A 72,089-nucleotide genomic window follows, 5' to 3' on the forward strand; every position below is an offset into this window, starting at 1 on the left:
AGGTGATAGACTATGTAGAGGTAAGCCAATGAGAAGGGAGTTGCAGTAGTCGAGGCGAGAGATGACCAGCGAGTGAATTAAGAGCTTTGTTGTGTCATTGGTTAGAAAGGGGCGTATTTTGGAGATGTTGCGGAGGTTGAGGCAGCAGGATTTGGACAGTGATTGGATGTGTTGCTTGAAGGAGAGGTCAGAGTCTAGGACTACACCTAGAACCTTGGCATGTGGGGATGGGCTTATAGTTGTGCCATCAATTTTGACAGAGAGATCAGGGGAAGAGGCATATGGGGGAGGAAAAATTATAAGTTCGGTTTTGGCTAGATTGAGTTTGAGGAAGTGGTGTGACATCCAGACTGATATATCTGAGAGTAAATTAGTGATACGTGAGGAGACAGAGGGAGTGAGCTGAGGGGTAGAGAAATAGATTTGGGTGTCGTCAGCGTAGAGGTGGTATTGGAAGCCATGGGAGGCTATCAGTTGACCCAGGGAGGAGGTGTAGATTGAAAATAGTAGAGGTCCAAGAACAGAACCCTGAGGGACCCCAACAGAGAAAGGAAGAGGAGAGGAGGAAGTAGAGTTATAAGAAACGCTAAAGGTGCGGTTGGATAAGTAGGAAGTGAACCAGCGAACTGTACAGTCACGGAGACCAAAGGCGTGTAGTTTTTTGAGGAGGAGGGGGTGGTCAACCATATAAAAGGCAGCAGAGAGGTCCAGGAGTAGGAGTACAGAATAGTGTCGATTGGTTTTGGCCGCTAGTAGATCGTTTGTTAGTTTTAGGAGAGCAGTTTCTGTGGAGTGTTGAGGACGAAATCCAGACTGAAGGGGATCAAGAAGGCCATTATCAGTGAGGTGGACGCTCAGTCGGTTGTAGACCAGACGTTTGAGGAGTTTGGATAAGAAGGGGAGCAAGGAGATTGGGCGTAGGTTGTTAAGATGTTAAGATTGGGTGGGTCCAGTGAGGGCTTTTTAAGTATGGGTCTGACAAGTGCATGTTTTAGAGAGTTAGGGAAGATGCCAGAAGAGAGGGAGAGATTGAAGATGTGGGTTAGAGAGTGTAGCATAGGGCCAGAGGGTGAACGTAGCATTTGTGAGGGAACAGGATCCAGAGGGCAGGTGGTAAGGTGGACATTAGCAAGTAGTTTAGCAACTTCGTCTGTAGTGGTGGGGTTGAAAGAGGGAAATAATGATTGTGCCTGTGGGCATGAAGTGTAAAGCGTGGAGGGTGTCGGCACAGTAGAGATCTCCGCGCGAATAGTATCAATCTTCTGTTTGAAGTGATTGGCGATCTCCTGGGCAGTGGGTGAGTTGGCGGGCGGAGGCGGTGGAGGACGAAGTAGAGAGTTGAAGGTGGAGAAGAGTTGACGGGGACAGGATGATAAGTTGCTAATGATAGTAGTAAAATAGGTCTGCTTGGCAGAGAGGAGGCTGGAATTGTATTTTTGGAGGGCAGATTTATGTTGGTTGAAATCTCTCTGGGACTTAGTCTTACGCCACAGGCGCTCAAGAGCATGACTACGTTTTTTCAGACTTCTAGTATCATCTGTTTGCCAAGGTTGAAGGCGTCTGGGTTTGATTCTGTGTGTAGTGAGGGGGGCCAGTGAGTTCAGTGAGGCTAGAAGTGAAGGGTTGTACACAGAAGTGGCTAGGTTGGTGCAGGATAGGGGTGAGATTTTGTCATAGAGGTTGTTGATAGCAGAGTAGAGAAGAGAAGGGTTGAGGTGACGTAGGTTTCTGCGGGTAACATTAAGGTAGTTGGAGGGAGAGGAGGTGAAGGAAAGGGAGAGAGTGAAACTAATAAGGTGGTGATCAGAGAGAGGCAATGGATAGTTACAGAGGTTGCATGGAGTGCAAAGGTGAGAGAACACGAGGTCAAGAATATTGCCTTCTGAGTGAGTTGGAGCATGTATCCACTGTTTTAGGTCAAAGGAGGATGTTAGGCTAAGAAGTTTGGAAGTGGAAGGAGTGTTAGTATTAATAGGGATGTTGAAGTCCCCGAGAATGATTGTGGGGATTTCAGAAGAAAGAAAGTAGGGTAGCCAGGCAGAGAAGTCTTCAAGAAAGGTTGATACTGGTCCAGGGGGCCTGTAGATCACAGCTATCCTTAGAGAAATTGGAGTGAAAAGACGAATGCAGTGTGCTTCGAAAGAGGAGAGTGACAGAGAGGGAGGTGGCTGAAGTACCTGAAAGGTGCTATGTGGGGCTAGAAGGATTCCGACACCTCCTCCCTTACGTCCGCAGGATCTGGGAGAGTGAGTCCAGAGAAGACCACCATGGGATAGGGCAGCAGAAGATGCAGTGTCGGATTCGTGGAGCCAGGTTTCGGTAATGGCGAGTAGGTTAAATGAGTTGGCAATAAAGAGGTCACGGAGAGAGTTGAGTTTGTTGCAGACAGAGCGGGAGTTCCAAAGGGCACAAGAGAAAGGGACTCTGGTCTTGGGAAGAATAGAAATGGGAACTAAATTGTGTTGATTGCGGCTGCTGCCAGAGGGTGCAGGGTGATGGGTGCATGGGGTACAGTTAAATGATGGAGGCCCAAGGTTTGGGGATATATCTCCAGAGGTTAGGAGAAGCAAGAGGGTGAGGGAGGTAATATGGGAGTGGGATTTATATGAAGGGACATGCCCCAGGGTCTTGGAGATTTTTAGTGTGTGTGGATTTAGAATTATCAGGAGTTGGTGGGTGCAGTAATAAGGACAGGACAGAAGTAAGGGTGATATAGATATGCTGTGGGGGGGAGAAGAGGGGTGAAGGAGAGATAGTTTTAGGATGGAGGACAGAGTTGTCAAAAGCAGTCGTAGAGAATGCATGTTACAAGGAGAACAGTCACTGGTTATAGTCATTGGTCATGACAAAGGCCTTATAGGCTGAAACATGTCAACTGACTTAATCTGCATTTTCTCACTGTGGCTATTAAAAAAAAAATAAGAAATTTTAAGAGCAACAACTGGAGTGCGGAGCATTTTTTCTACATTACTCTACTCAGCCAGCGATTGTAGATCGAGCACCTGGGAGCTCTGCTATCTATGTGGTGTATGGGTAGTAGCACTGACTTTTCTGTTTATACTAGGGATTGCATTGGCAACTATCATCTTGGATAAAGTATTCATATTGGATTAAGTATTACACTTTGGCTCAGCACTTCAGCGAATGCACAAAGCGAAAATCAACAACAGACTACTGCAAAACACTAAACAGACTAAAGGTGACCTGATTATCCATCAAACTTTTTCATCTTTCGACCAGGCTCCTTCTCAATCTCACCGCTCTGTATCATGCACTCCTTACTTTTCCTTCTCACAGTTGCATCCTCTCTCCTTAAATGCTCTCTTCTTCTTCCCTCTTCTCCACCTCACAGTTTATATATATCACCCTCACTCCTGTCTTCACCTTATTACTGCACATATCAGCTCCTGCTAATTCTGAACCCATATACCAATAAAACCTGCAGGACACTGGGGCGTGTCCCCCTACATAAGTCACACTCCCATATCACCTCTCTCACCCTTCTGCTTCTCATAACTTCTGGAGATATTTCCCCAAATCCTGGACCGCCATCATTTACCTTCGGCCAACATACCCAGCACCCCCCATCCTCTGATAGCAGCTGCAATCCACACAATCTTATTTATATTTCTCTTCTGCCTAGAACCAGCCTTCCCTTCTCCTGTGCCCTTTGGAATGCCCACTCTGTTTGTAACAAACTCACCACTGTCCATGACCTATTTATCACAAACTCCCTGAACCTACTTGCAATTACTGAGACCTGGATTCAAGAATCAGACTTTCCTTCTCCTGCTGCTCACTCCTATGGTGGCCTCCTGTGGACTCACTCTCCCAGGCCTAGTGGACGGAAAGGAGGTGGTGTTGGAATCCTCCTATGCCCTCAAGGCACTTTTCAGGTTCTTCATCCACCCCCCTCTCTGTCCCTCTCCTCATTTGAAGCTCATCGTATTCGTCTATTTTCTCCAGTTTCATTGAGAATTGCTGTGATCTATCGGCCCCCTGGACCAGTATCAAGCTTCCTTGACGACTTCTCTGCCTGGCTACCCTACTTTCTCTCTTCTGAAATTCCAACAATCATTCTTGGTGACTTCAACATCCCTGGTAATCTTAACACTCCTGCTACTTCTAAGCTGCTGAGCCTAACATCCTCTTTTTGACCTAAAACAATGGACACACGCTTCTACTCACTCTCTGCCTTGACCTCATATTCTTCTACCCTTTGCACTCCGCACAACCTCTTCAATATTCCTTTTCCTCTCTCTGATCACCACCTTATTAGTTTCACTCTCTCCTTATCTTTATCCTCCTTGCCTTCCAACTACCAAACTATTACCCGTAGAAACCTTCGCCATCTTAACCCTTCTGTTCTTTTTTCTGCTACAGATTGTCTCTACGACAAAATCTCATCCTTGTCCTGCTCCAACTTGGCCACTTCTGTCTACAACAGTTCACTGTCATCCACCCTGGATACCTTCTCCCCCCTCACTACACACAGAATCAGGCCCCGACCACTATAACCCTGGCAGACAGACAATACCAGAGCGTCTGTGGCATAAGACTAAGTCACAGCAAGATTTCAGCCAAAATAAATCTGCCCTCCAAAAATACCTCTCACGCAGTCCCCGTCAACTTTTTTCTACCTTTACCACTCTACTTTGTCCTCCATTACCTCCACCATGTTAACTTACTCACAGCCCAGGAGATTGCTAATCACTTCAAAAATAATATTGAGACAATTCGTCTTAAGATTTCCACTCTGCAGATATCTGTCTCACTTTACACTCCTTGTCCTCCTGCACAATCAATACTTCCCTCTTTTAACCCAGCTACTATAGAGGAAGTCATTAAACTTTTTTCTAACGCCCACCTAACCTCCTGCCCCCTGGACCCTGTTCCTTCTCAAATACTAGGGTCACCATTTGGCTCTATCCTACACTCTAACTCATATCTTCAACCTCTCACCCTCTACTGGCATCTTCCCCAACCCTCTAAAACACGCGCTAGTCACTCCCATACCAAAAAAGACCTCACTAGACCCCACCAATCTTAACAACCTAAGACCCATCTCTTTACTCCCTTTTGCCTCCAAACTCCTTGAACGTTTAGTCTACAACTGACTGAGCGACCACCTCATTGAGAATAACCTTCTTGATCCCCTTCAGTCTGAATTTCGCCCAACAGCACTCCACAGAAACTGCCCTCCTAAAACTCACGACTTACTAACAGCCAAAATCAATGGTCATTATTCTGTACTCTTACTCTTGGACCTTTCCACTGCCTTTGATACAGTTGACCACCCCCTCCTCCTCAAAAAACTCAATTTGCTTGGTCTCCATGTCTGCGCTCTCCGTTGGTTTGAATCTTACCTATCTCATCACACCTTCAGTGTCACAACTCCACTTCCTCCTCTCCAACTCCTCTTACTGGTGGGGTTCCCTAAGGTTCTGTCCTTGGACCTCTATTATTCTCGAACTACACGTCCTCCCTGGGTCAGCTGATAACCTCCCATGGCTTCCACTACCATTTATATGCTGATATGCTGGCCCTCAGCTCACCCCATCAGTCTCCATACGCATCACTGATTTACTAATAGACATATCAGCCTGGATATCAAACTACTCCCTCAAACTGAACTCTTAATATTTCCTCCCCCATGTGCCCCTTCCCCTGACTTCTCTGTCAAGATCAATGGCACATCTATCAGTCCGTCCCTACATGCCAGGGTGCTAGGGGTAACCTTAGACTCTGAACTGTCTTTTCAGGCCCACATCCAATCCCTGTCCAAATCATGCCGCTTTAGCCTACGCAACATTTCCAGAATACGCCCCTTTTTAACTAATGGCACTACCAAGCTTCTAATTCACTCCCTGGTTATCTCTCAACTTGACTACTGCAACTCCCTCCTCATTGGATTACCTTTACATAGACTATTCCCCCTTCAGTCCATAATGAATACTGACGCAAGACTCATCCACCTTATCAACCATTCAGTGTCTTCCCCCCCCCGCCAATCCCTCCACTGGCTTCCACTCATCCAACGCATAAAATTCAAAGTACTTACAATCATTTATAAAGCCATCCATAACTCTGCCTCCAGCTACATCACTAACCTAGTCGCAAAATACCAACCAAGCCGCTCTCTTTGGTCCTCCCAAGACCTCCTGCTCACTCGCTCACTTGTCACCTCCTCCCATGCTCGCCTCCAGGATTTTTCCAGAGCTTCTTCCATCCTTTGGAACTCCATAACCCAATCTGTCCCCTAATCTATCCATCTTTTTTTTTTTAATTCCCTCTCCCACCATACCACCCACACTGCTCCCAGCCCTTTACCACACAACATCAAAACATTGATTAGACATATCTAAGTATCTATTAGAAATAGGAAAAGATAGAGAAGAAACCTCAATCCAGTTCTTCACGGTTGGGGGGGACTGTGCCTGCCATTTCTCGCTTGGAATAGGCATCTCAGTACTGCTACAGAAGTATCGGGTGTTGCTCTAGCTTTCTCCAAACTCCCTAGTAGACATGTCTTGGCCGTGGGTTCTAAAATAGTCCCAAAGATTTAAATTTATCTTATTAACTATCTCGACCCAGTATCTAAAAAGCTTTGGGCACTTCCATACCATGTGGATAAGATCACCTGGCATCTTGCACCTAGGGCACTGGTCATTAGGTTTCTATCCCAGTTTAAACATTTTTTGGGGGGTATGATAGACTCTATGGATTAAGAACAGGTGGGAGACTTTCTGCGAGGGGGAGATTGAGACCAGGGCTCCTTGTTCTATAATCTTATCCCATTGTTCCGTAGTTAGTGTCCCTACATCTCTCTCCCACCCTGCTCTACTCTTAAGGGGTCTTACTCCACTCATAATTCTATCCCTAGACTGGCATATAACTTGGAAATCAGGCCTTTAATTAAGACTGGTTTAGTTATTTTTAGGAGTACCGGAATCCGGGACCATTCAATGATTTGGGACCCGAATTGGGCTTGAATGGCATGTCTAATCTAGAGATATTTATAAAATGCCTTATTTGAGATGTTAAATTCACGTCTTAAATCTAGGAATGTCTTCATGAGGTTGCCCTCATACAATTGAATTAGGCGGCTAATACTTTGCCTTTCCCATTCCCGGGGTCTCTCTATGCCCCTTAATTCGACCAAATTTTTATTGTGCCATAAAGGGGTATATTCGGTTACCCCATTATAGCCCATTAGTACCTTTGTTACCTGCCACACTTTACTAACTAGAACTATCGTCGGGCATCTATAAATAAAGGAGTCTGCTTCTAGTACCTCCACTAATGTACTATGTGGGGCCCCCGCTATCATCGTTTTATTGCTGGAATTCCCGCCATCCAAGACTCCACAGCCCACTAGGTGTTGGCGCTGGGATGACAAGAAATATAGTCTTGGATACGGGATCGCCATACCTCCTTTTTTAATCGGTAGTTGCATAGTTTGCAGGCCAATCCTAGATTGGCCCTTCTTTCAAATTAGTTCCCTAAATAGGGATTCGATTCTCTTAAACCATTTCTGGCCTATCCAAGTCGGGGAGTTATGGAGTATATACAATATCTGCGGGAGCCATATCATCTTAATTAGATTGCAGCGCCCTGCAACAGACAGAGGGAAGCTTGAACCAAATGTCTCCCTTTTGCTTTAATGTCAATAGCAATGGGACTAGATTATCATTAACGTACTGGTTTAGATCTCTAGTGATTCAAACACCCAGATATTGCAGCTTGGCCACTACTTTCAGGAGGGGGGTACCTGGCAGTGGCTGGTCACCAAGTGGGTCGATTGGTAGCAAATCCGACTTGTCCCAATTGATGACCAGGCCAGAAAGCCGCCCAAACTCACTGACCATTTATATCACTGCATTTAGTGAAGATTCAACATCTCCAAGAAAAAATAGGACATCATCTGCAAACAGCGCAATCCTGTCCTCTTCTAAATGGCACCAGAACCCCTGTATGTCCAATCGTGATCTAGTCATAATTGCAAGGGGTTCCATTGCCAGAGCAAACAATAGGGGAGATAGGGGACAGCCCTGTTTAGTCCCTCTCTCTAGCTGAAACACCGCTGAATGCTCATTATTAATCTTGATTCTTGCTCTAGGTTCATTATAAAGTAGTTTCACCGATCTAATGAAAGAGGGGCCAAACCCGAATCGCTCTAGCACCTTCCATAGATAGTCCAATTCTAGACTATTGCAGGCCTTAGTGGCATCCAAGGCCAAAATGGCCTTGGGACCTAAATTATCAGTTGGAATATGCATATTTAAAAAGACTCTTCTAATGTTAGTGCTAGTTGATCTACTGGGGATAAAACCCAAATGGTCAGGATGTATCAATTTTTGAATGCATTTATTTAGTTGGGTTGCTAAGACTTTAGCCAAGATTTTTACGTCAGTGCATAATAATGAAATTGGGCGGTAAGAGGAGACGTCCTGTTGATCTTTCCCCTCCTTGTGTATTACAATAATAGTAGCTTCCGACATTGAAGTAGGGAGTCTACCATTATCTAGCACCCATCCCAGTGTTTTCAGCAATCCAGGGAGTAATACCTCACCGTTTATATATTTCTATCAGGAGCCCGTCAGGGCCTGATGATTTTTGATTAGGCATCTCCGCCACTGCCCGTTTTAGCTCCTCGAGAGTCACTGGTGCTTCTATATCCATTCTATCCTTCTCTGACAAGATCGAGATTGATATTTACTGGAGGAAATCATCTGTTATTACACCCCCTGCTCTCCTATTAGATTTATACAGAGAAATGCATGCATTATCCCCACTGCGTCTGTAGTAATGTCGCCACTTGATGTCCTAATCACCAAAACAGTAGAGGGGGGGGTATTAGATTTGATCATGAGGGAGGGCGTACGACCGACCCTCTCCCCCTCGCCAAAATAGCACTGTCACTGAAATATCCCTCTATTCTCCGTCATCCTAGTAATTGCCATTTTATCTAGCCAATCCCTCTGTCTGTCAGGGGTTGGATCTTCAATATAACGCTTCCCTGCCTGGATCACCTTATTCCTGATTTCCCTCTCCCACTCTCTCAATTTCCCCTTAGTTCTTGCCACTTGTTGGATCAAGAGGCCTCTAAGATAGGCCTTCAGGGAGACCCAGACCACCCCAGGCAACGCCGTGCCAGTATTGATTTGTAAAAATTAATTTAATCTAAACACCACTTCTCCAGGGTTACCAATCAGTTCCAGCCAGCAAGGGCTGATTTTCCATTCTCTAGAATGAGCCTTGCCCCCCAGTATTTATTGTCAGCACCAGCGGGTAGTGATCCGAGACTCCTCTTAGGCCGTACTCGATATTATTTATTAACGATATTGCCTCCCTATTGCCCAGGGCCATATCAATTTTAGAGAGGGTGAAGTGAGTGCTTGTGAAGCCAAAATACTGCCTTTCTTGTGGATAGCATATTCGCCAAATGTCACTCAAACCCATTTCCACCAAGAAACGAGATAGCCGACCCTCGCCTGCTGTAATAGATCTATTACCCGGCGGGGATCTGTCTATACTTTTATCCAGTACTTCATTAACCACTTCGCGCCCGCGCTATAGTCGAAAGACGGCTGCAGCGCAAACGCCAATTGCCGGGAGGGCGTCCCTAGACATCCTTCTGTGGGTGCGCATCGGGGAAATTCTGTGCTGGCTGTGTCCCTTGGACACAGCCAGCACAGATCGCTGTAAATGGCCAATCACAGCGGCCGTTTACAGCGCAATCTGATTTTTCTTATCAATTTTTCTGGCAGGCTGGGCTTAAAACAATTTATTCCCACCAAAAGGGCCCACTATGGGGTGAAGAAGTACAAATTGTGTGATCGAGCTACAGGGTATACCTATGCCTTCATGGTATACGAAGGGAAGGACACCCAGCTACATCCTCCTAATTGCCCAGAATACATTGGATCAAGCAGGAAAGTCGTTTGGGAACCCATAAACCCACTCCTGGAGAAAGGTTACCATTTGTATGTGGACAATTTTTATTCACAGAAAGAACACTCCAGCATGCGGCACCGTAAGGACAAACTGGAAGGGCTTTCCTCAAAGCCTCGTCAACAATAGGGATGAGCTTCGAGTTCGAGTCGAACTCATGTTCGACTCGAACATTGGCTGTTCGCAAGTTCACCGAACAGCGAACAATTTGGGGTGTTCGCGGCAAATTCGAATGCCGCGGAACACCCTTTAAAAGTCTATGGGAGAAATCAAAAGTGCTAATTTTAAAGGCTAATATGCAAGTTATTGTCATAAAAAGTGTTTGGGGACCTGGGTCCTGCCCCAGGGGACATGGATCAATGCAAAAAAAAGTTTTAAAAACGGCCGTTTTTTCAGGAGCAGTGATTTTAATAATGCTTAAAGTCAATCAATAAAAGTGTAATATCCCTTTAAATTTCGTACCTGGGGGGTGTCTATAGTGTGCCTGTAAAGGGGCGCATGTTTCCTGTGTTTAGAACAGTCTGACAGCAAAATGACATTTTGAAGGAAAAAACTCATTTAAAACTACTCGCGGCTATTGCATTGCCGACAATACACATAGAAGTTCATTGATAAAAACGGCATGGGAATTCCCCAAAGGGGAACCCCGAACCAAAATTAAAAAAAAAAAATGACGTGGGAGTCCCCCTAAATTCCATACCAGGCCCTTCAGGTCTGGTATGGATATTAAGGGGAACCCCGGCCAAAATTTAAAAAAAAAAATGACGTGGGGTTCCCCCTAAATTCCATACCAGACCCTTCAGGTCTGGTATGGATTTTAAGGGGAACCCCGCGCCAAAAAAAAAAAAAAAAAACGGCGTGGGGTCCCCCCAAAAATCCATACCAGACCCTTATCCGAGCACGCAACCTGGCAGGCCGCAGGAAAAGAGGGGGGGACGAGAGTGCGGCCCCCCCTCCCTCCTGAACCGTACCAGGCCACATGCCCTCAACATTGGGAGGGTGCTTTGGGGTAGCCCCCCAAAACACCTTGTCCCCATGTTGATGAGGACAAGGGCCTCATCCCCACAACCCTGGCCGGTGGTTGTGGGGGTCTGCGGGCGGAGGGCTTATCGGAATCTGGAAGCCCCCTTTAACAAGGTGACCCCCAGATCCCGGCCCCCCCCCTGTGTGAAATGGTAAGGGGGTACATAAGTACCCCTACCATTTCACGAAAAAAGTGTCAAAAATGTTAAAAATGACAAGAGACAGTTTTTGACAATTCCTTTATTTAAATGCTTCTTCTTTCTTCTATCTTCCTTCATCTTCTGGTTCTTCTGGTTCTTCTGGCTCTTCTGGTTCTTCCTCCGGCGTTCTCGTCCAGCATCTCCTCCGCGGCGTCTTCTATCTTCTTCTCCTCGGGCCGCTCCGCACCCATGGCATGGGGGGGAGGCTCCCGCTCTTCTCTTCTTCTTTTCTTCTCTTCTTCTCTTCTTCTTTTCTTCTTTTCTTCTCCGGGCCGCTCCGCAATCCATGCTGGCATGGAGGGAGGCTCCCGCTGTGTGACGGCGCTCCTCGTCTGACAGTTCTTAAATAACGGGGGGCGGGGCCACCCGGTGACCCCGCCCCCCCTCTGACGCACGGTGACTTGACGGGACTTCCCTGTGACGTCACGGGGAATGCCACAGGGAAGTCCCGTCAAGTCACCGTGCGTCAGAGGGGGGCGGGGTCACCGGGTGGCCCCGCCCCCCCCGTTATTTAAGAACTGTCAGACGAGGAGCGCCGTCACACAGCGGGAGCCTCCCTCCATGCCAGCATGGATTGCGGAGCGGCCCGGAGAAGAAAATGAAGAAGAGAAGAAGAGAAGAAAAGAAGAAGAGAAGAGCGAGAGCCTCCCCCCCATGCCATGGGTGCGGAGCGGCCCGAGGAGAAGAAGACAGAAGACGCCGCGGAGGAGATGCTGGACGAGAACGCCGGAGGAAGAACCAGAAGAGCCAGAAGAACCAGAAGAACCAGAAGATGAAGGAAGATAGAAGAAAGAAGAAGCATTTAAATAAAGGAATTGTCAAAAACTGTCTCTTGTCATTTTTAACATTTTTGACACTTTCTTTGTGAAATGGTAGGGGTACTTATGTACCCCCTTACCATTCCACACGGGGGGGGGCGGGATCTGGGGGTCACCTTGTTAAAGGGGGCTTCCAGATTCCGATAAGCCCCCCGCCCGCAGACCCCCACAACCACCGGCCAGGGTTGTGGGGATGAGGCCCTTGTCCTCATCAACATGGGGACAAGGTGTTTTGGGGGGCTACCCCAAAGCACCCTCCCAATGTTGAGGGCATGTGGCCTGGTACGGTTCAGGAGGGAGGGGGGGCCGCACTCTCGTCCCCCCTTCTTTTCCTGCGGCCTGCCAGGTTGCGTGCTCGGATAAGGGTCTGGTATGGATTCTTGGGGGGACCCCACGCCGTTTTTTTTTTTTTTTTGGCGCGGGGTTCCCCTTAAAATCCATACCAGACCTGAAGGGTCTGGTATGGAATTTAGGGGGAACCCCACGTCATTTTTTTTTTTTAATTTTGGTTCGGGGTTCCCCTTTGGGGAATTCCCATGCCGTTTTTATCAATGAACTTCTATGTGTATTGTCGGCAATGCAATAGCCGCGAGTAGTTTTAAATGAGTTTTTTCCTTCAAAATGTCATTTTGCTGTCAGACTGTTCTAAACACAGGAAACATGCGCCCCTTTACAGGCATACTATAGACACCCCCCAGGTACGAAATTTAAAGGGATATTACACTTTTATTGTTTGACTTTAAGCATTATTAAAATCACTGCTCCTGAAAAAACGGCCGTTTTTAAAACTTTTTTTTGCATTGATCCATGTCCCCTGGGGCAGGACCCAGGTCCCCAAACACTTTTTATGACAATAACTTTCATATAAGCCTTTAAAATTAGCACTTTTGATTATTCATGTTCGTGTCCCATAGACTTTAACGGTGTTCGCATGTTCGAACTAACTTTTTTCCTGTTCGCGTGTTCTGGTGCGAACCGAACAGGGGGGTGTTCGGCTCATCCCTAGTGAACAAGAAGTTAAGAAGAGGGGAAGCGGCGAGCTTACGGAATGAGGAAATTCTGGCTGTGAAGTGGAGGAACAGAAGGGATGTCTACATGCTTTCTTCGATCCACAACAATACATTCGTTGAGATCACCAGGAGGAATGGCCCAATCATAAGCCAACGTGTATCCACGAATACAACATGTTCATGGGGGGTGTCGACTTCAACGACCAGATGCTCGAACCCTACCTTTCCACTAGACGAACATACCAGTGGTATAAAAATGTTTCAATTTATTTGTTAAATCTGGCCATATACAACACCTATGTAATCTATCGCAACTCCACTGAAAGACCCAAACCCTTCCTTGGCTACCAGGAGGAAATCACCACTGTCCTTATATACCCGAACGGCCCACCAGAAAACATTAGATCTGATGTGATTAGCAGACTCTCTGAACGTCACTTTCCCGATAAAATCCCTCCCAGACCAACAGGCCAAAAACGTCAGAAAAAATGCCGGTGTGCTCCAAACGAGGAGTGAGTAGAGACACCACTTATCATTGTCCCCAATGTCCTTCCCAACCAGGCCTCTGCATAGTTGACTGTTTCCGCCGTTACCATACTTCACTAAATTATTAGTGAAGTATGGTAAACATAACCCTCACTTCCTGCCATTTACCTTCACACCCCTTATGCCTCTGCTTGCTCTGTAATTGACCCTGGCTTGTTATTCGACCACGCTTCTGCCTACCGATTCTGTTTTTACCTCTGCCTGATCTGGAACTGACCCTGGACTGTTTGACCATGCCTCTTGCCTGCCTCTTGGACTGATCTTGTACCCTGCCAGTGGACTAGTGGGATTCAGAACACAGGGGTCTCACATATGTGAGGGGCTCCAGAATTGTTTTTCTGGATGAAGAAAACAATTTCATTTGTTTTCTCATTCCTAGATTAGGGTCTGGAGACTCAGAGGCTTCAAAGAGATTTGGGTGGGAGAAGCCTCTACCCCTGTCCCCAGTCTGTCCTGAACGAGGCCCTACTTCTGCCTGCTGCCTGTAGGACCTATGCCATCATGCCTCTGCCTGTCGCATGAACTGACCACACCACATGGACCTGTCTACTACCAGGACCAATATTTTGGCACTGCTGACAATCTAGGCCTGCACTGACCCTGGACTGTATATGGACAGTATCCCTGCCTGCTGCCTGTACTGACTATGGATAGTATTCCTGCCTGTTGCCTGGAAAATTGTGTTCGCTTTTGCTGACCAAGTCCCTGCCTGCTGCCTGGACCAGTGCTATCCTCCTGTGCACAACTGCGCTACTACAACCACAGGTAATCTTTTGTTTACTCTTTGCTCAGCATAATGTATTTTGGGGTGTAATTCTTGGTATGTGCATGCTATGTGTCCCTAGAACACCTGATGGTGTTCCTTGCATGTTGGGCCTCTGTATGTGGCCAGGCTGTGTAAAAGTCTCACACATTTGGTATCGCCATACTCGGGAAGAGTAGCAGAATGTATTTTGAGGTGTCATTTTTGCTATGTACATGAAATGTGTTGGAAATATCTTATAAAAATGGACAACTTTGTGTAAAAAAAATGCATTTTAATTTTTTCCCCACATTTTCCAAAAACTTCTGGAAAAATGAACTGTTCAAAAGACTCATTATGCCTCATAGATTATACGTTGGGGTGTTAGCTTTCCAAAATGGGGTCACTTTGTGGGCGTTTCCATTGTCCTGGTGCTCCAGGGCCTTCAAAAGTGTAATAGGTGGTTGAGAAATGAGATGTGTAATTTATGCTCCTAGAACGCCTGATGGTGCTATTTCAATATTGGGCCTCTGTATGTGGCCAGGCTGTGAAAAAGTCCCACACATGTGGTATCCCCATACTCAGGAGGAGTAGCAGAATGTATTTTGGAGCGTTATTTGTGGTATACACATGCAATGTGAGAGAAATAACCTATAACAATGACAATTTTGTGGGAAAAAAAAATCTTCATTTTGCAAAGAATTGTGGGAAAAAAATGACAACATCAAAAACCTCACCATGCTTCTTACTAAATACCTTGGAATGTATACTTTCAAAAAAGGGGTCATTTGGGGGGGTATTTGTACTTTCCTGGCTTGTTCGGGTCGCAAGAAATGAGATAGGCCATCAGTACATCAGGTGTGATTAATTTTTTATGTTTTGTACCACAGCTTGTAGACTCTCTAACTTTCACACAGACCAAATAATATCCATTAATTTGGGTTATTTTTACCAAAGATATGTAGCAGTATAAATTGTGGGCAAAATTTCTGAAGAAAAATTAATAATTTGCAAAATTTTATCACATAAACTAAGAAAAATGCGTTTTTTTCATTTATAGCGCAAAAAATAAAAAACCCAGAGGTGATCAAATACCACCAAAAGAAAGCTATATTTGTATGAAAAAAGGCACAAAAAATTCATTTGGGTATAGTATTACATGACTGAGTAATTGTCATTCAAAGTGTGACAGCGCTGAAAGCTGAAAATTGGTCTGGGCAGGAGGGGGGTTTAAGTGCCCAGTAAGCAAGTGGTTAAAATCGCCAACAACTATTATCGGGGTTCCCTCTTTATCCAATGTAAATAACTTGTGTAAAACCTCCAACTTGAAAGGGGGGGGGGGGATATAAATATTTGCCAGCACCAGGAGTTTGTTTTTAATTGAGCAAAGCAAAAATATACAGTGGCCCTGATTATCAATACTCATCTCTCTGCAGGAAAACGACACTCCTCTCCCAATTAAAATACTCACCCCCCTTGAATAAGAGGAGTGGACCGAGTGGTATTGAGCTTGAAGCTTCCGATTGGGAAATTGTACCGCAGTGTCATTGGTTAAATGCGTTTCCTGCAGACAAAGTAGTCCGGACCCACTCCCTTCCAATGTCGATAGGACCGTAGCTCTCTTAGTTGGATCTCCCAGGCCCCGGACATTCCATGAGGTTAAACTAAAATTCCTTTCTTGCATGGTAAAATAAGTAAAAATAAATCAAACACCAAAAACCTGCAAAAAACTAAATGAAATAAGCTAACTCGCTCCCACCTCTCCATCCTAAGAGATTGCTCCAAACTGTATATTTCATCTTCACACCATAGCTTTCCCCTCTCACTATTTGTAACTTCCAACGTATTAATATTTGTGAAATGTGGTCCTTAACCCTCACCCTGAACTTTACCCCACCTCCCTTGGCTCCCTCAGCCTCCCTCCCACCCAACCCTACCTTATCCCCCCACCCAACCCTACCTTATCCCCCCACCCATGCCCATCAGGTCCAACCCTAGGAGCTTCACCTGTGACCTTATCATTCTCTTTTCCTCTCTTACTCAAATACATTCAAACCAAAAAAGTGCCTCCCCCCTCCGCTCTCTCTATATTAAGCAAGCATTGATTTCCGTGATATTTCAGTGATATTTCAGTGATAGTCATAGGCGTGCGCACAGGGTGTGCCAGGTGTGCCTGGGCACACCCTAATTGCCTTGTGTGCTGCATATTCCCCCCTGTTTTGACCACTGATATTTCATCCCCCCCAAAAAATGTTACCCAAGCCCAAAAATTTTGGGAAAAGAAAATTAACTAAATTACACTGTCCACTGCCCTACTGACACCATCAGTACATATACACATGCATATGTATTTAAGCTTTGGGGTGCACACCCTAATGCAAGAGGCTGCGCACACCTATGGTGATAGTACAATAATAGTGAGAGAAAAAAAAGGGGGGGGAGGGCCGCCAAGCCTAAAAGGGTACAAAATACCTCAACCAAACCACCACCCCTCTCCCCTCCCCCCCACATAGTCAGAGCAGTTCCATGCTCAAGATTTCCTATAAGTCACTTTTATTTTCCTCCGGCCATTTCTCCACTTCAGATGGTGAATTAAAAAAATAAAGTTCCACCCAATGTTGACACTCGTAAGCGGGCTGGGTATAACAAAGCATACATAACCTTGTACTTCTGCAGAGTACGCTTTATTGGTGTAAATTCCGCTCTACGTTTCTGGAGATCTGGCGAAAAGTCATAAAATGGGACTCTAGCCCCGTTGTACATAATGGTCCCCATTTTTCTTGCCTTCTGCAATAGGGTCACTTTGTCATTATAATTGAGAAGTTTCAAGAGTAATGGCCTAGCATATTGCCCTAACTGCATAGGTGTGTGCAGCCTATTGCATAAGGGTGTGCACCCTAAAGCTCAAACACACGTGTGCTTGTATCTACATACACTATATTACCAAACATATTGGGAGGCGAGTCAAGTTCGTCCACCCCAAACTCACTCATCCATGTCTTCAAATGGACCTTGCTTTATGCACTGGTGCGCAGTCATATTGGAACAGGAAGGAGACATCCCAAAACTGTTCCCACAAAGTTGGGAGCATGAAATTGTCCAAAATATCTTGGTATGCTGACGCCTTAAGAGATCCCTTCACTGGAATTAGGGGCCAAGCCCAACTCCTGAAAAACAACCCCACACCATAATCCCCCCTCCACCAAATGATTTGGACCAGTGAACAAAGCAAGGTCCATAAAGACTTGGATGAGCGAGTTTGGGGTGGAGGAACTTGACTGGCCTAACAGTGTCCTGACACCTTTGGGATGAATTAGAGCGGATACTGCGAACCAGGCCTTCTCGTCCAACATCAGTGCCTGACCTCACAAATGCGCTTCTGTAAGAATGGTCAAACATTCCTATAGACACACTCCTAAACCTTGTGGACAGCCTTCCCAGAAGAGTGTCCCAATACTTTTGACAATATAGTGTATATATGACCGCGGCACATTGATCTGTGTAAATACTTCCCTATAGCAGAGCCGATAAGAAGTGTGACGGGAGTCACTTTTGGGCACAGGGTGACTGAGAAAATATATCTCGGATTACTTAAAATGGGACAGTAATATTTATCCACAATATCTCCCAGGATATATGTAAAGACTATTCTTGGTTTGTTTGATTCTGAACTCAACATGTTAGTTGGGAGAGCTGATCACATTGGCCTCTAGAACTGGGTAGGAGCTGGACAGTCTACTCATACTATAATTTGTTGCCTACTAGGCTGGGGGGGGAGGGATCACTGTTTGTATTGTTAATTGTAATTAGCTCCTGCCATTGTGAGAAGGTGTCCTGTGTGTATACTAATGTTTGAGGCTCGGTGACAACAAGTCCGACCTTTAGTGAAATCCTGATTAATCATACAATGCTTAGGAGGGCACAGAGTCACATCGGCTTCTTTAAAAGATTAGTTTATTAGTTCATGTTAATTCTGTTTCTCGTTACAGTTGTATTGTTAGAGTAATATGAGCAGGAGGGAGGACCCCCCCCTGCTACTGTATATAAGACTGTATTCTGGTTCTAATAAAAGAGTCTAATTCCTGTTTGACCCTCCATACAGAGCTTCGTCTCGTATTTGGGGGAAGAATTATTCGTATGGATTTCTTGTTCGGCTGATTGGAGTGTTCGGTAGCTGCCTTTGTGTTCGGGAATGGAATGTCCTAAACGGTTTTAACCCCTTTCATATTCGGGGTGTCATTACAGGAGGTCTTGCCCATCTTCCTGCCAGCACACAGAGCGATAATGCTAAAGCGCATAGAGTGATTAGGGTGTGCCTAGGCACATCCGGCACACCCTGTGAGCATGCCTATGCCTGACTGTCAGGACCTGAAGGGGACTCAATGAGCTCATTCGATTGCAAATAATGCTTTAAAAGTGGAGTCACCAAATATTTCCCTAAACCACCCCTCAAGGAAAGCTATGGGATTGAGACCCTCACTCCTCTCCGGTAGGCCTATTAGTCGCATGTTGTTTCTATGGTTTCTATTTTCCATTTTGTCAAGTTTAGCTGCCTGTGTGGCCATTTGTTTCTGTAACCCCTTGATTTCTTGCTTTAATGGGTATAAGTCATCCTCGACTGTACTTAGTCTCTCTTCTAAGGCAGTAGTCCTTTCCACGGTTCTACAAAGAACCTGGCTCGTTGAGAGTAATTCCTCCTTAATACTTTTTAGCTGACTATCAAAGTTAGAAATTGAGTCTTTACAGGCATTAATAGCATAAAGTATACCCCTTAATGTAGGCTCTTCGTTCTCCAATATGGGGCCAACCGCAGAAGCTGCCCAAATTCCCACAGACTTTGTTATAGAACCTGGTTTTCCTCCCCCTATCCCTTTATTACTCACAGTTTTGTTGGTGGATGAGGTGGTAGGATTTAAGGACAGCTGGCCATGTCCCTGGCTTCTTCTATCTGGTGCAGGCCCCATCTGGGTTTTGGATGGTGCCACTGCCTGTTGGTGACCTCCCTTGGCGGGCGACAGAGATGTTGTGTGGGCGAAGCGTTCCAATTTTGCTGCTGCAGCTGCCGCAGACGCTTGATACGACTTCTCCTTTGCGGAGCATGTTTTTTGGGTCCCATCCTGGGGTGGCAGCTCATTGGGTGCTCGTTTACTAGACATGTTGGAGTGGAATAATTATTTTGGACATAAACTGTTAAAGTCTGTTGTTGCAGAGAGAAGGGGGTTTGAGACCCTATTTTGTACATGCTATAACTTTTACGCAAACCAATCAATATACGCTTATTGTGATTTTTTTAACCAAAAATATGTAGCAAAATACATATTGGCCTAAACTGATGAAGACATTTTTTTTTTATAGCCAATATCTATAGGAGGGGTTTCCACCATTCCTGCTAAGTTTCATTTTATACAGTATGTCTTATTTTCAGTTTGATGTGTATTATATATGAAGCTGCATATCAGAGACCAGTATTGTGGTAATATTGAAGCCTGTTGGGATTTCCATACATTAGAGGATTCCACCATTATTATTAAGTTATTGATCAGTAAGTTAGCACTGCACTTTTTTTTGTGGTGTGGAAACCCATAACAGTGCTTAGCAGTAAGCCTTTTACTGACACTTTTATTATTTTTACCTCCAGTGGTTTATTGTAAATAGTAGTGTGGTGATTACCTATTATACTAAAGATCGGCATGTGGAATTAATAAACATCAACAGATTTCAGTTGTGCCCCACCAGGCCAGCCCCCCATGGATAATGTACCTGGCTGCTGAGTTCATCGCTCCATCCCTGCACTCAGTGCACTGATTGACACTTATTGCCAGCACTGACAGGTAGCAATGATTGGCACTGATTGGCTCTAATAGAAAGCACTGATTGGCAGCACTGATGGGTCCTGATTGGCAGCACTAATGACACTGATAGGCTGCATTGATTGGCACTGATAGGCAGCACTGATCGGCAGCAATGATTGGCACTGATAGGCAGCACTGATTGGCAGCATTTAGTAGCACTGATTGGCAGCACTGATGGGCACTAATTGGCAGGACTGATGGGCACTGATAGGCAGCACTGATGGGCGCTGATAGGTGGCACTGATGGGCACTGTTTCGAAGCACTGACACTGGTCGGCACTGGTAGGTGGCACTGATTGGAAACACTGATTGGCACTGATAGGTGGCATTGGTTGGCACTGATATTAGGCGGCTCTGATTGGCACTGACAGGTGGCACTGATTGAGAGCACTGATTGGCACTGACAGGTGGCACTGATTGGAAAAACTGATTAGCACTGACTGGCACTGATTGGCAATGACAGATGGCACTGATTGGAAACACTGATTGGCACTGACAGGTGGCACTGATAGAGGAGAGAGCCGGCCCTGATAGAAGGTGACATAGTAATGTGCAGTGTATATTTTTCACCCACCTACAGGGGTGCTGCAGCAGCCACGATTAATTCTGGCTTCCCCTCTCCTCCTGGCCGCTGTCAGCTGCCTGCTGCCACCTCCCACCTCACAGCCTCTCACTCTCCATCTTCCTCCACGGAGTGAAGAAAGATCACTCCGTCCAGGGAAGGAAATGGGCAACTGCAGCAGCAGTTGGCCGGGACATGCAGCATGGGCGCATGTGCCCGAAAATTTCAAAAAAGTCCATCCACTCCCACCAGCACACATCATCAGAGAGGACCCCAGGAAATAGCAACAATACACCCCCCTAAGCTTAGCGGGGGTGTAATTTAGAAAGCCCTTTTTTTTTTTATTCTGAGCTGACTGTCTGCGAGGCTGCCCGGGCCACCCCCTGCTGAGCTGAGATCGCCGGGCCTGGTACAACAGAGCCGGTTGTACATGCCTATCAAGAGCCATGCACTTGGCCACCTCATCATCTGTGTTACTTGCTCAAAAGAGGAGTTACAGATACTTGGTGAGGGTTTAAAATACGCACTGGCTAAGTTTTTGGATAAATTTGAAACTTTGTTGATGGACTTCAATCCTAACCATTTATATTCATATGTTGGTTCGATATTGTGGTGATTTAACATGTAATATGTCAGTGCCATACTTTATTTTTGCAATTTATGATTTGAGGTGTATTATTCACTTTTTTAAAGGGGCAGCCACATTTTTTACAATACATTAGGGCGCCAAACACTCGTAATACTTTGATTCGTATTTCATGCCTGCTAGCTCTGCAGGTAAGGAGCCATATACTATATTTCAGACTGGACTTTTTTTCTCAAACAATAGGTGCTGGAACTTAACCACAGCCCCACAAAACCCCTCCCCCTACACACACCCTCCAAATCACATCAAATAGTGGGTGTGTTCAGTCAAATTTCACAAAAACAGTAGGAGGGTCTTAAAGGGGCATTAAATACCAGGACTTCATTACATACAGAGTGCAGAGCTGTCACTTGTAAACACAGAAACCAGACTTGGGTCCCATCCTGGGGTGGCAGCTCATTGGGTGCTCGTTTACTAGACATGTTGGAGTGGAATAATTATTTTGGACATAAACTGTTAAAGTCTGTTGTTGCAGAGAGAAGGGGGTTTGAGACCCTATTTTGTACATGCTATAACTTTTACGCAAACCAATCAATATACGCTTATTGTGATTTTTTTAACCAAAAATATGTAGCAAAATACATATTGGCCTAAACTGATGAAGACATTTTTTTTTTATAGCCAATATCTATAGGAGGGGTTTCCACCATTCCTGCTAAGTTTCATTTTATACAGTATGTCTTATTTTCAGTTTGATGTGTATTATATATGAAGCTGCATATCAGAGACCAGTATTGTGGTAATATTGAAGCCTGTTGGGATTTCCATACATTAGAGGATTCCACCATTATTATTAAGTTATTGATCAGTAAGTTAGCACTGCACTTTTTTTTGTGGTGTGGAAACCCATAACAGTGCTTAGCAGTAAGCCTTTTACTGACACTTTTATTATTTTTACCTCCAGTGGTTTATTGTAAATAGTAGTGTGGTGATTACCTATTATACTAAAGATCGGCATGTGGAATTAATAAACATCAACAGATTTCAGTTGTGCCCCACCAGGCCAGCCCCCCATGGATAATGTACCTGGCTGCTGAGTTCATCGCTCCATCCCTGCACTCAGTGCACTGATTGACACTTATTGCCAGCACTGACAGGTAGCAATGATTGGCACTGATTGGCTCTAATAGAAAGCACTGATTGGCAGCACTGATGGGTCCTGATTGGCAGCACTAATGACACTGATAGGCTGCATTGATTGGCACTGATAGGCAGCACTGATCGGCAGCAATGATTGGCACTGATAGGCAGCACTGATTGGCAGCATTTAGTAGCACTGATTGGCAGCACTGATGGGCACTAATTGGCAGGACTGATGGGCACTGATAGGCAGCACTGATGGGCGCTGATAGGTGGCACTGATGGGCACTGTTTCGAAGCACTGACACTGGTCGGCACTGGTAGGTGGCACTGATTGGAAACACTGATTGGCACTGATAGGTGGCATTGGTTGGCACTGATATTAGGCGGCTCTGATTGGCACTGACAGGTGGCACTGATTGAGAGCACTGATTGGCACTGACAGGTGGCACTGATTGGAAAAACTGATTAGCACTGACTGGCACTGATTGGCAATGACAGATGGCACTGATTGGAAACACTGATTGGCACTGACAGGTGGCACTGATAGAGGAGAGAGCCGGCCCTGATAGAAGGTGACATAGTAATGTGCAGTGTATATTTTTCACCCACCTACAGGGGTGCTGCAGCAGCCACGATTAATTCTGGCTTCCCCTCTCCTCCTGGCCGCTGTCAGCTGCCTGCTGCCACCTCCCACCTCACAGCCTCTCACTCTCCATCTTCCTCCACGGAGTGAAGAAAGATCACTCCGTCCAGGGAAGGAAATGGGCAACTGCAGCAGCAGTTGGCCGGGACATGCAGCATGGGCGCATGTGCCCGAAAATTTCAAAAAAGTCCATCCACTCCCACCAGCACACATCATCAGAGAGGACCCCAGGAAATAGCAACAATACACCCCCCTAAGCTTAGCGGGGGTGTAATTTAGAAAGCCCTTTTTTTTTTTATTCTGAGCTGACTGTCTGCGAGGCTGCCCGGGCCACCCCCTGCTGAGCTGAGATCGCCGGGCCTGGTACAACAGAGCCGGTTGTACATGCCTATCAAGAGCCATGCACTTGGCCACCTCATCATCTGTGTTACTTGCTCAAAAGAGGAGTTACAGATACTTGGTGAGGGTTTAAAATACGCACTGGCTAAGTTTTTGGATAAATTTGAAACTTTGTTGATGGACTTCAATCCTAACCATTTATATTCATATGTTGGTTCGATATTGTGGTGATTTAACATGTAATATGTCAGTGCCATACTTTATTTTTGCAATTTATGATTTGAGGTGTATTATTCACTTTTTTAAAGGGGCAGCCACATTTTTTACAATACATTAGGGCGCCAAACACTCGTAATACTTTGATTCGTATTTCATGCCTGCTAGCTCTGCAGGTAAGGAGCCATATACTATATTTCAGACTGGACTTTTTTTCTCAAACAATAGGTGCTGGAACTTAACCACAGCCCCACAAAACCCCTCCCCCTACACACACCCTCCAAATCACATCAAATAGTGGGTGTGTTCAGTCAAATTTCACAAAAACAGTAGGAGGGTCTTAAAGGGGCATTAAATACCAGGACTTCATTACATACAGAGTGCAGAGCTGTCACTTGTAAACACAGAAACCAGACTTCTGTGTTTACAAGTGATTGTGGTGAGCAGGCATCAAAGGGTCTGAGCCAAAGGTGGTGGAACTGAGTTCCACCAAGTTCCCCCTGAAAAAAAAGCCCTGATTTCAGATAATAGGACTTTTGTAATACTTTTTGATTCATATTTCATGCCTGCTAGCTCCACAGGTAAGGAGACATACAGTATACTGTATTTCAGATAATCAGACTTTTTAAATAAAAAAGAACACTTGAGCATATAGCGTATCCACTAACCAATTAAGTCAAATGTCTGGGGCAGAGGTGGAATATGGTGCTACAGGACCACAGTGTAGAATACAAAGTTGTTCTCCACATTTGTTTTATCTTTGTTTTAACTTTTCATTATATTAATAAAAAAACACACGGTGGCCATCATGAAATATACCCTCAGTAGTTACATGTCTATAATTAGATAGCACTTCATTTTACCTTTAGAATAGCCTGATTCCTCTAAACATGTCTTTACTAAGGTACTGCAAATACAGTAATTCCAGGCAAATTTGGTCCATGCTGACATTGTTGCAAAAAGGTCCTCCAGATTTGATAGCCACAGAGTAATACTGTGAATCTCCTGTTCCACCTTTTCTAGAGGATTTATGCTGTTAACACCATATAATGACCCTACCATCTACAGTCCCAGCAAGAGAGATAAGTATTAGTGGGTCAGGGAGGCTTCACACAGACTGACCTGAATGGCCAAAGTCATGGGGGTTGACTTACTAAAACTGGAGAATACAAAATCTGGTGCAGCTCTGTATAGTAATTAGCGTCCAGTTTTTTTTTTTTGTCAAAGTAAATTGAACAAGCTGAAGTTAGAAGCTGGTTGACTACCATACACAGCTGCACCAGATCTTGCACTCTCCGACTTTAGCAAATCAACCCCACGGTGTCTCTTTAAGTCAGGGGTCTCAAACTCAGATTGCCTGAGGGCCACATGACAAGTTTTCATATCCCATGGGGGCCGCATGCAAACTTTCAAAACTTCAAAAACAATAAACTCTACCAGCAATAATATACCATACCCAGCACTGATGTCAGCAAACGCATTATTAACCCCCCCAGCACTGATGTCAGCAAACGCATTATTAACCCCCAGCACTGATGTCAGCAAACGCATTATTAACCCCCAGCACTGGTGTCAGCAAACGCATTATTAACCCAGCACTGGTGTCAGCAAACGCATTATTAACCCCCAGCACTGATGTCAGCAAACGCATTATTAAACCCAGCACTGGTGTCAGCAAACGCATTATTAACCCAGCACTGGTGTCAGCAAACGCATTATTAACCCAGCACTGGTGTCAGCAAACGCATTATTAACCCCCAGCACTGATGTCAGCAAACGCATTATTAAACCCAACACTGGTGTCAGCAAACGCATTATTAACCCCCCAGCACTGATGTCAGCAAACGCATTATTAACCCCCAGCACTGGTGTCAACAAACGCATTATTAAACCCAACACTGGTGTCAGTAAAGGCATTATTAACCCCCAGCACTGGTGTCAACAAACGCATTATTAAACCCAACACTGGTGTCAGTAAAGGCATTATTAACCCCCCCGCACTGGTGTCAGCAAACGCATTATTAAACCCAGCACTGGTTTCAACAAACGCATTATTAACCCAGCACTGGTGTCAGCAAACGCATTATTAACCCCCAGCACTGGTGTCGGCAAACGCATTATTAACCCCCAGCATTGGTGTCGGCAAACGCATTATTAACCCCCAGCACTGGTGTCGGCGAACACATTATTAACCCCCAGCACTGGTGTCAGTAAATTCATTATTAACCCCCAGCACTGGTGTCAGAAAACGCATTATTAACCCCCAGCACCGGTGTCAGCAAACGCATTATTAACCCCCAGCACTGGTGTCAGCAAACGCATTATTAACCCCCAGCACTGGTGTCAGCAAACACATTATTAACCCCCAGCACTGGTGTCAGCAAACGCATTATTAACCCCCAGCCCTGGTGTCAGCAAACGCATTATTAACCCCCAGCCCTGGTGTCAGCAAATGCATTATTAACCCCCAGCCCTGGTATCAGCAAATGCATTATTAACTCAGCACTGGTGTCAGCAAACGCATTATTAATCCCAGCACTGGTGAAAGCAAACGCATTATTAACCCCCAGCACTGGTGAAAACAAACGCATTATTAACCCCCAGCACTGGTGTCAGCAAACCCATTATTAACCCCCAGCATTGGTGTCAGCAAACCCATTATTAACCCCCAGCATTACCCCACACACTGCACAAATAGCCCCACACTGCACAAATCCCTCCACACTGCACAAATAGCCCCACACTCCATAAAATACCCCCCACACTCCACAATTACCCCCACACTACACAATTACCCCCCACACTACACAATTACCCCCAACACTACACAATTACCCCCAACACTGCACAGTTACCCCCACACTCCATAAAATACCCCCCATACTCCATAAATACCACCCACACTCCATAAAATACCCCCCACTCTCCATAAAATACCCCCACACTCCCTAAAATACCCCCCACACTGCACACATTTCTACCCCAGTCACCCCACTAAGGACTTAGCCTCAGTGTGATGGCTCACTCACCTCTCCTGGCAGTCAGGATCATCCGCCTCCCGAGTCCTCTCCTCCTGGCTTCCACACAGGCCTAGTGACGGGGACCCAGAGAACACAATCTCCCGCCCTGAGGTGGCAGCAGGACCCTGGATCGGGGCTCTGGTCGATCGTCAGTGCCTAGGTGGGCAGGGTGATGGGCGGATTGATGAGTGGATCCTTCCTCCGCTCCGTCCTCCACTCTGTTCTCTCTCTGGGCTGCAGAAGCATGTAGCAGAGAGGACAGAGGAGATGGAGAGGTAAAGCACTTCGGCGCCTCCCCCTCTGCGGTGCCTGGTTGCAGTGCAAAAAGACGTACTGGATCGGGCCTGCCTGCGTGCCATTTTTAACCGGTCCGCGGGCCGGTACTTTGGGACCCCTGCTTTAAGAGCTGGTTCACACCTATTCCATTGCATTTCTTTGAGAAAAAAAGTCCTGTATGCTGCATTTTGCCATTCGATTACTTAACTGCTTACCGACTACCTAACATAGATATGCAGTGGCAAAGCGGCCTCCCTGCGCTGGATCACATATATAGTATGTGATCCGTGTTCCCCTGCTGGCCCAGCTGTGATTCACTACAGCACAAGCCAATGAGTGGAACCTCGTAACTCGGTTTGCGAGTGTTGTCTCGCAAAACGAGCAGGATTCAGGCCAAAAGTGGTGTGCAGTACTGCTTTTGGCCTGAGGTGGGGGGCGCCGGAGCCGAACAGCGCAGATTGTCGCCGTTCGGAAATGCACAAAAATGCCAGGGGCCCGGAGGTTGCCAGCGTCAGTGTGCGGCCTTCGGATGAAATCCCTGAGGTGCCAGCCTCCAGTAAGTCTCTTGTGGAGCCTGTTCGGAAGGAGCCTAAGTTGAAGGAGGGGGATCCCTCGGGTGAGCCGGACAAGGTGAGCAAGGGCCGGGTCATGGTCTGGGGTTCGCCTTCAATGGTGGAGAAGTTTAAGTCAGTGGAAAACCTCTTTGAATGGTCCTCCCCAGAGGAGGCTTCATCCAGTGATGAGGAGTCATGGGTCCTAGAGAACTTCCCATTTACTGGAGCTTCAGCAGGAGCACCGGAGGAACTACTGTGCTCAGCACGACCCCCAGTACAACCTCCCAGACTCTCCACCAGTTCGCCCAGTGCTTTTTCTACAGGAGCACCCATGTACCACCAATGGGTCAGCAGGGCCTCTGACTCTTGCGTTTTGCCTGGCAGGGGAAAGACCAAAGATTTGCCCAGGCTCTCCCGGTTCCAGAGGGAGATACAGCGGAGGGTTGCTCAGGAATGGGGCCTGGACTATCCTTATGTTTCGGCTCAGGTCATGGAAATTGTTGAAAACTCCCAGGAACAGTGGGAGAACAACATGATCTGGGATTATCTACATGTTCCTAAACCAAAGTGGGAGCCAGAGAGCGAAGTCTGGGTCCATTTTCAGGACATTCTGAGCTCATGTGAGGAGCTCTGACCAATTACCTCTTGGTGTTGGCAGGGGGCAGGCCCCCCATATAAGCTGGGATCGCATGCCATTAGGGAGGAGTTCTGAGAGCAGGAAAAGATAGAATGGAGAGCTGAGTTGTTGTTCCAGGCATCCCCATGTGGGTGGTGCGCCGAGCGCGAAGGAGGGTTGGAGGAGCCGTAGGAATCTTCACCAAGGAGCTGGTGTCAAGCTGCTATAACCGGGGAACACAGGACTTGTGCACAGATGAAGGTTGGTGAAGAAGAAGTAGCAGTAAAGAGTCAGGAGGAAAGCGGCAGAGCTAAAGTTGAGCTGCTGTGACCTGGGAACACAGGACTTGTACTTTGAAGGAGGTCAGTGCTGAAGAATTATAAGAGGATCTTTGAGAGTAGCGAGAAATGCTGTGGCCGGGGAACACAGTGTTTGCAATCTTGGACTGGCTGGTATCAGTGGTCCACCTATTACCATGTGTCAGGCCGTCTGGGGGAGGTACCGTGTATCTCTGGTCTGGTTAAGCGCATTGGTAATATCTTCCAAAAGACTGTGTGGCTGTCTGATTCATTGAGCCATCGGGGAGAGGTTGTGTAGGCCTCTGGCTCATTGATTCGCTGAGGCAATACCATTGTGGTCTGCAAGGTGGAATTATTCAGAGTGATTCTTTCTTGTCTCAATGGATGTGAAGAAATAGTATTTCAGTAGTTTGCAGTGAAGGATTTGTACAAGAAGAGAAGGAGCAACAGTCTGCAGAGAAGTTATCCAGAGGAAGGAGACTGGGGGTGCAATGTGTGCATCAATTTGCAAGGCCAAGGCCACTGAATAATGTTTTACAATGTGCTAAATGCTATGGACATCTCATATCTTTATCCCACCCAAGTTGTATCCTGCAATAAACTTAACAAAACTGCGCAAATGACTGTTCATTGTCTTAACTGATAGATGGTGGTCTGGTAGCAGGGTGATTGGCGGATTGCTAGTAACCAAGTGGTGATCATACCGCTACATACAGTTTAAATATCAGGTGATACAATTGTTACCCTTGAATCCTGGATTACATGAAGTATATTTTTTATAATGCTGTGGATGGGGGTCTGAGGGGTCTGTTCAGAGCCGGTACAGGGGGGGGGGCGGAAGGGGCGGATGCCCTGGGCGGGACAATTTATTGGGGGGTGCGCAGTGCTGACAACAATGCCGCTGCGGCGTTAAGCTCCGGCCAGGAGTGGTTTAACATTGCCTGTGTGCTCCACGGCCAGGCAGTGGAGAGAGAGGACGAAGCGTGGCTGTGTCTTAGACAGGAGGCAGGGCCGGCGCTGTGTTGTCCAGAGTAGGAGAGGGGGAGGAGAAGGGGAGGAGATTCCAGCAGCCGGAGCAAAATGTTTCCCGCTGCTCCGGAGACACAGATCATGCTCCCCCCGGCCGTCACCCCCCCCCCCACTGGAGTGCTCAGCGGAGCGGCCCCCACACACCTCGAGGAGGCATCTGACATGCAGTGGCGAGGACTGGAAGAGGAAGGTCCTGCGGAGGAGGCCCCACGAGCGCTGTATGGAGCTGATTGAAAGGGAGGTAGGAAAGAAGAGGTGTCTGGACCGGGCTGCCCCTCTCTGGGGCTGTCAATCAGTGCGGGGGGAGGGGGGACCGGGGCTCCAGCTGCAGGGAGAGGCACAGCTACCACCATGGAAAAAAAAGGGAAAACTGCGCTAATAGCAAAAAGAGATCAAGCTGCAACTCAGGATGTTATATGACATCAATAGAATATGTAAAAAAGGGGAAGCTGCGCTGAATAAATTGACCTGTGAGGCTACCAACTAGTAAATTAACCACTCACATAAAGTGTTGAATGTGAACAGACATGTGAAATAACACAGTACAATACTTAAATTAGGCTGCTACAATAAATGTGCACAGAAGTGCCAGTGAAATAATCTAAAGAAACAATAATGTAAATAGGTGATAAAAATTAGTGCACATAAAGTTATACACATAAACTGTCAACAAACCAAATGGCTGATGACATAAATAAACAATAAACCACAAAAGCAGCGAACAAGTTCATGAAAGTGAGTCCATGTACAGTAATAGTGACCATATAGATCAGAATTTGACAAAAAATGAGTGAAACGATATAGTCCATGCAAATGGTTGTTTGCTGGAAATTGCCTCCACCACAGCAAACACTGCCGCTTACCAGATCAGACGGGCTGCCCGTCACGGGCAGCTATTGAGAGCCGGCTGGCTTGATTTGTTTTATGCAAATTTTAATCTACCTAAGTTTTAAGAGTCCAGTGTGCGTTTGGAGATCCCTAGCTAGGGCATCAACCAACCGTGTTCTGTGGTCCCCTGTAATAAGGGACTATAGGGATTTGAAGCTAAAGACCAGTGTCTACCTAAAGATCCCGGGCTGGGGTATTAGCCATCTGCGCTCTGTGATCCCCTGTAACAAGGGACCATAGTGATCTGGTAAGCGGCAGTGTTTGCTGTGGTGGAGGCAATTTCTATTTCTTCACATTTCCTTTGGTGCTGTGTTTATTGTCACCGTTAACCAGCCAACAACCATTTGCATGGACTATATCGTTTCACTCAATTTTTGTCAAATTCTGATTTATATGGTCACTATTACTGAACATGGACTCACTTTCATGAACTTGTTCGCTGCTTTTGTGGTTTATTATTTATTTATGTCATCGGCCATTTGGTTTGTTGACAGTTTATGTGTATAATTTTATGTACACTAATTTTTGTATTATTGTTTCTTTAGATTATTTCACTGGCACTACTGTGCACATTTATTGTAGCAGCCTAATTTAAGTATTGTACTGTGTTATTTCACATGTCTGTTCACATTCAACAATTTATGTGAGTGCTTAATTTAATAGTTGGTAGCCTCATAGGTCAATTTATTCAGCACAGCTTCCCCTTTTTTACAAACAGCTACCACCATGCCACAACCTCTTTCTGCAGCCAGCGACCACCAACACGAGAAAGAGCCAGCACCCCCCCCCACAGCATCTCTCAGCCACAGACTGGCCTTTATATCCACCCCCTGTCCCATCCCATCCATTCCACTCCCTTCCTCCTGATCATCAGTGTCACAAACAGTAAGGACAGCTCAGTCCCAGTGTGCCCATCTGTGATTGGCAGCCCTCTACCCCTCCCTCCACCCTGCCCTTACCCCCACCTATGCGGGACTCCACTGCAGGGGGGGTTCCCATGCTATGCTAGCACTGCCTGCTGATTGGCTTCCTCTGCCTCTTAAAAATAGGGGGGGGGGGGGGGCGCAGTATGTCATCTTCGCCCTGGGCACCAAATGGCCTTGTCCCAGCACTGGGTCTTTTCATAGAGGCCACATATTATGTATGTTTGTACATACTTATATTGGTCAGGTAATTTCTGCCTCATTTAACGTAACCACCATATTTAGTGGTTGATCCTCAATAAAAAGTTATATTTTATTTATTTTTGTGTATGTATTATCAATTTCTTTGAGAGATGATCCCCCTTAAAAGACCCACAAATTCCTGCTTTTTTTGTTCCTGAGGGACATAGGTGTTATTTTCTCATCTTTTGTCAAAAACATTAAACCTCTTAACTACGTCTTCATGATTTGCACACAGTAAAAAAAATCCTTTGGGCCCATAAAAATAAACATTGAACATAATCTACACACATTAGGTCAGGGGTGCACTACGGCTGGCCCGAGGACCACATGTGGCCTGCGAAGCCCTATGATGCGACCTCCTGCTCTGGGATGCTGGTCAGCAAGCCCAACCCGCCAATCCAGAGCATCAGTGTTCTGAATGCAGTTGGCGATGCTTCCTGTATAGCGCCAGCTCCTGTCACAGGTGGAGCAATACCAAATGCATAGCTGCCAACTGTCCCGGATTTCCCGGGACATTCCCCGGACTTGGACTTCATTCCCGGATTTGTGGTGTCCCGGGAAATGTCCCGAAAAATCCGGTTCCTGTTTTTGAAACCGCCGCCGCCGCCGCTAGAGGTCGGCGGCCGGCGGAGACATTGTCTCCGCCGGCCGCCATTTTGTGGAAGTTCAGGAAGACGGCTGGGGGGGCTAGACGAAGCTTCTGCGTCGCCGCCCACCCCCTGCCCTGCTCCGCCTCGGCCCGCCCCGCTCCGCCTCGCCCCGCTCCGCCTCGGCCCGCCTACCCCCCGCCCCGCTGCCAGTCTGATATGGAAAGGGGCGGGGGTTCTAGGTGGGGGGAGCGCGCGCACCGCTGTGGGACACCTGATGTGAGTGGGGGGGCACTGGGGACACCTGATGTGAGTGGGGGGGGGGCACTGGGGACACCTGATGTGAGTGGGGGGGGCACTGGGGACACCTGATGTGAGGGGGGGCACTGGGGACACCTGATGTGAGTGGGGGGGGCACTGGGGACACCTGATGTGAGTGGGGGGGCACTGGGGACTCCTGATGTGAGTGGGGGGGCACTGGGGACTCCTGATGTGAGGGGGGGGCACTGGGGACACCTGATGTGAGGGGGGGCACTGGGAACACCTGATGTGAGGGGGGGGCACTGGGGACACCTGATGTGAGTGGGGGGGCACTGGGGACTCCTGATGTGAGTGGGGGAGGGGCACTGGGGACACCTGATGTGAGGGGGGGGCACTGGGGACACCTGATGTGAGGGGGCCACTGGGGACTCCTAATGTGAGGGGGAGCTCCGCCGGGGACACCTGATGTGAGTGGGAGCTCCACCGGGGACTCCTGATTGTGAGGGGGGGCTCCGCCGGGGACTCCTGATGTGAGGGGGGGCTCCGCCGGGGACACCTGATGTGAGGGGGGGGCTCTGTCGGGGACTCCTGATGTGAGGGGGGGCTCCGCCGGGGACTCCTGATGTGAGGGGGGCTCCGCCGGGGACTCCTGATGTGAGGGGGGGCTCCGCCGGGGACTCCTGATGTGAGGGGGGGCTCTGCTGGGGACTCCTGATGTGAGGGGGGGCTCCGCCGGGGACTCCTGGTGTGAGGGGGGGCTCCGCCGGGGACTCCTGGTGTGAGGGGGGGCTCCGCCGGGGACTCCTGGTGTGAGGGGGGGCTCCGCCGGGGACTCCTGGTGTGAGGGGGGGCTCCGCTGGGGACATCTGATGCGAGGACGGACTCTGCTCGGACATCTGAAGCAAGGACGGACGGCTGGTGGCAGGCGACGTGACTGGTGACACGCTCAGGGATCCCACTGATTCTGCATTATGGTGAGTTGAATGATTTCATTTTATATTACAATATAATAATAAAAATAATGAGCTTCAATCATCCTGACACCATAACAACCATGGTGCCGGGATGATTGAAGTGCTAACACCAGGTGTTTGGAGTATCTTTATCTGCTGATTGTTAAACTTTCTAGAATACACATATTTCTATTGTGTAGGATCTGGGGCTGCTGTCCCGTCATTTCCCTCTCTCTCCCCCTCTCTCCCCCTCTCCATCCCTCATTCATTTCAGACTCTAACCACACCCTCTAGAGCCACGCCCATTTAAGCCACGCCCGCAATTTCTCGTAAACCACGCACATTTTTCGCCGCCGCACTTGTCTGTTTTTGATAGGCCACGTCTGCTGACGAATGCCCCGCCCCCTAATTATTGGACAGCTCCGCCTACAGCCACAAAAGTGTCCCACGTTTTTTTTTTACAATGTTGGCAACTATGCAAATGCACTCCACCTTGGAGAGCAACAGCCATCAATACCTGTAGCAAGGGAGATTCCTGAATGGAAGATTATTATTAAAGGTCAGTTTATTCTAAAATCACAGTGTATATATAGGCATCTCTCTTCTGCACTGCGGGTTACCTGCACTGAGCCATAAACCTGCGGGTTTGGCGCACTTTCTAAAAGCGCACCAAAACTCCTGAATACATTTTTCACAGTTTCCATATTGCATATATTAGGATTTGTGTCATTTATGTTGAGTTTAGGTATAGGTAGTGTTCTGTAACATACAAAAAATATATACTTTAACTATATTTTCTACATTTGATTTGGTGGAGATTTACGGAACACCTGTTACGTGGATATTACACTGTCCTTTTTTAGGACAGGATCTCTGCTTTCACATAGTATGTTGTTTAGTTAAAAGTCTGTATTGATATGCATGAAATATTGTGAAAAATACCTTAAACTGGCCATACACTAGAAGATTTTTGAATGAACATTCATACAAAAACTCTCAGTCATTTGGATGACTTGATGAATGTTGTCCAAAAGTAACTATGCATTATGTTTGCTTTTAACATTCAAATTTGGAATTATTAGACTTTCATTAAAAAAAAAAAACACATATATTGATAGAAACTCATTAGTTCAAAAAAAAAATTCTGCTTCTTCAAATTCTCTGGTCTCTGTGGTTGAAAAGGAACGCTGATTTGACCCCACAAACGATTAGAAAATTGAACAAATGTCCTTAAATGTACAATTTATGAATGAAATTCTGCTAGTCTGTGGCCAGTTTTATCGTCTGGGGTAGAAAAAACTCTCTAAACTGTGTCAGGAAAAGGGTTATTTAAAGGGTGAACACATATAAAAACTTTTATCAAGTGAAGCAGGGCTATTTAAGTTGGCAGTTGGACTGGGAAAGGCACAATTTAACTGTCAGCAGGATGGTGTTTGGAGATTCAGTAGCTCAGTAATATTTTTGAATAGGTTAGCTGAATGTTAATCTGTGAGGGTTCAGTGTGGTTGCATGCCGTAGCACTTACATTTCCATGTACAATCTGTGCAGTAGCAAAGTGCAATTAAATCCAACAGGCTGTTTATTACAATACTCAAGTTTTAAAAAAAGCCCCTGGAGAGATGAAAGATTGTATCCACAGTCAAGCTGGCTATGGATCACGCAGCACCCTGGGTCCATGTTAATGTGCCTGCTTGATGCAGTCTTGACAAGGTATTGGACTGAGCGTATGGGGGTGCCAGCAGAAGAGCTATTGACAGGCTCCAGATGCTTCAGCAATGCCGAAGGCCTCCTGCAGATCCACTTAGTGACATCAAATGAAACTGTCAATAAACCATCAGTTTCTGTAGCCAGTATGAGCGTGTGTTTTAAAGTGAAACTCTAGCTTTGTTTAGAACTCGAAGGTATATTAACCACTTGCCTACAGGGCACTTACACCCCACCCCCTTCCTGCCCAGGCCATTTTTCAGCGTTGTTGCACTTTGAATGACAATTGCGCGGTCGTGCTACACTGTACCCAAATTAAATTTTTATGATTTTCTTCACACAAATAGAGCTTTCTTTTGGTGGTATTTAATCACTGCTGAGTTTTTTATTTTTACTTAAAAAAAAAAAAACAATAATTGTGAAAAAAAAAATTCTTTTACTTTGTTTCTGTCAGTAAATTTTGTAAATAAGTAATTTTTCTCCTTCAATGATGTGTACTGATGAGGCGGCACTGATGGGCACTGATAGGCTGAACTGGTGGGCATTGGTGAGGTGGCACTTATGAGCACTGAGGAGGCGGCACTTATGGGCACTGATTAGGTGGCACTGATGAGGAGGCACTAATATGCCTCACTTATAGGCACTGATAGGTGGCACTGATAGGTGGCACTGATATATGGCACTGATAGGGGGCACTGATGGGCACTAATAGGTGGCACTGATGGGTGGCACTGATTGGCACTGATAGGCAGCACGGATAGGCGGCACTGATGGGCACTGATGGGCATTGATGGGTGGCACTGATGGGCGACACTGATGGGTATTGATGGACGGCAGTGATGAGCATTGATGATAAGCGGCACTGATAGCCAGCACTGACTGGCATCACTAATGGGCACTGATTGCTGGCACTGATTGGTGACACTGTTGGCGCTATAATGTAATCAGGACACTGATGATCAGTGCGCTGATTACATGTTTTGTTGTCCCCTGCGAGGAGATGCTGCTGATCGTCTCTCCTCGCCACACACTTTGTCAGTGTGAGGCGAGGAGCGCCGATTAACAGCATCTCTATGTTTACATGTGACTGGCTGTGATTTGACACAGCCGATCACATGGTTAAAGAGCCACGGGACGCGGCTCTTTACAGAGATCGGGGTCGCGCTGTGTCCTAGCAACATGGCACGGTGCGCATGAGAGCAGCTGTTCTGGGGCGCCATCATATGACGTCATCCCAGAACGAGACCCCCCATCGCTTCGCCGTCATTTGACAGTGGGCGGGTGGCAACTGGTTAAATAATGTATACAGGCAGTCCCTGAGTTACAAACATCCAACTTACATATGACTCCTACTTACAGACGGAGAGAGACAACAGGAAGTGAGAAGAAATCTACCCCTAGGAAGAGAAACTTTCCTACAAATTCAGCTTAAGAACAAACCTATAGCTCCTATCTTGTTCGTAACCCTGGGACTACCTGTATATTGCAGATGTTTTCAAATGTTTTTGCAGATTCCTCTCTTATTTTTTGATGCATATATTAGAAACACAATCATTTTTTTTTTTCCAATGGTGAAACATTTCAACTGGAGTGCCAACAGGAAGGTCCTGCATAGAGGATAGGGAGCCTTGTTCAGTAGTTTTTTATTTTAAAGGCTATTTCAACCTTTGAGATCATGTTTCATGTTAAAGCCATATTTATGATCTAATATGTAATATAGTAACACTCCTTAGCCCCTCCACCCCCAAAACACCATCCCAGGTACCTGAATGGCAGGTTCATTATTCTCATAAGCTTATGTTTAGTTTTGAATTGGACTGGCAGTGTGTGGCTCAGCCTGCGCAGCTGTGTAATCTATTCACTGAGAACTGTAAATGGAGATACTAGTACTACTCCTCCACCATAACAGAGGGACTTATAGATCTGACAGACAACAATGGGAGAGCAACACCCCTCCAGGTGAAGTAATCCCTTTTCTGATCTGCAGGTGCTGGTCCAGTCCACAATCTGGGCATAGTAAGTGGAATGTACAAGGAAGGGTGACCGGCCGCATTCAAATATCCAGGGTTATGATTAAGCAAATTTATTTGTGAAACGCGTCAACCATCCTGCTGTCCTCGTGTATCGTGATGTTTTGATGTCCTGTATGGATTATTTAAAATAAAGCCTCCTGCTCTATGAAGACTGGAGTGTGGTCACCCTTCCTTGTACATCGCATGACTTATAGATCCCAATGGAGAAGAAGTGGGGTGGTACCTCTGTACTTGTAGTCCATTTTTTACTTCCTCCAGCTCTATAACTAAAGGTTCATACCTAGGGCTGGGAGATAAGTCTGAAGAAGCCTGTGTTTAGCACCCGCTATCCACTGTTAGCAGTTGCAATGCTCTGCAAGCTCCAATGCAACACTTAAAAAAAATACATTTTTTAATTAGTCTGGCAAAAGGTAGAATTTGTCTTTAAAATAGAACTTTTTTTATTTGCACAAGTTCAGGCAAGCTTTCGAGAGAACCACTCTATTCCTTACGTCAAATGAAAGACGTAACAAGCTACCATGCCAAATTGTATTATTAAAACCCAACTTTCAGCTTGTTTTACCCACCTTGGATCACCCCTACCTTGCAGCACCCTCTGAGGTACCTACAAAGCATGTAGTGGTCTGTAATATTTATCATAGGTACACTTCAACTGTGAGAGATGCAATCTAAAACAAAAATCCAGAAAATCACATTGCATGATTTTTAAATAATTTATTTGCATTTTATTGCATGACAAGTATTTGATCACTTACCAACCAGTAAGAATTCTGACTCTCACAGACCTGTTATTTTTTCTTTAAGAAGCCCTCCTGTTCTCCACTCATTACCTGTATTAACTGCACCTGTTTGAACTTGTTACCTGTATAAAAGACACCTGTCCACACACTCAATCAAACAGACTCCAACCTCTCTACAAGGGCCAAGACCAGAGAGCATGTGTAAGGACATCAGGGATAAAATTGTAGGCCTGCACAAGGCTAGGATGGGCTACAGGACAATAGGCAAGCAGCTTGGTGAGAAAGCAACAACTGTTGGTGCAATTATTAGAAAATGGAAGAAGTTCAAGATGACGGTCAATCTCCCTCGGTCTGGGGCTCTCACCTTGTGGGGCATCAATGATCATGAGGAAGGCGAGTGATCAGCCCAGAACTACACAGCAGGACCTGGTCAATGAACTGAAGAGAGCTGGGTCCACAGTCTCAAAAAAAACTATTAGTAACACACTATGCCATCATGGATTAAAATCCGGCAGAGCATGCAAGGTCCCCCTGCTCAAGCCAGCGCATGTCCAGGCCCGTCTGAAGTTTACCAATGACCATCTGGATGATCCAGAGGAGGAATGGGAGAAGGTCATGTGGTCTGATGAGGCAAAAATAGAGCTTTTTGGTCTAAACTCCACTCGCTGTGTTTGGAAGAAGAAGAAGGATGAGTACAACCCCAAGAACACCAGCCCAACCGTGAAGCATGGAGGTGGAAACATCATTCTTTGAGGCTGCTTTTCTGCAAAGGGGACAGCATGACTGCACCGTATTGAGGGGAGGATGGATGGGGCAGTGTATTGCAAGATCTTGGCCAACAACCTCCTTCCCTCAGTAAGAGCATTGAAGATGGGTCGTGGCTGGGTCTTCCAGCATGACAACAACCCGAAACACAGAGCCGGGGCAACTAAGGAGTGGCTCCGTAAGAAGCATCTCAAGGTCCTGGAGTGGCCTAGCCAGTCTTCAGACCTGAACCCAATAGAAAATCTTCGGAGGGAGCTGAAAGTCCGTATTGCCCAGCGACAGCCCCGAAACCTGAAGGATCTGGAGAAAGTGGGCCAAAATCCCTGCTGCAGTATGTGCAAACCTGGTCAAGAACTACAGGAAACGTATGATCTCCGTAATTGCAAACAAAGGTTTCTGTACCAAATATTAAGTTCTGCTTTTCTGATATATCAAATACTTATGTCATGCAATAAAATGCAAATTAATTACTTAAAAATTATACAATGTGATTTCCTGGATTTTTGTTTTAGATTCCGTCTCTCACAGTTGAAGACTACCTATGATAAAAATTATAGACCTCTACATGTTTTGTAAGTAGGAAAACCTGCAAAATCGGCAGGGTATCAAATACTTGTTCTCCCCACTGTATATACTAGGTGTCTTCAGTCCAGTTTGTAATCACATGGCATTGCTCTCTGCAGCATTTTCCAGAGTCCAGTGGCAGGGGTATAGACTTGACCTGAAGTCCTGGGCTCACAAGAAGTGGGTTTCTTTATTTTTTAATGGGTTGCATGCGTATGGTTTTAATATGTTTGGTCCAACTTTCAAAATGGCTTTAAGATTTCAATCTGTGAAAGTTTATGCAGATTCGATTATCTTTTGTATCAATCAGAAGTATTTTTCTGCATCCAAAAGTTTTCCCTTTCTGAATGCTATTGAGATTCCCTTCAAAACCAAGACATTCATCATAGTTTCCCCTTGTTTGCAATAATGTTCAAATAATGTGACATTTCGTATGGAAGGACTCTGAGATAACATTGAGGAGTCTGTTTCTGTTTTCTTGGTCAGAACACATTTGGTGATATCTTGTGGCCTAACTATTTATTATGGCTAGTTTGGTGTGAAAGCTCATACAGTAGAGATAGTTGCATCTGTTGATATGTTGTACACCAGGGTGTGAAGTTTGTCCTCCCTGGTTGATATTTTTGTGTCCAACAGAGCTGTATGAATAGTCCAATGTTAATTTCAATTATGGGTTGAATACACTTGAAAACAGTGGGGCTGATTTACGAAAGCCGTGCGCCATCAGTAGAGGCGCACGCCGAGGCGCAACGCACATTTTCATATTTACGCAACGGCGCGCTGGGAACAGAGCGCGAATCCCCCATTTACTATAGCGATCTCAGCGCACAGGAGAATGCAATCTGTGCGCCACTATGGACATGACGCACGGCATCTTCAATTCAATATTAACAGAAGATGGAGGTGCCAATATCATGGGGTGATGTGGGGTGATGTGGGGTGATGTGAGGAAGCTTAGTAACAACTGCCCAAGTTGCAATTATACCTAAAATAGAATGAGAAAGTAACTTTTTCAGAGCAAGCTTGATGTGTCTGCAAGTACGTTTAGAACTGCGCAAGATCAATGAAAGCACTGCGTATGTGCAAGCGGCTCTTGCGCTCGTTCAAATGCGTTTGTTCACTGAGCAGCCAAAATCTTAGTAAATGTTATGCCGCGTACACACGACCGGACTTTACGGCATACTTTTACCGGGTCTGTCGGACAATTAGATCGTGTGTGGGCTCCAGCTGACTTTTTTCCCCAAAAGTTCGACGGACCTAGAAATGAAACGTGTTTCAAATCTTTTCGATGGACTCGAGTCCGGTCGAAAAGTCCGCTCGTCTGTATGCTAGTCCGACGGACAAAAAAACGACGCTAGGGCAGCTATTGGCTACTGGCTATGAACTTCCTTGTTTTAGTCCGGTCGTACGTCATCACGTACGAATCCGTCGGACTTTGGTTGATCGTGTGTAGGCAAGTCCGTTAATTCGGAAAGTCCATCGTAAAGTCTGTCAAAGTCCGCTGGACAAAGTCTGCTGTAAAGTCCGGTCGTGTGTACGCGGCATAAAGCAACATAAATGCAATTGCGTGGGATGAACGGGCACACCTCTAAACTTGCCATTTTTTTTTTTAACGCTGGTTCACCTTTATGTATCTTTTTAAGGAAGTTTGCACACAGGTCATGTTAGCATGTTACGTTGCCAACATGTGACATGCACCTTGTTAAAATTATGTAAAAAGACTCCTCTAGCTCATCCTAAAAGGGCATTTAACTTCCCCCCCCTAATGCATATGATTTCCTTGGGTTAGCTTTTGCTTTTAAAGGGGAACTCCACACTCCATTGTCCAATGCTCTTGTCTCCCACCTCTAACCCCATGGATTTCCATGGGCTAACTTTTGCTTTTAAAGGAGAACTGCACACTCCATTCTACAATGCTCTTGTCTCCCCTTCTAATGCATACGATTTATTTCGGCTAACTTTTGCTTTTAAAGGGGAACGCCACACTCCATTCCATTCTCCAAAGGCTGTGAGCTGCCTTCACCAATACAAACTACATCCTTTTTCAGAACATATAACAGGGCCAGCTAGGAAAGGGGCAAGAAGAGCGATAGACCCCCTCCTGAACCATACAAGGCCACATCCACTCAACATAAGTGGCTGCCTTTGGGGCATGTTGGGCTCAGCCCAATACCAACCACAAAGCACCTTGTACCCACTAGTTTAAAGGGGCCTTCCACATTCCGTAAAGCCCCCTGTCTGCAGCCTCCCACAACCCCAACCTAGGATTATGTGGAAGAGGCCCTTGTCCCCCTGAATATGGGAACAAGGTGGTTGACATTTGCCCCCAAGCATTAACCCCTTTCATGGGCTGGCTTGCTGTGTGTTTGGCTAGGGGTTTATTAGTGTTTGGGAGGGGCACAATATTTTTTTTACTTTGGGGTGAGATTTTTCACGTGGGGGTTCTTTTTTAAACAAACCCAAATGACCTTGTATGTATTGGGGCAGGCTATTTGTTTTTTTAAATCTTGCAGCTGCAATGTAGATTTGTAACTTTTCTCTAAAGCCGTACATCTTTGAAGCAGCATTTTGGATACATGTTACAGATGCACCACTTTACAGGCAGAGTAACCCCCCCCCCAAGTTACTAGCTTTTCGTCAATTTTGCATTTTTAAAGGCACTTCTCCTTGTTTCGTTTTTGGGGTTGTCCAAATTGGTGACATTGATATATGTCCCTTAGGGTGGGTTCTGGGCCCCCATACCCATTTTAAGGCCAATAACTAGAAGATAAGCCAGCAAAATTAACAAGTCAGTTCCCATAGATTGCAATGGTATTTGTTGTCTAACTTTTGCCCATGTTAGGCTCTTTGTTTGCTCCCCTGGACCAGGGATTGTTTGTCCCATCTGTATTTTTGTAGCATGCTGGATGATGTGCTTAATTTTGAACAGGGGGTGGCTTATTTTGTGCTAGCTGCATTTGGGTTGGTCTGGGCATGCTTAGGGACTTTGATTTTTTTCCTGTGCCTTTTGGTGTGTGAAATGCATTTGGGTTGGTCTGGGCTTACTCAGGGTCTTTGCTTTTTGTTAATTATTTTTGTGTGTGAACAGCACTTGGATGTTTCTGGGCATTCCCAGAGAGTGTGTTTTTTGGTTTAGTAATTTAAGGACATCCTTAACAGGTGTACCCACTTTGAAGTGCTGTCTCTACATTGGGTGAACTTGCATTTTGTGTGTTTCATGGACTGTGCATGTGTTTTCAATTGCCTCATTAGCACGCAAACCAATGTTATATAAAGCTTGCAGATAGCATGCTTTACCTTGCCCAGCAAAAAGGCAAGATTGTGTGTAGAGCGGGCAAGAGAGTACACTTGGGTGTCCTTTTAGAGTTTGTAACACATGTATTTTCAGTTTGTATTTTGTTTCTTATGTCTATGCAAAACAGATGTGTTTTAGAGCAAGTTTTTTGACTTTGTTTAATTGTATTTTTTTTTGTGGGGGGGGGGGATATTTTACACAGAAATATTTTTGATGTTGTCAATGTGTGTCATTTGTAGGTTGTTTCACTTTGGTTCAATTTTCTGTGCTGCATTATTTTTCAAAATCTTCCTCAAGATGTTGTGACAAATTGATGTTTAAATCCCTTAATAGATGTCCGTTTGTGGACGCACTCTTGTTCATTTCCTTTGCAAAATGTTCAGACTTCAAAACCACATTCTGTTAGTGTCTCAAATTAACATACATGTGTTTTTTGCTTTCCTTGCTCTTTTCCAAGTCCTGTTTTGTTGACCAATAAAATTTATAGACTATTTTTATGTTGTATGTGTTTTGTTTTCATGTAACAGATTTCCCAGCTGCAGCTTAACTAGGCTGATTGGCATGGCAAAACAAAAAAAGGTGTGATTTGTCTACAAGCTACCTTCCTGGTGCCTTCATGGTAGCATATGCATGGATTATGCGTATGCTGCCATGAATAGGCACCAGAAAAGGAAAATTACAGAGAAGTAAGTATTCAGATTTCCATTTTAGCACAGTGGTTCTCAGCCTCAGTCCTCAAGTACCCCCGACAGGACATGTTTTGGGAATTTATCTTGGCTAAAATAGCTGCCCAAAATACAAAGCCATTGACTGTGAGTTAAAGCACCTGGCCAAGATGAAGGAAAACCTGCAATCGTGGCCTGTTGGGGGTACTTGAGGACAGGGTTGAGAACCACTGAGCTAAAATCGAGCTCCAGTCAATCATATTCTAATTGTGGGCATTTGAGGGAAACCAAGTGAGTGTTAGAACCCCTGCTTGTCTTTTTTAGGTTGGGCTTTGTGTTACTTTTCTGAAAATTGGCTTTACTTCTTGTCACATAGCCAAACAGGAAGTGATTGTAAAACCCCACCAATGTCTGTCTTTGGGACACACAGGTCAATCTAATTAGTGTCCCCATTAGGCAAATTGCACTGTAGCACTTTGTTGTGTACACCCCACCTTATTAGGTATTTTGGGGTTTAGTAAAGGCAAATCCACTGCAAAACAAGTGTACTTGCTGTAAATCAGAGGGGAAGCACTGGTGATTTATCATCCACTCATGTATAAGCAAAGATGCTTTTTTTAAATTTTTTTTCCTTGCATGTCTCCCTCGGCTCTCCAGCAACTGCACTTCCAAGTGCACTTGTAGTGCCAAGTGGATTTGTCTTTAATAAATAAACCCCAAAGTTCAAGATACCTAATAATTTGGGGAGTACAGAGCAAAATGCTAGAGTGCAATTTACCTAATGGAGAAACTATTTAGATTGACCTGTGTCCCCAAGGAAAGACATTGATAGGGTTTTACCCTCAATTCCTGTTTGGTTATGTGACAGGAAGTGAATATATTTGAAGGAGAAAGTAGCAAAGTTTAGTAGTTGTCTTCACCCTATCAGGGGTGCAGACATCCCCAAAAACTGGCAAGACTTCTAATCTCTCTGCACTCTTTCCCCAAGCAAAAATGAGAAAGGATTTCATTTAGTTTTACTTTGCAAAGACACATTCCTAAGTTCAACTGTGATGCATGTCAATGGCCCATTTAGACCTTGTTTAATAGAAAACACCAGTTGCCTTTCACTAGAAAAATGTGTTAGTCCAGTCCTGGAAATCTGCATCTGCTTTACTATTAATTTACATCAAAATATGGATTCCTGCAGCTAAATGCACTGAGATGCACGGGTGCTGTGTGTGCATAGCTATGTGCCCGTGGCGCATACCTGGTTCCCGGAAGCGGCGGACAGCACACAGGAATGACATCACGCCCCTACAGGAAGTTTATTGGGTTTAGAAACACTTCTCTGTTCTTTGTAATGTATTGGAAGATGTGGGTAAAAAGAGAAAAAAAACAAATTTCAAAGCTATATTAGAAGTAATAGGAATGAGATTAGCATCAAAAGGGTTGATTCACTGAGAACACCTACTAATTGCCAAACAAGACACATCCAATGAGATGGAATTTACCAAATATATTGGGTGTGCACTATTATCAATGAGAAAACCGCAGTTACCCTATCACCAGTTGCAGTTTACATATTTATTATCGCTATTTGTGCATCTGCGTGCGCCGGTTCGCACGTTCAATCGATGATTTTTCTGGCGCAACAATTGAGGTGTGAACCAGCACAGCACATTCATCTTAGTAAATCACCCCCAATGTATAGTATTTTAGATTATATCATGTCCTTCCATTGATACATTGAAATATTGTCTTTATTGCGGTATTAAAAATTTGGGTTCTGTTGTATGCTGTTTTATTCCACCATAAATAAATTGAGATACTCTGGCTTCTTTTTACTTTCCACAGCAGCCCCTATGTGTTGAAGATATACTGTATACAGGGCCGTCTTTAATATTGATTGACCCTGGGCAAACATTTTCTTATGCCGCGTACACACGGTCGGACTTTCCGGCATACTTGGTCCGGCGGACCAGAGTGTGCCGGACAATCCGCCCGTGTGTGGGCGGCGGCGGACTTTTCCGGCGGACTTCTTCCCAAAAGCCCGCCGGACCTAGATTTTAAACATGTTTGAAATCTTTCCGTCGGACTCAGTTTCGGGCGGAAGGTCCGCTCGTGTGTGTGCTGGTCCGACGGAAAGCCCGCTCGTGTGTAGGCTGGTCCGACGGACCAAATACGACACGAGGGGATGGTATTGCATCTCGCGCTCGCTGCAATAGGAAAAACAAATCTTCCTATTGCGGCGAGCGCGGGGCATACCAGGCCCTTAGGTCTGGTATGGATTATAAAGGGGAACCCCGCTACGCCGAAAAAACGGCGTGGGGTCCCCCTAAAATCCATACCAGACCCCGATCCGAGCACGCAGCCTGGCCGGTCAGGAAAGGGGGTGGGGACGAGCGAGCGCCCCCCCCCCTCCTGAACCGTACCAGGCCGCATGCCCTCAACATGGGGGGTGGGTGCTTTGGGGGAGGGGGGCGCCCTGCGCCCCCCCCCCCCCAAAGCACCTTGTCCCCATGTTGATGAGGACAAGGGCCTCTTCCCGACAACCCTGGCCGTTGGTTGTCGGGGTCTGCGGGCGGGGGCTTATCGGAATCTGGGAGCCCCCTTTAATAAGGGGGCCCCCAGATCCCGGCCCCCCACCCTATGTAAATGAGTATGGGGTACATGGTACCCCTACCCATTTACCTAGGAAAAAAGTGTAAGTAATAAAACACACTACACAGGTTTTTAAAATATTTTATTAAACAGCTCTGGGGGGGGATCTTCCTCCGGCTTCGGGGGTCTTCTTCCGGCTTCGGGGGTCCCTCCGCTTCATCTTCTCCCGGCGTCCGGTTGGTTCTTCTCCGCTCTCCGGCCTCTTCTCCCGGTGTCGCAGGTCTTCGGCCGGCTCCTCCGCTCTCTTCATGTAGCTCTATTGCGAGCGGAGGTCCGGACTTCTGGGCTTCTTGGCTTCTTGGCTTCTCTTCTCTTCTCTTCCCCCAGATGTTGACACGACGCTCTCTCCGGCTGGACTGGTCTCTGAGGGCTGCGTTGTGACTTATATAGGCGGAGACCCCGCCCCCATATGATGTCACAGTCCCTGGGCATGCTGGGACTGTGACGTTTTAGGGGGCGTGGTCGACCACGCCCCCTAAAACGTCACAGTCCCAGCATGCCCAGGGACTGTGACATCATATGGGGGCGGGGTCTCCGCCTATATAAGTCACAACGCAGCCCTCAGAGACCAGTCCAGCCGGAGAGAGCGTCGTGTCAACATCTGGGGGAAGAGAAGAGAAGAGAAGCCAAGAAGCCAAGAAGCCAAGAAGCCAAGAAGCCAAGAAGCCCAGAAGTCCGGACCTCCGCTCGCAATAGAGCTACATGAAGAGAGCGGAGGAGCCGGCCGAAGACCTGCGACACCGGGAGAAGAGGCCGGAGAGCGGAGAAGAACCAACCGGACGCCGGGAGAAGATGAAGCGGAGGGACCCCCGAAGCCGGAAGAAGACCCCCGAAGCCGGAGGAAGATCCCCCCCGGAGCTGTTTAATAAAATATTTTAAAAACCTGTGTAGTGTGTTTTATTACTTACACTTTTTTCCTAGGTAAATGGGTAGGGGTACCATGTACCCCATACTCATTTACATAGGGTGGGGGGCCGGGATCTGGGGGCCCCCTTATTAAAGGGGGCTCCCAGATTCCGATAAGCCCCCGCCCGCAGACCCCGACAACCAACGGCCAGGGTTGTCGGGAAGAGGCCCTTGTCCTCATCAACATGGGGACAAGGTGCTTTGGGGGGGGGGGCGCAGGGCGCCCCCCTCCCCCAAAGCACCCACCCCCCATGTTGAGGGCATGCGGCCTGGTACGGTTCAGGAGGGGGGGGGCGCTCGCTCGTCCCCACCCCCTTTCCTGACCGGCCAGGCTGCGTGCTCGGATCGGGGTCTGGTATGGATTTTAGGGGGACCCCACGCCGTTTTTTCGGCGTAGCGGGGTTCCCCTTTATAATCCATACCAGACCTAAGGGCCTGGTATGCCCCGCGACGGGGCTAGCAAGGTGTCAATCTCGCCGATAAAAGCGGCAAGATTGACATCCTTCTCTAGTCCCGTCGCACCTGAGTCACGTTCAAAATGAACGGACTTGTCCGTGTGTGGGCAAGTCCGTTCATTCTGAAAGTCCGCCGGAACTCCGGCGAAAGTCCGTCGGAAAGACGGGCGGACTTAGCCCGCCGGAAAATCCCGGCGTGTGTGGGCAAGTCCGTTCGTTTTAAAGTCCGGCGCACCTGGCGGACAAAGTCCGTCGGAAAGTGTGCCGGACCAAGTAGGATAGAAAGTCCGCTCGTGTGTACGCGGCATTAGACCCCCTTCCATGCAATCTCGCTCTCGACCTGCTCTGAGACATACAATAAATAGCAGCTAGACTCAAAATCAATTTCCTGAATCAGATCAGGCAGTGATTCCGATTGGTTGCCAGAGGTTACAGTGTATCATTACCGCTCACTGACTGGCTGCTAGAAGTTACAGCACACAGTATGGCTCACTGATTATTGCTAGAGGTTACAGCAAGTGATTTCTGCTTGTTGATTGGTTGCTAGAGATTACTGTACATCAATATTACTTACTGATTGGTTGCTAGGGGTTACTGTACATCTATACCACTCACTAATTGCTTGCTAGAGGTTACTGCACATTATTACTGCTCACTGATTGATTGCTTGAGGCTATTGCATATCCTTACCGCTCAGTGATTGGTTGCAAGGAGTTAGTGCACATCATTACTGCTCACTGGTTGCTAAAGGTTACAACACATCATCTGCTCACTGCCTGCACACCATGGACTAGGGAGGTGAGGGGACCCACCAATAAACAGAAAACTCCTAGGGATCCTAGAACTCCTGGGATCAGTGGAAATCAGTGGAAATTCTGGGGGGGGGCTTGATCAGTGGAAATTCTGGGGGGGTTGATGGGATAAGTGTCAGTGGTAGAGCAAAGCTGGAAATATTTGACAAGTATATAGTGTGGGATTCTATATTGACCTTTTTACTGACCGCCATGTAACAGGGAATTTTACGGCACCCACCAATATAAAGAGGGATTTCTACACTGACACCAATGTAATAGGAGCATTTACACCAATCACCAGTGTAAGGTGGAATATAAAATGACCCCCATGTAAGGAGGAATTTACATTGACAACCAATGTCGAGGAGATTTGTACTGTACTGTACAATATAAGGTGACACTTTTGCACCGACCACCAATGTTAGGGGGGATTTACACTGACCACCTGGGTGAGGGCAGTTCTGTGCTTACCACCAATATAAATGGAAATGTACGTTGATCACCAATGTAATGAAGAATTTACACTGACAACCAATAAAGGGGGATTAATGTAATGTAATGGGGGATTTTACATCAACAACCAATAAAGGGGGATTTCTATACTGGCCACCAATGTAAGGGGGGATTTACACTCACCACCAATTTAAAGGGGGCTTCTTCATTCACCACCAATGTAAGGGAGAATTTGAAACTGACCACAAATGCAAGTTTAGATTTTTTTTTACAGATTTTTACAGATTACCAATATAAAGAGGAGTTTCTACACTGGCCACCAATGTAATGGGGATTTACACTGACCACACTGACGACACTGACCACTAATGTAATAGGAGCATTTACAGTCACCACCAATGTAAAGAGGAATTTACACTGACCACCAATGTAAGGGGGGGGGGGTTCACACTGACCACTAATTGTAAATGAAAGGGTTGTACACCAAGTCCCAATGTAATGAGATGATTTACACTGACCACCAATGAGACATTTAGCCTGCGTTCACATTTGTGTGTGCACGGAATTCATGCAAAATTGCTTTCCTGACACCGCAGAAACATGCTGTCCACTAGCAGATACTAAGCAGTGCCATTAATTGTTAATGACACCCTCATGCATCTGCTGAGATGTGCGTATTCACATGTACCATAATTCAGGGTGCCGTGGCACCATGTTATTTAGAAAAAGGGTTCCACCTCCAATTTGCTTACCTTTGCAGAACAGGCTGATGTTAGGCTTAATGACCACAGTTGTAGGCAAAACTTTCCAGCATGCCCCTTTACCTACCCAGTGGGCAGCATTCAGCAGAAGTGATGGTAAACACCGGATGTGGAGGTGAGTCATCTGTACATGGTAATAGGGCAGAGCTGGGCAGCATTAGTAACAGAACCTCACACTGAGATATCGGGACACAGCACAGGACTAAAACTTCAAGGGACAAGGGAATTTAAACTGGGATAGTTGGCAAGTATGAGGCAGCTGCTTTGGGCCCCACAACAACGATAGGACCTGGGCAGCTGCCCATTTTGCCCTGCCAAAATATGGCCCTGACTGTATACAGTATCTCACAAAAGTGAGTACACTCCTTACATTTTTGTAAATACTTTATTATATCTTTTCATGTGACAACACTGAAGAAATGACACTTTGCTACAATGTAAAGTAGTGAGTGTACAGCTTGTATAACAGTGTAAATTTGCTGTCCCCTCAAAATAACTCAACAGCCATTAATGTCTAAACGGCTGGCAACAAAAGTGAGTACACCCCATAAGTTAAAATGTCCAAATTGGGCCCAAAGTGTCAATATTTTGTGTGACCACCAATATTTTCCAGCACTGCCTTAATCCTCTTGGGCATGGAATTCACTAGAGCTTCACAGGTTGCCACTGGAGTCCTCTTCCACTCTTCCATGATGACATAACGGAGCTAGTGGATGTTAGAGACCTTGTGCTCCTCCACCTTCTGTTTGAGGATGCCCCACAGATGCTCAATAGGGTTTAGGTCTGGAGACATGCTTGGCCAGTCCATCACCTTTACCCTCAGCTTCTTTAGTAAGGCAGTGGTCTTCTTGGAGGTGTGTTTGGGGTCAGTATCATGTTGGAATACTGCCCTGCGGCCCAGTCTCCAAAGGGAGGGGATCATGCCCGGCTTCAGTATGTCACAGTACATGTTGGCATTCATGGTTTCCTCAATGAACTGTAGCTCCCCAGTGCCGGCAGCACTCATGCAGCGCCAGACCATGACACTCCCACCACCATGCTTGCCCTGTTGAACTTCCAGTGACCCGTATGAGAGAGTGAGAGCGATAACACCAAATTTAACACACCTGCTCCCCATTCTCTCCTGAAACATTGTAACAATAATGAGTCACATGACACCGGGGAGGGAAAGTGGCTAATTGGGCCCAATTTGGACATTTTCACTTAAGGGTGTACTCACTTTTGTTGCCAGTGGTTTAGACATTAAGGGCTATGTGTTGAGTTATTTTGAGGGGACAGCAAATTTACACTATTATACAAGCTGTACACTCAGTGTAGCAAAGTGTAATTTCTTCAGTGTTGTCACATGAAAAGATATAATAAAATATTTACAACAATTTGAGGGGTGTCCTCACTTTTGTGAGATACTGTATATCAATTTTGAAAGTGAAATAGTTGTATGTGAGCATGAATTCAACCTATGTAACATTCTCACCACTGTATTTGTGGTTCGTTGAAGGATGATAGGAACTTGTGACATATATTAATCCCACTCTTTCAAAGGATGTTGTTATACAGATTCTACCTCTATAGTGACTAGTGTACATGTGAAGACAGTTGCTGTATGTTGTGGAGTTTGTTCAGGAAATCTGGAGTATCCTGAAGAAAAGAAACAGTATTTCTGACTATTGGGTTTATGAGATTTTCTACTAGGTCTGATATTTGTTCAGTGATCATGTCCATTACTTTTATGTTGGTCTTCCTGGGTTTCCTAATTCCTAGCTTGTGGATCTTCAGCAGCACATAGAAGTCTTGGAGTTATCTGTTATTCCACTGGTAATCCCACTAGACATTTTAGTTGCTGAAGAAATGAATGGGTGTGATCAAAATCTAATCTCGTGTAGTAAATATAATTTGCAAATTGGCTCTTGCCTTCTTGTACATATTTGTTTGTGTCTATTAACCTAAATCACCCCATTATTTTTGGCTTAATAGTGATGGCCTTTTACTGTGCTATTCCTTTTGCGCCAGTGGTAAAAATATATAATCTTCTTTTGGTAGGGGAAATCAGGGATGTAACTCATAAGCTGAAGCTGCAAATACAGTGCCTTGGAAAAGTATTCATACCCCTTGAAATTTTTCACATTTTGTCATGTTACAACCAAAAACACAAATGTATTTTATTGGGATTTTATGTGATAGACCAGGGATATGCAATTAGCAGGCCTCCAGCTGTTGCAAAACTACAAGTCCCATCATGCCTCTGCCTCTGGGTGTCATTCTTGTGGCTGTCAGAGTCTTGCTATGCCTCATGGGACTTGTAGTTCTGTAACAGCTGGAGGTCCGCTAATTGCATATCCCTGTGAAGTGGAAGGAAAATGATAACTATCTGAAAAGTGTGGCATGAATTTGTATTCAGCACCCCTGAGTCAATAATTTGTAGACCCACCTTTCGCTGCAATTACAGCTGCAAGTCTTTTTGGGGATGTCTCTACCAGCTTTGCACATCTAGAGAGTGACATTTTTGCCCATTCTTCTTTGCCAAATAGCTCTAGCTCTGTCAGATTGAATGGAGAGCGTCTGTGAACAGCAATTTTCAAGTCTTGCCACCGATTCTCAATTGGATTTAGTTCTGGACTTTGACTGGGCCATTCTAACACATAAATATGCTTTGATCTAAACCATTCTATTGTAGCTCTGGCTGTATGTTTAGGGTCATTGTCATGCCGGAAGGTGAACCTCCGCTCTAGTCTCAAGTCTTTTGCAGACAGGTTTTCTTCTAAGATTGCCCTATATTTGGCTCCATTCATTTTCCCATCAACTCTAACCAGCTTCCCTGTCCCCGCTGAAGAAAAGCATCCCCACAACATGATGCTGCAACCACCATGTTTCACGGATGGTGTGTACAGGTTGATGTGCAGTGTTAGTTTTCTACCACACATAGGGGGTTATTTACGAAAGGCAAATCCACTTTGCACTACAAGTACATTTGGAAGTGCAGTCGCTGTAGAACCGAGGGGTAGATCTGAAATGAGGGGAAGCTCTGCTGATTTTATCATCCAATCATGTGCAAGCTAAAATGCTGTTTTTTATTCTCCTTGCATGTCCCCCTTGGATCTACAGTGACTACACTTCCAAGTGCACTTGTAGTGCAAAGTGGATTTGCCTTTCGGAAAAAAAACCCCCATAGTGTTTTGCTTTTAGGCCAAAAAGTTCAATTCTAGTCTCATCTGACCAGAGCACCTTCTTCGACATGTTTGCTGTGTCTCCCACATGACTTCTCGCTAACTGAAAATGGGACTTCTTATGACTTTCTTTCAACAATGGCTTTCTTCTTGTCACTCTTCCATAAAGGCCAGATTTGTGGAGGGCACAACTAATAGTTGTCCTGTGGACAGATTCTCCTACCTGAGCTGTGGTTCTCTATAGCTCCTCCAGAGTTACCATAGGCCTCCTGGCTGCTTCTCTGATTAATGCTCTCCTTGCCCGGCCTGTCAATTTAGGTGGATGGCCATGTCTTGGTAGGTTTGCAGTAGGGTTGTCCCGATACCGATACTAGTATCGTTATCGGCACCGATACCGAGCATTTGCCTAAGTACTTGTACTCGGGCAAATGCTCCCGATGCCTGATCCGATACCTAGAAGACAGCTGTGATCGGCGCGTGGGGGAGTTACAAGATTCTCCCCCAGCTGCTTTCAGCGGCTTTAGTGACATACAGCTGTGATCGCTCACAGCTGACTGTCACTGCATCCTCCTCCATGCCCCCTCCTTTCCTCTGTCCCCCTCCGCTGTCCCCCTCCGTTCCGCCGTTCCTCTCTCCTTCTCTGTGCCTCTCCGCTGTCCCCTCAGTTCTGCTGTGCCTCTCCTCTGTCCCCCTCCGTTCCGCCGTTCCCCTCTCCTTCTCTGTGCCTCTCTGCTGTCCCCCTCCATTCCCCTCTCCTTCTCTGTCCCCCTCCACTGTCCCCTCCGTTCTGCTGTCCTCCTCTCCTTCTCTGTCCCCCTCGGCTCTCCCCCTCCGTTGTGCTGTCCTCCTCCTTCTTCCTTTGTGAATGGACAGAGTCAGCTGACTCTGTCCATTCACATAACTGAAACATTGTAATCTCCTGTGATTACAATGTGTCAGTTTATGAATGGAGAGGAGCCGCTGTCTTCTCTCCATTCATTCTCAGTGCAGCTGAGGCTGCAGAGAAAGGGACTGGGGAATCTCTATCCTCTGTCTCTTTTTCTGTCTCAAGTGGGAGATATCAGAGGTCTGTTAAGACCCCTGATATCTCACCAAAGCCCCCCAACAGGGCTGATTAAAAAAAAAAAAAAAAAAACACAAAAAAAAACCATATTGCAATAAGGAAAAAAAAAATATTATTGTAAAAAATAAAAAAATTGTAAATAAAAAAACAAAAAAAACCACACACACACACATATACACCGTTCACCCCCCCCCCCCCCCCAAAAAAAAAAGAAAGCACTGTAAAAAAAACAACAAAACACTGTCACGTGACATTAAAAAAAAAGTATCGGTAATCGGTATCGGCGAGTACTTGAAAAAAAGTATCGGTACTTGTACTCGGTCCTAAAAAAGTGGTATCGGGACAACCCTAGTTTGCAGTTATGCCAGACTCTTTACATTTTCGGATGATGGATCAAACACTGCTCTGTGAGATGTTCAAAGTATAGTATATTTTTTTATAACCTAACCTTTCTTTAAACTTCTCCACAACTTTATCCTTGACCTGTCTGATATGTTCCTTGGCCTTCATGATGTTGTTTGTTAACTAAGGTTCTCTAACAAACCTCTGAGGGCTTCACAGAACAGCTGTATTTATACTGAGATTAAATTACACACAGGTGGATTATATTTACTAATTAGGTGACTTCTGAAGGCAATTAAGGGGACTTAGGTGACTTCTGAAGGCACTAGGGGTATCAGAGTAAAGGGGGCTGAATACAAATCCACACCACACTTTTCAGATATTTATTTGTAAAAAATGTTGAAAAACCGTTTATCATTTTCCTTCCACTTCACAGTTATGTGCCACTTTTTGTTTTGGTCTATCACATAACATCCCAATAAAATACATCTACGTTTATGGTTGTAACATGACAAAATGTGGACAATTTTAAGGGATATGAATACTTTTTCAAGACACTGTATATTGGATTTTGATTTTGATTTTTATTGAAATAAAACAGAGAAGGAGAAATGACCCAGAGGGCCCAAGCCAATCATATGCAGATTATACATAGTGAAAAAATGGAGTGCAATTAAAAATAAATCATACAAAGTAATTTAAAGTTGATATGAACAGCATATGAACAGGAATGTACACTCAGGGAAACTGGATAAACAACAAATGGAAACCATAGAAAATGGGGAAGGCCCTCCTGATTAGGAGGGGTAAAGGTGATGAAGAGCGGCATGTATTGGCTTTTGGTTTATGTCTTGACGGTGGTGTGAAGTTACTGATCTTTATCCTTTAGTCACATCCCATAGGAATACTCTCCTTTTCATGGATATATTTCTTGAGTCACAGAGAATAACTGTATATGCACTATATATTATTTAGGAAAAGTTAAACCTATTAACTAAGAATGATAATTTAGTTTGTCAGAAAAGATAATGAACGTGATGTTGATTTTAGTTTTGAAAATCATCGTCAGATAATTTTTGGGCATTTTGTTAAATCTTGAAAGTATGTCCAGAAAAATAAACTATTAGTGCAAATACAAATAGTAACAATAGTGCAACTTCAAATACACCTACAATTATTTTGCATGAAATGAGGACAAATTACCGGTATCTCAGAATCCTTTAGTACACTCAGGTTGCCTCAGTATTGTGTACACTATTGAAAATGGTATAATGCTACTGCCAGTGTTTTATATTTAAACATCTTGTTCAAATTGCTGCACTGCTCCACGACCCATTGTTCTTCCCATGGTCAAAGGGCTTCAGCATGGGATTTTTGAAAAAATATCCAAATGTAATAGTATCATGAAGGCCAACCAAGATCCTATTTTTAGTTTTGACTAGAAAGGGAAAAAGCTAGATCAGCTGGCAGGTTTTCATATGGTGGTGTCCCTGCTGGGAAGTCTTCATCTCACCTTTGTGCTGGTAACAAGAGTCACCAGGACGGGAAGTAAGTAGACATCTCCCTAATAGGGACATCATGATGTAAAACCTGACAAGCTGCCAGGCATAGATTTTGTAAGCTCATAAGTGTAACTGCTCTTTGTATTTTGTGCTGATTTTAGTTGATGACTTCGCTTTTCCTTACATTGCTACAACTCCACCTGTCCTATCATCGGCTGTATTTTCTGAATATATGTTTGTCCCTTACTCTGGCTTTAAAAAAAAAATTTCTCTGATTTCTGTGGGAAAAAAAAATTGGCTCTGGTTATTCCTGGCAATAACTTTTGTCAGCACCTCCTGAGTGCACTTCTGTCTCTTCCTTTGGCACTGACTACAGGTTATGACCTTTATTGTGTCTAATGTTTGGCTATAGGAGACACATGAATACCAGTGCATGCACATAAAGCACCCTAGAAAGGTGGCTTCTGTAAGTGAAGTGCTCACAACAATGGTTATCTGCTGTTAAAAGATATTGTATTCTTAAATTTGGATGATATATTTAACAACTAGATAGACATTCAGGGCCTATTAGTATAAGCATAAGAAATAACAGACTTTTCTTTCAATGCACTTCACCCTTTTCTAAAACTTCTAAATTTACAGATGAAAATACATATAATTTAGCGGTTTTACTTGCCAAAGGATTTTTATTTTTGTCTATCCATTTCTGAGATTTACTGTACACAGCACAGCCTTATCTGGCAGGGCAAAGACTTGTTTATTTCTCTGCTGCAGTTAAAGTGGAATTAAAGGCGGCTTTTATACTCATCTTTCCTGCAAAGGACTTAGCCCTTTCCGGCGCTGGCATCTTCTCCTGCGTGCCAGTTTTCGGCCATCTTTAATTGCCAGGTACAGGATGATTTCATTCTTGCACATGAGCATGAGTTGTCATTCTGGGACAGTGGGGATCGGGTCGAGCGATGTAAGCTGAGCTGCGCATGCACAACTTAGTTTACATGCCAAGGGATACTTAGAACAGGCAGGTAAATGTATTTTATTGCAGAAAAAACATCACATGCCTTTTGTTGTGTAACTTCTGTGTGACTTCTGCGTGATGTATCATCAATTAGATTAAAACTACCAAGGCAGGCTGGAATCTGGTGGCTGCATGAAACATCTCTGAATGAACACTGATACATCAGTCATGTGGAAGCTATCAAGGAATGCACAGAATTTAGCAATATTACCATTAGGCTGGCAAATTATTTATATACCTTCCCAAATTACAGGAGGGTTTGGGGTAGATTAGAATAGCATTTAAAGAAAAGTCTTTTCATAAGATTATATGTCTATCTTATGCATTTTATTTACTGTACATGTCTCCCTTGTGTAGACATCCAAAAGCCCTGAGACTTCTGCTGAGTGCCACTATCTTGGTAATGCCATAGGTCCCACCAGAATAAGTTCTGTCACTTTCCTAATAGGGCAGCTACATAAAGGTTATGTAGGGAGGTGATGGAAGGATGGGAGGTGGTACTGGAGAATTCTAGTTACACAATCACTTAAGACCAGATAAAATGGTTAACAACTTCAACACCCCCTTCATCCAGGCCATTTTTCAGTGTTGTGATAGTCTGACTGACAATTACTCATTCTTATGATAGTGAGATAGCAGGGATGTGCAGTCAGGTGAGGGAGAGCCATGAACAAAAAAAAAAAAAAAAAGGATTGAGCTTCAAAAGTCATAGCTCAGCGACTTGGTGTCACAGAGACCCCAAATTTGGGGGGTAGGTAGCTGAAGTCCTACTCCACCACCTGTCAAATTTGGGACTCCTGCCACCTATAGTTCCAGAGATACTTCTTGTGTAGCCTGTCAGAAGCTACATACAAAGCGGCCAGTTTAAATACAAGCTGGCACACTCTGTTTGCAGCAGACTGAGAGGATGAGCTCACAGTGCCTCTCACTTCTTGTCAGTTCTTCTCACTTCTTGTCTTGTGTATATATATATATATATATATATATATATATATATATATAAAATTAGCAGACACCCTATGGAATAAAATGGTGGTCGTTACAACTTTTTGTGTTAAGCGGTATTTGCGCAGCAATTTTACAAACGTGTTTTTTTGGGAAAAAAACTGTTTCATGAATATAAAAAAAAAACACGGAAGTTAGCCAGATTTTTTTTTTGTATAGTGTGAAAGATGATGTTACGCCAAGTAAATAGTAAATAGATACCTAACATGTCACGCTTTAAAATTGCGCATACTCGTGGAATGGTGCCAAACTTCGGTACTTAAAAATCTCCATAGGCTTCTTCTGCTTTTTACAGGTTACATGTTTAGAGTTACAGAGGAGGTCTAGTACTAGAATAATTGTTCTCGCTCTAAAGTTTGCGGCGTATGTAACCTGTGTGTATCTGGCTCTGATACTAGCCAATGCCTCATCAGCCACTGACCTCACTGCAGGTCCCTGTGCGATAGTGTACCCAAATGAATTCTAAACCATTTTTTGAGACAGATAGAGCTTTCTTTGATGGCATGCAATAAGCACTGTTTTTTTTAACTATAGAGGAGTAAAACCAAAAATTGTGAGAAAAAAAGATATCATATAAACTTATTCATAAACTTAGACCAAAATGTGTTTTATGGGGGAAAAGGGAATGTCATACACATGTATGGGGAAGGGGGGGTCATACTATAGATAGGAGGGGTGTCATACTCACACATTTACAGGCAGGTGAGGGGTGTATACTTTCTATATGGGAGTGTCATACTCACACATGTACTTGCAGAAGGGTGTTGTATACTTTCTATAGGGCGGTATCATACTCTCACATGCATAGGCAGGAGAGGAACCCGTCCTTACATCTGCAGACATGCCTGGGACGAAAATGTCAAATTAATTTTCCAGATGTTTGCCATTGTGTACCAGAGATCCAAGGTGTGCATGTGTTTAAAACACCCCTGCCCTGACTGGCCATTAATTATGGCAGGTTGGGAGGTGGTTAAAGGGATTTCCCAAGATGTGGGGAAAATTACATTTTTTGTACTTACCTGTAAGATCAATTTCTTGGAGTACATCATGGGACACAGAGCAGGCTATAATCAAGACCATCTGGGTTATGCGCCACCTAGAAGTGAATAGACACTTGCTGACCAAAAACAGACAGGAAGTCCTCCCCTAGATAACCCCATCCACATAGGAAGCACTCCAGTTTTGTAGCAAGCAATGAACCCCCAGAAAAAAGGGAGGGACCTCTGTGTCTTCAAGAAAATGGAAAATTGTATCAAATACTTATGCCGCGTACACACGGTCGGAATTTCCGACAACAAATGTTCGATGTGAGCTTGTTGTCGGAAATTCTGACCGTGTGTAGGCTCCATCAGACATTTGTTGTCGGAAATTCCGACAACAAAAATTTGAGAGCTGGTTCTCAAATTTTCTGACAACAAAATCCGTTGTCGGAAATTCCGATCATGTGTACACAATTCCAACGCACAAAATTCCATGCATGCTCGGAATCAAGCAGAAGAGCCACACTGGCTATTGAACTTCATTTTTCGCGGCTCATGGTACGTGTTGTACGTTCTTGACGTTCGGAATTTCCAATCTCCTCAGGAATTTCAGGATTGTAGTTGGTTGATGAGGCAAAAAGATCCAGTTGCGGACACCCCCACTCATGGATGATCTGTTTGAACATTTCGGGGTGAAGGGACCATTCGTTGGGATCCTTGAATTGTCTGGATATGCAATCCGCTTCCAAGTACTGACAGCCTGGAAGATATATGGCCCTCAAATCTGGGAGATATTGTTGTGCCAATGTCATGATCGGTTCCACCTCTCTCAAGAGGGATGGGCTGTGCGTTCCGCCTTGTTGCTGTATGTAGGACACTGCTGCCGTTTTGTCCAGACGGAGCAGGACTGGGTGACCCTGTATGTGAGGCAGCAAGGTGGCCAACGCCATTAATGCTGCTCGAAGTTCCATAATATTGGAAACTAGGCCCTGAGTGGGAAATTCCCCTCTGCCCTGGATCTTGAGTTGTTCACAGATGGAGCCCCGCCCTGCTGCGCTGGCAACTGTGGTAACAATTATCCATGGCTGCAGCCCTAATTGACGATGCTGTTTAGTGTTTCTTGTTTTGTCTACCACCAGAGACTCTGCGTATCCGGCTGGTGATCCTGATTGGTTGGGCTAGATGAACTCTCTTCCACTTCATCAGGAAGCCTTGTTGGAAAACTCAGAATTTTCAGTGAGCCCAGGGGATCCCTGGGATACATGAAGCCATCGTCCTGAGAAGACTTATGCACTGGCATGTTGACATCACTGGTGCAGCCAATGCCTGTTGGAACTTCTCCCTGATTTTGGGGAGTTTCTGAAGTGGCAAGGAAACTGTGGCCGCCTGAGTATTGAATTGGGCCCCTAGGTATACCATATTCTGTGTAGGCTCCAGCTTGCTCTGGTAATGCCTGTCCCCCAACGCAAATCTGAGGAACTGCTGGTTTGACTGAAGGATCGGGACATGTTGGTAGGCATCCTGCAGGTCCATTGAAATCCTCAGTCTCCTGGTTGAATAACCTGGATTATGATATGGAGTAACTCCATCTTGAGTCTCTCTATTCGGATAAATTGATTCAGCCTCTTGAGGCCATTCTGGAGGCTGCCGTTTGAACAGCCAATAATGGCCTTGCGCCACTGTGGACCAAATCTGTCGATTTTGGCAGTGGTCTTGCCAGAGCTGGGCCACTTTGAGCCACCTGGCTCCAACTGCCTCCTGGGCGGGCCTGGCATTAAAAGGGCTTCTGGGTATCTGAGGGAGCCGCAGGGAGGCCCCGTCTGGACCTTTGATCTTGGGGCAGAAGACCTGATTTTCCTCTTGTAACCCTGGAGATGGCAGTCCAACAGCGCCTTCCCATCAAAAGGCAGTTTACAGCAATTCTGCTTTGAGGATGGGTTGGCCACCCAGGGTTTTAGCCACAATGCTCTTTTGGCTGTGACTGAGCTGAGCATGGCTCTGGAGGACCATCGAATGATGTCTATAGCTGCCTCACCTACGAAGTCCGCCGGGAGTTTTATCTCATCAAATACCTTGATGATTTTTTCTTTTGGCAGCTGGTTTTTGATTGCATACTCCAAGTTCTGCACTTACACTCGCATAGCGCTTGCTACTGATGTTAAAGCCACAGCAGGCTTACAGGCACCACCCGCCGTGAGGTAGGAATTAAAAAAATCCATGTCAATGCGTTTATCAAGGATATCGTGAAAGGAGGAAGAGTCTTCTATCTGAAGTGTAACATTCTTGGCCAGTCCGGTGACTGCCGCATCCACTGTTGGTGGGTTATAGGGATGAGCCGAACACCCCCGGTTCCGTTTGAAAAAAAGTTTTAAAAACAGACGTTTTTTCAGGAGCAGTGTTTTTAATAATGCTTAAAGTGATACAATAAAAATGAAATATTCCTTTAAATATTGTGCCTGGGGGGTGTCCTTAGTATGCCTGTAAAGTAGCGCATCTTTTCCATGTTTAGAACAGTACCACAGCAAAATTCAATTTCTAAAGAAAAAAAATGTCATTTAAAACTGCTTGCGGCTGTAATGAATTGTCGGATCCCAGCAATATAGATAAAAATCATTGAAAAAAATGGCATGCCCCCCCCCCAGTCCATTACCAGGCACTTTGGGTTCCAATATGAATATTAAGGGGAACCCTGCACCAAAATTTAAAAAAAAAATCTGTGGGGGTCCCCCCAAAATCCATACTAGGCCCTACAGGTCTGTTATGGATATTAAGGGGAACCCTGTGCCAAAATGTTTTAAAAAATGGCGTGAAAGTCCCCCCAAAATCCATACCAGACCCTTATCTGAGCAGGCAACCTGGCAGGCCGCAGGAAAAGGGAGGGGGGATGAGAGAGCGCCCCCCCTCCTGAACTGTACCAGACCACATGCCCTCAACATGGGGAGGGTGTTTTGGGGTCCTCTTCCCCACAACCCTTGCCCAGTGGTTGTGGGGGTCTGTGGGCGGGGGGCTTATCAGAATCTGGAGGCCCCCTTTAACAAGGGGACCCTCAGATTCCAACCCCCCCTATGTGAATGGCTATCAGGTACATACCCCTACACGTTCACCAAAAAACGTGTCAAAATGGTAAAAATTACACTAGACAGTCAAAAAAAAAACGGAAAAACTCCACCTTGATGGGAGGCGTCCCACAACTGCAGGCTTTTTGCAAGGACAGCTGTTATATAGCTGAGGGCGGGGCCACCCAGTGATGTAAACGGGTGACCCTGTCTCCTTCTGATGTCATGTGACATCACGTAACATCAGAGGGGGGTGGGGTCACCAGTTTACATCCCCTGGTGGCCTAGCCCTCAGCTATATAACAGCTGTCAGTTTTTCCGTTTTTTTCCTCGGGTCGTCGGCGCTTGGATCAAAGACATGTTTTTTTTTTAATAAAGGACTTGTCCCAAACTGTCTTGTCATTTTTACCATTTTGACACTTTTTTGGTGAATGTGTAGGGGTACAATGTACCCGATACCTATTCACATAGAGGGGGCCGGGATCTGGGGGTCCCCTTGCTAAAGGGGACTTCCAGATTCCGATAAGCCCCCCGCCCTCAGAGCTCCACAACCACCGGGCAAGGGTTGAGAGGAAGAAGCCTCTTCCTGTGGCCTGCCAGGTTGTGTGCTCAGATAAGGGTCTGGTATGGATTTTGGGGGGACCCCCACACCATTTTTTTTTTTTATTTTGGTGTGGGGTTCCCCTTAAAATCCATACCATACCTGAAGGGCCTGGTATGGATTTTGGGGGAGACCCCCAAGCCATTTTTTAAAAAAATTGCCGTGGGGTTCCCCTTAAAATACATACCAGACCTGAAGGGCCTGGTATGGATTTTGGGGGGGACCACCACACATTTTTTTCTTTTTCATTTTGGCGCAGGGTTCCCCTGAATATCCATACCAGACCCAGAGAGCCTGGTAATGGACTGGGGGGGCCATGCCTTTTTTTCTTCAATGATTTTTATGTATATTGCCGGGATCCGACAATAAATTACAGCCGCGAGCAGTTTTAAATGACAGTTTTCCTTTACAAATGTCATTTTGCTGCTCTCATTCATAAAACTATGTACGGCCGCTATGTAAGCATCCTAACATAGTGTGGGGCGGGGACTCCTGAGGCATGATTGGCCAAAGGCAACCTGCCTTTGGCCAATCATGGCTTTCACAGCAGAGCGCGCTGTGATTGGCCAAAGCATGCAGGTCAGGAGTCAGCGAGATCGCAGTGCATTGACGGTCTCACCGTTCATTATGGGGCGTTCCGCAGGTGCTCAAATTCCCCTCGAACGCCCCATAATGTTCGGTGTTCAGCTAACATCCGATGTTCGAGTCCAACATCGGGCTCATCCCTAGTGGGTTAGATAAAGGAGCCGCATCCTCCTCCGTGAATGGATATAACAACTGCAACCTATTGGTTGAGGAGGATTTTCTCTCCCCCTTCTCCCATTCCTCCTGAAACAGGCCTCTTATTTCTGTCATAAGAGGAAAGGTAGCTTCCTGTTTCTTTAGGTTCCTCCTATGGAGCCTAAAGGCTTGCTCCCACTTGCAGCAGGCTCTGCTATTGCACTGAAAAGCGATTTGTGCTTAGGTCACTTTTCAGAGGCATTTTATATTATCACGAAGAGGGGACAAGTGTTCCCACTATGTGATTTTCAAAGAGCGATTTGCACACAAATGTTGGAACTCGCATGGGGTGGCCCATTCACTTGGCTGCCCTAGGCGTGCAAAAAGAAGCCCCTGCTCCTATTTAGGAACGACAAGCTTTGCACAATGTTTTAATGGCACGTTCTCCCACATGATAATCACAGCAGAATCGCATCGCATTTGGGGTGCCCTGAAAGGCTAAAGGCACCTAATGCATGTTGTGCAGGGATTGCCACACAGTTTAGAATCAGATTGTATGGCGTGTGATAATTAGGGATGAGCCGAACACCCCCCGGTTTGGTTCGCACCAGAACCTGCGAACGAACCGAAAGTTCGCGTGAACTTTAGAACCCCATTAAAGTCTATGGGACTTGAATGTTCAAAATCAAAAGTGATAATTTTAAAGGCTAATATGCAAGTTATTGTCCTAAAAAGGGTTTGGGGACCCGGGTCCTGCACCAGGGTACATGTATCAATGCAAAAAAAAGTTTTAAAAACGGACGTTTTTCGGGAGCAGTGATTTTAATGATGCTTAAAGTGAAAAAATAAAAGTGAAATATTTCTTTAAATATCGTACCTGGGGGGTGTCTATAGTATGCCTGTAAAGTGGCACATGTTTTCCGTGCTTAGAACAGTCCCTGCACAAAATGACATTTTTAAAGGAATAAAAGTCATTTAAAACTGCTTGCAACTTTAATGTAATGTCACAGATACTCTAGTTGGAGCTCAGGAATGAGCCCTGCTGCAAAGTATTGCATCAAAAATTGTAATTACACGCCCCTGTTAAACAGGGGCTGAAAAATTGGGCCTTGGGGACTGGTTCTGGTGCCACAACACTGCAACCCCTCACAGATACTCTAGTTGGAGCGCAGGAATGAGCCCTGCTGCAAAGTATTGCATCAAAAATTGTAATTACACGCCCCTGTTAAACAGGGCAGAAAAATTGGGCCTTGGCCACTGGTGGCGGTGCCCAGAACCAAAAATGTTCTTACAAGCTATCAACATGAAAATTGAGGAGGAAGAGGATTGTCACTCAGCATAACAGGATAGTCACTCAGCATCAGCATAGGCAGTCTTAAAGGGATCTCACATTAAAAAAAAAATAAATCGGTTACATCAGCATCAGGTGCTTGGTAGCTGGTGATCCAAGACTGATTCATTTTTATGAAGGTCAGCCGATCGACCGATTCGGTGGACAGGCGCACCCTGTGATCGGTTACAAAGCCTCCAGCAGCACTGAATGTGCATTCCGAAAGAACGCTGGATGCAGGACAGGCCAGTAGCTCAATTGCATACTGTGCTAGATCTGGCCAGTGATCCATCCTCAAGACCCAGCAACCCAGAGGATTTTTGGTGGGAAAGGTGTCCAAGTCTGATATTGCTTCTAGGTAATCCTGCACCATGCAAATCAGATGCTGGCGATGGTTGCTGGAACTGATCAGACCTGAAGGCGGCTGCGGACTAAAAAAATTGTCTGAACGCATCGGTCAGATGGCCACCTTCTCCACCGCTCCTGTGACTGACCGAAGCCTCAGCAACACGTTGTCCAGGAGGACCAGGAAATTGTAACCTCCCAGGCTCTGGAAACGCGTTGCACAAACCTTTCTGCAAGGCCTCCTGAAGATGTTTCATCCTCTGCTCCCTCTGCGATGGAAAGATAAGGTCCGCAACCTTACCCTTGTAACATGGATCAAGGAGGGTTGCCAGCCAGTAATCATCCCTCCCCTAATACCATGATGACGAGGATCCTTCCGCAGGCTTTGCAGGATCAGGGAGGCCATGCAGCATAGGTTTTCTGAGGCATTCGGTCCAGAGTCCTCTGGGTCAATAAGGACGACATGATCACCAGCCACCTTCTTCCAGCCACGTACAAGTCCATGGGTTTCTTTGGACCGTAAATGATCCCTTGAAGACTGCTGCTGATGCTGAGTGCCAGGCTCCACCTCCATGCTGACACAATCCTCCTCCTCCTACTCCTCGCCCTCTTCCTGTGTGATCGGCAGGTATGCAGGAACACTGTCTGGATAAAGGGGGCCTTGAGAGGTAAGAAAGTCCTCCTCTTCCTCCCTCTGTTCTGCCTCAAGCGCCCTGTCCATTATTCCATGCAGCGTGTGCTCCAACAGGTGGACAAGAGGGACAGTGTCACTGATGCATGCACTGTGACTGCTCAACATCCTCAAATGGTGACAGAACAGTACATGCATCCCTGATCATAGCCCACTGGCGTGGGGAAAAAAAAACAAGCTCCCCTGACCCTGTCCTGGTGCCATAGTCACATAGGTACTCATTGATGGCCCTCTGCTGCATGTTCAGCTGCTGCAGCATGGCCAACGTTGAGTTCCACCTGGTGGACACGTCACAGAATAGGCGGTTCTTGGGCAGGTTAAATTCCTTTTGGAGGTCAGCCAGCCGAGCAATGGCATTATATGACCTGCGGAAATGCACACAGACTTTCCTGGCCTGTAAGCCCAGGTACCTGCCCAAGAACCGCTTCACCACCAAATTAAGGACGTGAGCCAAACAGGGCACATGGGTCAGTTGTCCCTGTCGGAGGGCGGAGAAGAGGTTGGTGCCATTGTCGCAAACCACCATACCTGGCTTAAGCTGGCGTGGCGTCAACTACCTCTGAACCTGCCCCTGCAGAGCTGACAGAATCTCTGCCCCAGTGTGGCTCCTGTCCCCCAAGCACACCAGCTCAAGCACCGCATGGCATCTTTTTGCCTGTGTGCTTGCGTAGCCCCTTGAACGCCTACGGAGCACCGCTGGTTCCGAGGACAAATCAGCACAGGAAGAGGCCATGGAGGAAGAAGAAGAGGAGGGGGTGGAGGAGAGAGGTATGGCAGAATCACCACTAGTAGAATTTTGGAGGCGTGGTGGCGGAACAACCTCCAACACTACCGCACCCTGTCCTGTATCCTTCCCAGCTGCCAGAAGTCACCCAGTGCGCGGTGAAAGATAGGTAACGTCCCTGTCCATGCCTGCTGGACCATGAGCCAGCGGTATAATGCACCTTACCACTGACCGCCCTGTCCAGCGAGGCCAAGACATTGCCTTCCACATGCTGGTAGAGAGCCGGAATCGCCTTCCGTGAGAAAAAGTGGGGTTTGGGAACCTGCCACTGAGGGACCGCACATTCCACAAACTCACGCAAGGGGGTAGAGTCTACCAACTGAAAAGGCAGCAGTTGAAGTGCTAGCAATTTAGCCAAGCTAGCATTCAACCGCTGGGCATGTGGATGGCTGGGGCAGGGAAATGTTCCTGGTACAATCTGACGTCGGTGTACCGATAGCAGATTGCCCACAAGTACTTGGCTGTGACACACCTAATGCTACACCTTCATTCCTCTCAGTGGAGGTTTCAGAGAGGACTGAAGGTATAGTGGGGTTGGAGATCCCAGCTGATGAGGAGCAAGGAGAGGTCCGCTTTGTTCTTTGGTGTGGGTCTTTTAGGTATGCTTGCCAATGAACTGCATGACAGGTCGACATATGTCTGGTCAAGCATGTGGTGCCCAAGCGGGTGATGTTTTGGCCACACGAGATACGCTTGAGACATATGTTGCAAATAGCAGCGGTGGGATCTGATGCACACGTCTCAAAAAAGGCCCACACTAAAGAATTTTTGGAATAGCATGCAGAGACAGCAGCACCCTGCACATGCGGAGCTCTGTGGTGTGATGCAGTCGGTGTGCTGCCCTTAAGCTGGCCCCTGGAGGGCATCCTGCCTCGTTGGAGATGTGCCTCCTCCTCCTCCTCTCTCCTATCAGGCACCCACGTGGAGTCAGTGACCTCATCATCCCCTCCCTCCTCATCAATGGAGCAAAGCTGGCAGTATGCTGCAGCGGGGGGAACATGACTGCCAGAATGCTGTCCTTCTTGGGCACCCCCTCTCTCTGGGCTCACTTTACTGCCTTCCTCTAGCTGGGTACCATCATCAGAGCCTTCAAAACGCTGGGCATCCTCCTGGAGCATGTACCCAACACTGTGGTCAAACAGTTTGGGGGACTCCTCAGGAGGACATGGTGGGGCTAGGGAAGTAGTGACTGATGCCATTGAGCCGAGTGAAGAGGCCGTGTTGGCAGCTGCTTTGCCAGACAAAGTCCCCTGAGCCTGGGTGAGAGAGGATGAGGAGGATGAGGACGGCTTGGTCATCCACTCTACCAAGTCTTCCGCATGTTGTGGCTCAACACGGCCAGCTGCCGAAAAAATAGGATTTTTTAAAACAGCTTACCTGTAAAATCCTTTTCTTTCGAAGGACATCACGGGACACAGAGCCACAGTAATTACTGATGGGTTATATAGGTATCACTGGTGATTGGACACTGGCACACCCTATCAGGAAGTTCAACCCCCTATATAATCCCTCCCCCTTGCAGGGATACCTCAGTTTTGTAGCCAAGCAATATAGTGTATTAGAAGAGGGGTGGGACCTCTGTGTCCCGTGATGTCCTTCGAAAGAAAAGGATTTTACAGGTAAGCTGTTTTAAAAAATCCTATTTTCTTTCTCGAACATCACGGGACACAGAGCCACAGTAATTACTGATGGGATGTCCCAGAGCAATGCTACCTGAGGGGGGGGAACCACGACCAAGTAGGGTGCAATCAGACCTGAGGACCCTGTACTGCTGCCTGCAGCACACTACGCCCAAAGGCGATATCCTCATGCCTTCTCACATCCACCTGATAGAATCTGGTGAATGTATGAACTGAAGACCAGGTTGCGGCCTTGCAGATTTGAGCCATAGAGGCCCGGTGATGCACTGCCCAAGAAGCACCAATAGCCCTTGTTGAATGTGCCCTGATCTGAAACGGAGGAATCTTCTGTTTCAAACCGTAAGCTTGAATGATCAACTGTCGAATCCATTTAGAAATGGTAGCTTTTGACGCTGCCTGTCCTCTATTGGGACCCTCTGGCAGCACAAACAAAACATCCGTCTTGCGGATCTGAGTAGTTGCCCCTAGATAGGCCTTAACTGCTCTTACTACATCCAACGAATGTAGAGATCTCTCTTCCGGAGAACAGGGATCTGGAAAAAAGGAAGGTAGAACAATGTCTTGGTTTAAATGAAAATCAGAAACCACTTTCGGTAAAAAACTAGGATGAGGGCGTAGTACCACTCTATCCTTGTGTATAATCAAATAAGGCTCCTTACAGGAAAGGGCTGCTAATTCTGATACTCTTCTAGCAGAAGAGATGGCCACCAGAAAAATTAATTTCCTTGTCAACAAGACCAAAGGAATCTGACTTATTGGTTCAAAAGGCCGTTTCTGTAACACAGCCAGGACCAAATTCAAGTCCCAGGGGTTTAGGGGCGCTTTAACCGGAGGATTAAGACGCATCACCCCCTGCATAAAGTTTCGGACCAAAGAATGCGAAGCAAGTGGCCGCTGAAATAATACTGATAAAGCAGAGACCTGGCCCTTGATGGTACTCAAGGCCAGCTTCATCTCTAATCCCATCTGTAGAAAATCAAGGATTCTACCTATGACATATTTCCTGAGATGCCAACCTCTGGATTCACACCAGGTTATATAAGCTTTCCAGACTCTATGATAAATCATCCTGGAAGCTGGCTTCCTTGCATTAATCAAGGTAGATATGACAGGACCTGAGAGCCCACGACTCTTCAGAACGTGGGTCTCAATAGCCAAACCGTCAAATTTATCGTTTGTAAGGCAGGATGGAACACTGGACCTTGAGATAACAGGTCTGGGCGTACCGGTAGGGTCCACGGGGAACCCACCGTCATCCTTACTATTTCTGCATACCAAGTCCTTCTGGGCCAAGCGGGGGCCACCAGAAGTACCGACTTCCTTTCCTGCCTGATCCTGCAAAGGAGTCGTGGTAGTAGCAGAATAGGCGGGAATGCGTAAATCAGTGAGAACCGATGCCACGGAATCACCAACGCATCCGTCCCGCATGCAAGAGGATCTTTAGTCCTTGCCACAAATCTGTCTATCTTTTTGTTGAATCGGGATGCAAAGAGATCTACATCTGGAACCCCCCATCTTTGGCATATGGCCCAAAAGACGTCGGGATGCAGAGACCATTCCCCTGGAAGTAACTGCTGGCGACTTAGATAGTCCGCCTGCCAATTCTCTATTCCCGGGATGAAAACTGCCGATATGCATGGCACATGCATCTCTGCCCAGACTAAGATCTGGTTCACCTCTTTTTGAGCAGCTCGGCTCCGGGTGCCTCCCTGATGATTGACATAAGCCACTGCTGTGGCATTGTCGGACTGGATCCTGACCGGACAACCCTGTAGCCTGATAGTCCAGGCTTTTAGAGCTAGATGTATCGCCCGGATCTCCAGAATGTTGATGGGTAAGGTCCTCTCTGTCTTGGACCATACCCCTTGGACCGCAGCCTGTTCCAGAACTGCTCCCCAACCTGACAGACTGGCATCTGTTGTTACCACCGTCCAGGTAACCGGTAGAAAGGATTTCCCCTTCTGCAGGTTTTCGGGTATGAGCCACCAATTGAGGCTCTGACGCACCGCATGCGACAGGTGCATCGGAAAGTCTAATGCCTGAACCTTCTTGTTCCAGGTCGACAGAATACTGTGTTGCAGCATTCTTGAGTGAAACTGAGCATAGGGAACTGCTTCGAATGAAGACACCATCTTCCCTAGTAGCCTCATACAAAGGCGGACTGAGGGACCCTTCTTGGTCCTTACTGTCAGAATCAGCTCTCTCAAAGCAGTGATCTTTGCCTGGGGTAGAAATATTTTCTCCTGGCTTGTATGTATAATCAGACCTAAATATTCCAGTCTTCTTACTGGTTTTAGGAAAGACTTTTCTAAGTTGAGGATCCAACCCAGGTGTTCTAGATACCTGACCGTGGTCCTCAAGTTTCCATTCAAAGAGGCTACCGACCGGTCTATCAAGAGCAGGTCGTCTAGGTATGCTGTGACAGCTATACCCTGAGCCCTTAATCTGGCCAGAGGAGGAGCCAAGATCTTTGTGAACACTCGAGGTGCAGTGGCTATCCCAAAGGGCAGAGCCATAAACTGGAAATGGCGCCCTCCTACCTCGAAGCGCAGAAACTTCTGATGAGCAGGAAAAATGGGCACATGCAGATATGCATCTCTGATGTCTATTGATGCCAGAAATTCTCCTCCCTGCAGGGTGGGAACTACTGTTCGAATTGATTCCATGCGGAAGGATTGAATCCTTAGGAATCGGTTCAGATCCCTTAAGTCCAAAATGGGCCTGACATCCCCATTTGGCTTTTGGACCGTAAAAAGGTTGGAATAGAAGCCCAATCCCTGGTCCTTTGCGGGAACTATCATAATGACCTCCTGCGACAAAAGTCGCTCTAACGCTAGAAGGAGCGACTGCTTCTTCTCTGGGTCTCTGGGAACATTTGATCTGAGGAACCGAGGAGAAGGGAATTCCTGAAACTCCAGCTTGTACCCTAAGGTTACCGTGGAGACTACCCATCTGTCCTGGAAGTCCTCCTGCCAGAGCTCTGAGAATTGTCGCAGTCTTCCCCCCACTCGAGTGAGCGGGGGCGCCCCCTCATGCAGAGGTCTTAGTGTTTTGCCTAGTAGGCTTCTTTCCCCAGGACTTCTTTTGTCCCTGGGGTTGACTCTTGTCTCTGGACCCCGATGGAGGCGGCCGTCGAGACTGCCTGGAGGCTGAAGCCCCCGGCGCTGGGGAAAGAGTCCGTTTGAAAGAGGGACGCTTACTCTTCTTCTTGACAGGTAAGAGAGTGCTTTTCCCACAAGAGATTCTCTTGATATAGTTATCCAAGTCCTCTCCAAACAACCTTGCACCACGAAATGGAAACCCAGCCAGTAGCTTCTTACATGGTGCTTCGGCTGACCAATTTTTCAACCATAGGATTCTACGTATATGCACCAACCCCAGTGAAAGACGGGAGGTTTGCACGATAGAATCTCTAATGGCGTCAACCACAAAGCATAAGGCCGCTGGAAGGTTAGCAAACCGCTGGGCCTGCTGTTCAGGTAATACTTTGATGACCTGCTTAACATGGTCTCTTAAGTATTGACAGACTCCAATCGCTGCTATTGCAGGTTGGGCCACTGATCCTGCTAAGGAGAAAACATCCTTCAATAGGGATTCCATCCTTTTATCTACAGGATCCCTGAGCATCTGAGCATTGTCTACAGGACAAGTCAGGCTATTATTTATTGAGGAAATGGCGGCATCAATAGCCGGAATTCCCCACATTTTAATAAACTTTTCTTCCATCGGATAAAGTGTTGAAAACTTTCTCGGCGGAAAAAAACGTTTGTCTGGGTGATCCCACTCAGAATAAATAAGCTTTTCAAGTAAAGTATGAACAGGAAAAGCATGTGCTGCTTGGAAAGGTTTCAGTGACCCCAAAGCAGAAGAGGATTCTTTAGCAGTTTCAGGTATGGGCAACTTAAATGTGGAGCGGACCAATCCAGTGAGGATCTGCACTAAGACTTTCTCCTCTTGGGAAGTCGCAGAGGGTCCCTCTCCACCTGAATCCTCCGAAGAGGAATCATCCATCCCATCCCGATCCTCTGAAAGGGATTCATCTCCTTTATCCCAGAGCTCCTCTGTCTGAGGGTCTTGGGGAACAGAGGAAAGCCTAGTGCGTTTTCTTCCACTGAGTGAAGACGTAATCACGGCCATTAATCTTTCCTCTAGACCACTAATGGTTGAGGAAAAAACCTCTTGTGTAATATATACAGGGGCTGAAGTGCCAGAAGCAGGTGTAGCCCCTGACCCCAATGGCTCTCCCTGGCTAGCCGTCCCTGGCCCATCTTTAGGGGGGAAGGATGCTGCCGACAGGGGGCCCTCAGAACCTGAACGAGATCCCCTAGTGTCTCTGGTTCCTGGGGTGCTTGAACCTCTTCTACCCATAGTGCAAAGCAACAAGGTGTGAGGTATACAAATGAACACTGTCCGCTGAGCGATGTAGTCTGGCTAAAAGCCTTGCTACCCAATGCTCAGTCTGGTGTTACTTCAGTAAATGCTGCCTAGTAGAATGCCTGTGTCCCACCTTACATGCGACCGTCAGCTCTGTGTCTCTCAGAAGGCTGAGTGCACCTGTACAGAGTGCCTCTAATAGCCTGCAGCTGGCCTGAGTGGGAGTCTAAACACTCTGTGCTGACATCCCGCCCCCTCCTCTACCGCCCCCCCCCTCGAGTTTTGAAAAAAACGAGCGCTTCCCACACTGCCGACTCTCCTGTCATGCTCTGGAGAAAAGGCTGGGGATGGGGGGGGGAAGGAGGGAGACTGGTAACAAGATTTGCCTGAACGGCTATCTTCAGAGATGGTGGCCA

Source organism: Aquarana catesbeiana, linkage group LG02 (genome assembly GCF_042186555.1).
Source record: "Aquarana catesbeiana isolate 2022-GZ linkage group LG02, ASM4218655v1, whole genome shotgun sequence".
NCBI classification, from domain to species: Eukaryota; Metazoa; Chordata; class Amphibia; order Anura; family Ranidae; genus Aquarana; species Aquarana catesbeiana.